Source organism: Podarcis erhardii, assembly GCF_964252035.2.
Source record: "Podarcis erhardii genome assembly, chromosome: 13".
In the NCBI taxonomy this organism is placed as follows: Eukaryota; Metazoa; Chordata; class Lepidosauria; order Squamata; family Lacertidae; genus Podarcis; species Podarcis erhardii.
Genome location: NC_138502.1, coordinates 43163373 through 43227704, shown reverse-complemented (window position 1 = coordinate 43227704; position 64332 = coordinate 43163373). Strand labels below are relative to the sequence as shown.

The following is a 64332-nucleotide window of genomic DNA, read 5'->3' as shown; positions in this document are numbered from 1 at the left end:
TTTTTAACCATAGTTTAATCTGCCATTCAAACCCTACCACTGTGGCTGTCCTTTTATCCCTTTGGGTTACAAAACATACACAAGCTGAGTGAGTTTGCGCACCTGAGCAACACCTCCATATCTGTCATGCATACCTTTGCACACCCTTACTTCAGCGATTAGAGCCTGCTGTACAAGAGAGGTTTGTATTTTTAAACTGATAAGCAGGATACGATGTGGTTGTTTTGAGACACGTGGTTCTGAGGAATGTTTCAAAATTTGTGTGTGAGTGAGTACAGTATATGTAAGGTTCATTTATTTGATTTCTTTCCTGTCCTTCATAAGGTCCCAGTGTAGCTTACAGTAAAAGAATATATGTTTATAAAAACAGCTTAAACCATGACAAAAACACACACAAAACTGTTCCACATGTTTTTTTCTGCAGCAACTGGATACTTGCTGTCTGTGGGGTGAAAATGACATTTCTCTTTGAGGCCTTGCTCTCTTTTCCAAAGGGGTGCAAGGTAAGATATTATCTCCTTGTTTCAGAGTGAGCACGAGAAGCAGGAACAGCTAGAGGCACGGAAGGAGAAGCAGCGGGAACTCATACTGCAACTCAAGGCCCAACTGGATGACTTGGAAACCTTTGCCTACCAGGAGGGAAGCTATGATGCACTTCCACAGTCCATGGTTGTGGAGAGACAACGGGTGAGGCCTAGCTTCCCTGTGGAGGGACTCTTTTAGCTGAACCAGCTGGTGTTTAGCCCTTTGGAGTGATCTTCAGAGAGGGAGGGGGAAACACCTCTCAACTTCCTTCCTGTGTGGTTTTGCAGGTGATTATTGAGGAGCTGATCAAGAAGCTGGACATGAACTTGAGTGAGGACATTGCCTCACTGTCCCCAGAGGAGTTGCGTCAGCAGGTGGATGCTGCTGTGGCACAAATTGTCAATCCGGCACGTGTGAAGGAGCAGCTGGTAGAGCAGCTGAAAACCCAGATCCGAGACCTCGAGATGTTTATCAATTTCATTCAAGGTCAGCAGGCACAGATCTTGCATAATTTGGGCAGTACATGGGGGCACTTGACCTTGGGTATTCAGAGGTCCAAGGTACATATGAAATGTGTGCAGATAACTTGAGAGTAGAGGCATGGGGTAGTTTGTGGCAGACCATGATGCTAAATTCACATTAGCATTTATTCACTTTGACAAGTTAAGACATCTTATGTCTTATAATTGGGATTTGAGTAAAAGGAAGGAGTAAGCAATAGGAGGATAATCACTAACAAGTTCTAGAGGGATAGTCTTGTTCTCTAAGTGCCACAAAAATGAGTCTAGCAGCACCTTTTAATACATTTATTATGTATTAAGCCTTCCTAGATCACATTCACTGAATACATTAAGCGTCATCCCAAGTTGACAGTTAGATCCTGTAAAAGTGTTGTTTGAAAAGATTGACATCTGAGTTTGTTGCAGGGTCCTATCCCTGTGTTTGTGTCTTTTTGTGCAGCTTGTCACTGGCAAGTAGATGTTTTAGGTTAGGGGGCCGTTTGTAAACAAAGACTGGCCTATTACATAAGAATTGGCTTTAGATCCTGATATACTGGAGTGGTTTTAGCTGTGAGGTGTTAAAGGACCTAACAGTGTAAACCACAGCATCAAGTCATTGGGCTTGAACTGCAACCATTCAAAGATTAAATTATATAACCTGTGATATTCAATCACAATAATTTGTTTTATTCTACTAGAGGTGTCAGCTAGCTTTTCAGTGCTAGGATCCTGGTGGCATTACCCACGGTGAATAGTTACTAATTATTTTTTGTATATTTAAGATTTAACACAATCCTCAGTCTGCATTTTTTTTTATTTTCTCTGGTTTCATTGCTTGCACTTTTTCTCTACATCCCATATGTACTTGCTAAGTGAAGATAATGCTTCATGCATCTCTAAAAACACTTGCACATCCCTGATGAAGTGGACTCTAATCTGTAAGAGCGTATGTCATAGTGAATTTGTGAATCATTAAATTGCCACATTTTTGTGTGTCCCCCCCCCCACTCTTTTCTTTAACAAGGGCACTCCTGGACTAGTTGTTCCTATAACCATTATTATAGTACCTCTTTTAGGGTGCCTGTTGTCTAAAGAATGGCTTCTCTGAATCTGGATTTGGTTTGGTGTGAGAGGGTAGCACAGAAACAAAGTATGTCTGTACCTTGGAAATATTTGTCTTCAAATGAAAATGAAGCTGAGGAGGAAGATTCTTTGCTGGGATAGAGCTGGGGTTTAGAGCATGTTGTACATGGATATGAATCAAGGTTGTTCTAGGTTTTACAATACTTAATAAAATATACTTTCCTGGCTTTACAGAAGAAGTCAGCAGCCCAGGTAATGCAGAGAAGGGGCATTGTGACTGTTCAGGTGGAAAAGCTGGAAGTGGCAACTGCAAACCGAACACGCGGCAGCCTCATGGAAGACACCGAGGTGGGTACCTGGAGAGCCTTCACTGCGCATGGTCAACAGATGGCTTTTTAATTTCATTTTGTTTCATTGTTTTATTTAAGTTATATGCCATCATTTATCAATAATTTATTCCAGAGCAGTTCACAATATTACAAAAAGTACGTCCCCATTAACACTATAAAATACAGATTAAAGCTTACAGAAGCACCGCAACATAAAATGTTTATTGCTTGGCACCTCTAAAACTATGGGGAGATATGTGTGTGTTGCAAAGACACTTTGAGTAGCGAATTGGGTCTCTGCCACCTTGTAATTCTTTTCTCCCTGCTAGCCCCATAGAGTAGTTTCCTTCACTAATATAGACCATCCCCTGGTGTCTGTACCAATGCCAGCTATTCTCTTACTCTTCTCACCAATTACCAACCTAAGATGAGGCCAAAGTGGGGCCTACTCCATCACCGCAACACTCACTTTTTGTTGCCACTTGTCTGTCCCTGTCCCAGATAATCTGAGTGAAACCGGTCTCCCATAAGATGACCCAAGGATACTTAGACCTGCAGTACAAACTCTTCCCCCTCCCACACAGCTTGGCAGGGTTTAATGGAGTGTGGGGCCCACACCTGCAGCCGTGCTACCCATAGGAGGAGATGGACAGGTGGAGTGAGCTTTGTGTGACTGCCAGTCAAAACCACAAGTGTTTGCTTTAACAGAGTAGAAACCACTCCAGTCCGTCTGCTCCTCTAAGGAATGTTTCTTTTCCTCTCTCTGGTTTTGTAGTGAATCCTGAAGATGCACAGAGGATGCGAGAGACGGGATTACATCTCATGCGCCGAATGCTCGCTGTGCTGCAGATCTTCGCAGTGAGCCAGTTTGGCTGTACAACTGGACAAATACCACACCATCTATGGCAGAAGGACCAGTCTGACAGGGACTATTCGCCCTTGGTGAAGAAGTTAGAGGTGGCTGTGGCCCATGTGAGGCAGCTGGCCCAGAAGTACCAGCTGACAGAGCCTGAACATGTCATCAGCTGCTCGGGCTTCCAGGATGCCTCCTTGGGCGGGCGGGATGAGCTGACGCTGGCTGTGCGTAAGGAGCTGACAATAGCTGTGCGGGACTTGCTGGCCCACGGTCTCTACACCCCATCGCCAGGCATGAGCTTGGTTCTAGCCCCTATTGCTTGCTTGCTGCCAGTACTGAGTTCCTCTCCTCAGGCCATGCACCCATGGGAGCTCTTTGTGAAGTATTACAACTCTAAGAACGGCCGTGCCTTTGTGGAATCGCCAGCACGCAAACTTTCCGAGTCTTTTGCCCTCCCAGTGATGGGTGGAGTGCCCGCCACCCCGAAGCAGAGCCTGCTGTCTGCCATCCACACTGTGCTGTCGGAGCATGACCCATTCAAGCGTAGTGCAGACTCGGAGCTGAAGGCGCTGGTGTGCCTGGCCCTCAACGAGCAGCGCCTGGTTTCCTGGCTCAACCTAATCTGCAAGTCAGGGGCCCTGATCCAAACCCACTACCAGCCCTGGAGTTACATGGCCCAGACAGGCTTTGAGGGGGCCCTCAATCTCCTTAGCCGCCTTAGTAACCTTCGATTCAGCCTCCCTGTGGACCTGGCAGTGCGGCAGCTGAAGAACATCAAGGATGCTTTTTGAGCGGCTGAGGAGTCTGGAGTCCATCCTCAGCCACTTTGAGGAAACACTTCTGGCACAGTCCAGCAGGCCACTTCTGTGTGTTCACAAGAGGGGAAAATGCTGCTAGTTGGTGATGGTCTTGTGTTGCTGAGTTGCTACTGGCTGCCTCCATTGCATGCACCAGACCACATGGAGCTCCTGTTAATTTGCAGGGCCTTTATTGTGGTAGGCTCCTTGGTGCTGTGCAGAAAATGTCAGTGTGCACAGTTCTTAGCTATTAAGGATAGGCTGTAGTGGAACCAGTCAGTAGGCTTGGCAGGAGGGCATCTCTCCTACCAGAGGGAATTTCTACAGGGCCAATAGGAAGCTATTTATATCCTGAGTCCCATGGAGTCAGGGCTAATCCACAACAGTATAGACAATATTTTGGCTACATCACAGAAGACTCCTTTCTTTCCCAAGGAGGTGTATGTGCCAGGCACACCATTCCAGACCTATAGTTTCATATTATCATATATATATAATGCACTGGCTGAATTACCAAATCTGAGCAGGGTCCTTCCCTGTGTTTGATGGCCTTAAGCTATTTGACCCTCATGCTGCAAGGGACCAGTCACTTGCAGGGAGCTTTTCCTCCCAGTCAGATTATTATGTGTTGGAAATGGATCCCTCATGTGCTTATTTGTCAGCAAATGGCCACAACATGCACCCAGTATTTACAACTGGCTCACTGGCAAGGTATTGTGATGGACAGGTGAACTCTTTACAACTTTCCCCTACTAAGTATTCAGGTGGCATGAGAGGTGATTTCAAGGGAAGTCGGGGAAGAGAAGTGAAGAAAGACAATGCTTTGATCACGGAGAGAGGGTTTGGTCTGGGATCAAGCTTCTTGGAGAGTGGGTGGATGTACCTATTTTTATCTCTAGTGGGAAAGGTGTTGAGCTTACCTGTTCAAATAGCAGTTGCCGCAACTCCCACTTGAAGGAGCAAGCCATCAGTTATGTGTTCTTTACTGGCACACAAAGTCACCTCTAATTTGTTTTTGGATGGCCAACCCTCAGCTGTTCTTTTGCGAATTAGAACTGCATGACCTTGAACCTTTGGGTTCCCATGTCTGATCTGTGGCAGTAGTAGGGCTAGGTAGAATCCTCATGTGTTGTTCTTCAGTGGAGCAGAACGGTGGTGGAAAATGCGTCTGGAGATAATGAGAACTGGAGTAACTCTTCAGCTTGTGGCTCACCCCTTTGGACTTGGGGCACTGTCCTGAGTGTTCAGAAAGGCTGGGTGCGCATGGTTTGTGAACAGTTCCTAGACACAGATTTGCAACATCTGTAACTCTTACCTGGTGTCTTGTAGACATCCTGCATTTGTGAGATCTGAAGATTATGGCAAACTGCACTGTCTTCAAAGCCAAATCTGACAACATCCTCAGTGTGCGCAAAGGAGGTTCAGTGGCAAACAGCACTCTTTTGTGTTAGGTGAAGTCTGTGTATTTTTTGCAAGTGAGTTGGCTTGTGATGTGTGTTTGCTAAATTGTCCTGCTGAAACTCCTCCGTTTAATGTAGGAGCTCTTCTATTTTTACTTGTTGATTTATGTATTGATGCACTTAAGAAAATTCTGTCTTTGGTTCCCGGGTATGCTGTGTGTTTTTGTTTTGACTACATTTCAGTGCAAAAGGAAGAATGTATTTATGCAGAATTGTATCTGTTGTTAATAAATTCAGTCTGTCATCTTTCTTATTTTTGTTTTCTGTGTTTTTTATTTTCCCTGCCTTTTTTGACAGTTGTGGGGTCTTCCTTCTTGTACCACATGTGTTTCCAATATGTGCAGAAGCAACTTGGCTCTCTGTGCAATTTCTCTTTAGGACAGAAAGAAATTAACTTATGGCACATCTTAGCTTCTCAAATATTTAGTAAGCAAAAATGTTACAATCCTGTGTGGAGGATAGTTATTTAGGGGCATACCTATAGTTATCATGGGAAAGCTTCATACTTGACCCAGTATATCTGAAGGAGCGTCTCCACCCCCATCATCCAGCCCAGACACTGAGGTCCTCCTCTGAGGGTCTTCTGCTGGTTCCTTCACCTCGAGAAGCGAAGTTACAGGGAACCAGGTAGAGGGACTTTTCGTAGTGGTGCCCTCCCTTCAGATGTCAAGGAAATAAACAACTATTTGACTTTCAGAAGACATCTGAAGGCAGGCCTGTTTAGGGAAGTTTTTAAGGATTGATGTTTTTATCTAAAAACATAATACATCAATCCTTAAAATGTTGTAAGCTGCCCCGAGTGGCTGGGGTAACCCAGCCAGATGGGCGGGGTATAAATAATAAAATTATTCTTATTATTATACAAATAATGTATGCAGCCCTGTATATATTGATGAGATGAGGATCACTTCCAGTTTTGCAGCGCGAAGAGTTCAGGAGAGACTGACTGTACGGGCAGAAATATGTGGTCTTCCTCTCAGTTTACTTTCTCTCCTAGGGTGGCGCTGTTTGTGGTCTAAATCACTGAGCCTCTTGGGCTTGCTGATTGGAAGGTCGGCAGTTTGAATCCACGTGACACTGTCCCAGCTTCTGCCAGCCTAGCAATTCGAAAGCATGCCAGTGCAAATAGATAAATAGGTACCACTGCAGCAGGAAGGTAAATGGCATTTCCGTGCACTCTGGCTTCCATCACGGTGTTCTGTTGCGCCAGAAGCGGTTTAGTCATGCTGACCATGACCCAGAAAGCTGTCTGTGGACAAACGCCAGCTCCCTCGCAGTGCATCCTACTGCTACTGCTGCCTCCCAGGGTGTGGTGCTCACTTCATGTTCACCTTTACCAGTCTCCGTTGGGCCACTAAGGCTGGGGATATCCTCTTCCCAGGCCCCTGTGGGACAGTGTGAGGAGGCACCTCTCTTTGGGGTGGGCGTGGGGCAGCTCAGAGACCAGGGGTGACGGCAGCAGCTGTCCGGAGGACTTCCCAAGGAGAGGAGGCTGAGGAAACACTCCACAAGGGAGGGTGTTTGAAAAAGGGTGAGGGGATCCCAGCTCTGCTGGCAAGGGGTGACATAACTGGGCTCCTGAGCCCAACAGGTGAACAGCAGAAAGAATGTAGTTGGTCAAGGGAGCCGTGGACTCAAATAGGGTGAAAAACCTCTGTGATAGACCATTTGGGACACTTGTAACTTGCAGTCTGTTTTCCCGTGACAAAAATCACACAGTGGACCCTAGATACACTTGCATCTTTTTCGAGGGCAAACCACTTCTCTATCACTGCGTTGTCGACAAATTGGAACTTCGGCTGTCAAACATTTCAGAAGTCGAACGTGAATGCTTCTGTTTGCAAACGTGCCTCAGAAGTCGAATGGCTTCCAAAGCACGTTTCTCCATTTTTTCAATGGATTTTGCCAACCAGCAATTGCGCGTTGGTTGTCAAATGTTTCAGAAGTTGAACAAACGGATTACATTCGACAACAGAGGTTCCACTGTGGTACAAAAAGGAAAGGCAGTCTTCTCAGCCTTTAACAAGCAGCAGTGGAAGTCTCTCTGCTGGCATCTTGTGGAGAAACTAGCTGTTGCAAGCCTTGTTTACAGACCCTTTCTGTTTTTATTTCCATCTGTTGGAGAGAAATTGCGTAAGACATCCACCCAATAAGGCTGAAACAATCCTTTTGTAAAATAATAAAGTAGTCTCTGCAGCTTGGCTGCCAGCCCCATCATATATTTATCTAAATCTAGATATGAACTACAAATTAAGAACGGACCTCCGGAACGAATTAAGTACTTAACCTGAGGTACCACTGTATAAGATAAACAAGCTATAGCTTAGGGCCCCACTCTCTTGGGGGCCCCCCAAAAAATTAAAGGAAAAAAAATGGGTGTACATTTCCAAAATATAAGATAAAAAACAAATAAAATAAAACCTACATACAGCAACCGTGTTTTGTGTTGTGTAGACTCCTATGATGTAAGTAATGGGCCCCGCCTGCTAGTCTGCTCCCTAAAATATCACTGGTTTGCTCATTTATGTATATAGTGGTAACTCGGGTTAAGAACTTAATTTGTTCCGGAGGTCTGTTCTTAACCTGAAGCACCACTTTAGCTAATGGGGCCTCCTGCTGCTGCCGTGCCGCTGGAGCACGATTTCTGTTCTCATCCTGAAGCAAAGTTCTTAACCTGAGGTACTATTTCTGGGTTAGCGGAGTCTGTAACCTGAAGCATATGTAACCTGAAGCGCATGTAACCCGAGGTACCACTGTATAGGGTGCCTATATTCTGCATGGACTGCTTGCATTCAACACAAAAAACTGCGACAAATTGTTGTTGACAAAGGACAGCTGGACATATAAAAGGCCCCATTAGCTTCAGAAGCTTAGGGCCTCATCAAACCTAAATCCGGCTCTGGTTACATCAAATGCAATTTGACTGAAGTTGCCCCCTCTCGGTCCCAGCTACATGCAGAAGCCTTATGATCCGTCCATTAACTGTGGGGTGCTTTGAAGTGTTAAAAAACACCCTGTGATCTTCGGATGAAAGGCGGAATATAAATGTAATCTAATTAATAATTATTATTATTAATGATAAATAATAATACAATATATTATTATTATTATTATTAATAATAATAATAATAGAATTGGAAGCAATGCGTTTGTTGGTGCTATCGGTACCCCACAATCATAAAGCATCTCCGAAACTCCGGATTTCTTCTTTGTTTTCTGCTGGCAGCTCTCATTCTCAATGTACGGGAGATAAGGAGGGGGGGGAGGAAATCCCAATTTAAGAACTCGGCGTGTGCTTGTCTTTGCCTCGCGTAGCTCTGTTTTTTCCAAAGCTCTACGTTCCAGCAATGCGCATGCGCAGCCCAAGCCGCCGGGGCAGCTTGAAAGGCTGGCGGAAGCGAGCTCTCTTCCCTCTTCCGGTGTGGGTGCCATCGCTGCCGCAGCTCCAGTAAGTTGAGGGGAAGCGGGGTCTTCGGCGCAATCCGTCGCCATCCTCTCGGGCCGGTTGGGAAGCCGCAGTGCCGAGGTGGTCGGGGGGCTGGGGTGACTCTGCCCGACCGGGATGGGCTCGGGGGTGGCTCGGGGGGTCGCGCAGGGCTCAGCCTTGTCGGTGCTCATCTTTCTCGGATGGGAAGAATATACTTTAATGCGGGTCTCTGGGGATGGAAGGCCTTTGCTCTCCCTCTCTCTCTCTCTCTGCCACCCCTTTTTTTAAAGCTATACTGTATCTTGTAGCGAGGGCAGTTTGCGGGATTTCCCCCCCATACAATCAAGCGGCATATAAGGTTTTATGAAAGAAATAAAACGCAGGTCTCTTTTCAAATAAATCTCCCATACTACTGCTGTTCCGTGTGCATTTCGTATCAATGTTATTTATTGAATTTGTCTACCGCCCTTCAGCCTAGATCTCAGGGCGGTTCAGAACATAAAAAGAATGAATGAATTTATTAATACGGTCACAGACCACACACAATATCACAGATCATAAAAAATATCAAAAATACACGAGACAATATGAATATAACAAGGATTTAAATATAAAAATTAAAATTAATTGTTAGCGTGCCCCCTGTAATTAACATTTAGGGGTTTGGTCATTATGGGAACATAAAAACACAAAATGCATAATAAAAAAGGAACACCCCCCCCCCAATAAAGCTGCTCCCAATTAACACATTTAAAGGGGTAACTATTAAATCTAAACACACACAGAAGGTCCTGCGTAGCTTTCTCCCCTTACTTACTTGCACCCTCCGATTTCGTTGAGTGGGATTGGGGTATTTTAAGACACCCACGTAATGTGGTGGTTAAGGGTGTGTTGGACTTACTGCCTTGGAGATCTGGGTTCAGATCCACCCCCACCCCGTAGCCATGAATTTCACTGGGTGGCTTTGGGCCCAGTCGTTGTGTTTCAGCTTGATCCACCTGGCAGGGTTGTGAGGATAAAATAAGGGGGGGGGGGGGGAGAGAGAATCACGTGTGCCAGCTTGAGCTCCTTGGGGGAAAGGAGGGCTAAAAGTATTATATAAATATAATTAACAAGACCATAGGGCCTATGCATACACATGTATATAGGACTATAGGGAATAGGAGAGGAAACCCTGTCACCACTGCTGAGAGCTCGGTAGGTTAGAAAAAGATTGGTTAGCCCTTTTAAGTCGTTGGCTACCGCCACCCCAGAGGAAGTCCTGCATATTTATTCATTCATTCATTTTTTTATTTTTATACTGTACCGTCTTTCTATCTAACAATATTCAAGGCAGTTTACAAGCTGAAGAAACAAAAAATGTACATCTTTTAACAATCCAATGCAATACAAAAATGTGGTAATAAAACAACTTTAAAATAGGCAACCTACATCAAAAAAATAACATTCAACAATCAGAATAGTACTAAATAATAATAATAATAACAACATAAAAGTTAAACAGAAATCCACTCAACTGTTAAATAACGTCTGAACTCTAATCAATAAAACAATGGCAAGCCACAGTACATAAAATAATACAATACAAATTGAGAAGCAGACTAGAGGGTGGAGCAAGGCAGGTGGAAGGAGGCCTTGCTGGACGAAGTCTGTCCCCTCACAGTTCTTCCTCCAGGCACAGCTTCTTTATGAGGAATATACTATTCTGTGCATACATAGGGAACCTGTGTATGAGTTTTGGGGGAATGTTAGATTTTCAAATAGTGATGTGCAGGGATACGCCATGAGTGTGTCTGTTTACATTGTTCTTCACCTCCTTTTTAGAGATGGGCAAGTTTATGAAACCAGGGAAAGTCGTCCTTGTCCTCGCTGGGCGTTACTCCGGACGCAAAGCTGTTATTGTTAAGGTGAGAAGGTTGGACTTTGAGGAAAACATATTTCTAGGAGCAGGAAGGTAGAAATTTTTGGCAGATGGGAGGAATAAGGTCTAATCTCTCTAGGATGATGTGGTAGTCAATTGCTCTGTATCATTGAGTCCAAAACAGTGGAGAATATTTGGCGTTACCTTTTTAGCCACACAGCTAGAGCTTGTGGAGTGGCTTACAAAATTAAACAAAAGAGACTGTTTTCAGTTAGTAAAGTTAGATCATAAGCCACAAAACCACAGAAGGCAGCGCTAAAATGCCATCATAACATTTGGTCGCTGGTCCCACTTACAGCAATGAAGTTGCTTTTGCCTGTTAATGTGCCCCTGAATCTTTGTTGAAGGTAGGTAGTTGCATGCTAACTCTACTGCGCCTGATCCTTCTAACAAACCTCTTTCATACAGAATATTGATGATGGCACCTCTGACCGCCCCTACAGCCACGCTCTGGTGGCTGGCATCGATCGCTACCCACGCAAAGTGACAGCAAGCATGGGCAAGAAGAAGATTGCCAAGCGTTCCAAGATCAAGTCCTTTGTGAAGGTCTACAATTACAACCACTTGATGCCTACCAGGTGAGTGAGGAGCTTGATAAAGATATGCAAGAGGAAAGGAAAGTGAGAGACTTTCCTCTGTCCTTCCGATACAGTCAGCATTGGCCTTTCTGGGTCCCTGCCTTTGGGCATTTAGGGGAGGCTAGGTGACAGGGCAGAACTGCCTTCAGACCTATAACCCGCCTTACCCCCCTTGTGTCTTTTGCCTAGGTACTCCGTTGATATTCCCCTTGACAAGACCGTTGTCAACAAGGATGTCTTTAGGGACCCTGCGCTGAAGCGTAAAGCCCGGCGGGAGGCCAAAGTGAAATTTGAGGAGAGGTGAGTCTTCAGGAAAACGCATCCACTTTGGGGGTGTCGTGAGTTGTGGCCAGATACTTTTTATTACATGTGTATCCAGGTGAGCATGGAGAGATGTGCTTTACCTGTAAAGAGCAGCAGACTCTGGGCCTTCATTCCTGGGTTTCCCACATCCTAAGCCTTGTCACCTAGTCCAGTGTTCCTCAGACAGTGGGCTGGGACCTGCCACCAGGCCCTGAGCTGCTCTAGGTTCACTTGTCTGCTCTCCCCCCTAGGCATGTCATGCCTTTTTGCTGAACCAATGCTGGCATCAGCCACACCTTGCATGCTGAGCAAAGGTGTCTAGAAGACAAAGGGAGGGTAGGTAGGTAGGTCTCCCTCCTCTGATAGGAGCGAGCCAGAGGAGGTATTTAACAACATTAGAAAGTGAGACAGTGGAGGCTGGTACATTAGGGCAACAGAAGCACTGCCCCACCAACCTCAGCTAGCCCCTGCCTTGCCTCCTTTGTTCAGGGGGTGGCACCCCCTCCCCCGTCTGCTTCCTCCTCCATAGTCCTGGTGTTGCCCATTGCAGAATTCAGCAGGAAGGAGGGTGGGGACAAAAGTTGGCTCTGGCAGCGTGACGCTTCCCTTTCCGATCCCAATGGGTATCAGCCACTGCTTCCTTTTGAGCCTCCTCTCTGAATACTCATGTTGATGGAAAGCTGCCTAAAATGGAGCTAAGTTGCCTTAGCTTAAGGGAAACTGAACTGTGGAACTCCTTGACACAAGGAAAACACTGGCATTTAGCAATTTCCAGAGGTGGAAAGAGATGTCAGTCATTGCCAGTTGATCCTGCAAAAATGCACCCGTTTTGTGACTGGAGGGGCTCAGTAATTTTTAGTCTTCTCAAGTGGGCCCTTGTGGAAGAAAGTTTGAAACCCCCTCACCTAGTCCATTGCACACATCAACTGGCAGGGGCCTTGTGGTTTAGGTTACGACATCCTTGTACACTGGGCAGTTTGTATCTCGTTTGATGCTGGGCTGCTGTTCACATAATGATACTAACAGGAGATCTTTCTTCATTCTCTTTCAGATACAAGACAGGCAAGAACAAGTGGTTTTTCCAGAAGCTCAGATTCTGAGTGGCATGCATTTGCACCAATAAATATTTTTGAAAAGCCCATTTTCCCTCATTCTTTATTGTAAATAAACACCCTCTCTCTTGTGGATTAATTGGGGGAATGGAGGGAAGAGAAGTAAAACACTATGGGCCTGTGAAAATCTTGTGGCATCATAAGAAGAGCCGCAGGATCAGACTGCTGGCCCATCTTGTCCAGCATTCCCAACCAGATGCATGTGTGAAGCCTCCTTCTTGGGAGGTTCTTAAGCAGAGGTTGGATGGCCATGGATGCTTTAGCTGAGATTCCTGCATCGCAGGGGTTGGGCTAGATGATCCCTGGGGACCCTTACAACTCTATAGTTCTGTGATAAGCCCAGAAGCAGGACATTAGTACAATAGCAGTTATGTGGACGTCACTGCTCAGGAGAAGGCTTTTTAAGGCAACTGCATGAAATAGTAAGGTATTATTACTCCCCACATAGGAACTTTTAACTTAGAGTGATGGTTTAATTGCAGGAACAGTTTTCAGGGTCCCACAATGTGGACAAAGTATACCAGAAATATAGGTGTTGATCTCCATACATAACCCACAAAACAGGTTTTGTCTACTTTCCCTTGCTTTTCCTTTGCAACCACCTTGAACCAGGGTCTCTGCCTATCTAGGTGTAATGCGGTGGATGCATTATAGCTGGCATGACGGAAAAAGAGAAGGGGGCTTCCTTGTGTATTGGGGGTCTTCGTGTGCTTTATCCTATTACCCTCTCTGCAACTTTCCCATCTGCTTCCTTTAGATTTGAGGGTCTGTGTTAGGTGAGGGGTACTCCCTCTGGTGCGGGACACGTGTTCATCCTGGGGCAGTTTGTCCACCTTTGGTGCCCGCCATGCACTCCTCTCTTAATTGTGGCTCCTAGAAGCTGTCAGCTTGCGACAGCAGCCACATCCCAGGAACTGCTTCAACTGGCGGTCTAAACCAGGATAGGGTAGTTGATGGGTCTCAAACCCTGGGTGGGCTAGGGATTTCCCCTGCATGTGCAGACAGGCTCTGGAGGATTACATTAAGGCGGTTTCTGCACATTCTGCAGAGGGAAGTGAGGGCAGGTGGGGTTTGGCAGACTTTGGAAACCACGAGAAAGAAAACTGATCCTAAACCTCTGCTGCCTTGCGGGATATCCTCAGGGGAAGAAAAGGCTTAAGCAGTGGAGTCCCTAAGACTGTTGGCCTCCTTCCGGTAACTGCAGCCTAGGTAAAGGGACCCCTGACAAATAAGGTCCAGTCGTGGCCGACTCGGGTTGTGGCGCTCATCTCGCTTTATTGGCCGAGGGAGCCGACGTACAGCTTCCGGGTCACGTGGCCAGCATGACTAAGCCGCTTCTGGCAAACCAGAGCAGCGCACGGAAACACCGTTTACCTTCCCACCCGAGTGGTACCTCTTTATCTACTTGCACTTTGACGTGCTTTCGAACTGCTAGGTGGGCAGGAGCAGGGAGCGAGGAACAGGAGCTCACCCCGTCACGGAGATTCGAACCGCCGACCTTCTGATCGGCAAGTCCTAGGCTCTGTGGTTTAATCCACTGCGCCACCTGCGTCCCCGCCTAGTTGGTGCCAAATGTACTCCTCTGATTTCCTTTGGACCACATCAGTGGTCTTGTCGTCTGGGCACTCCAGGACCTCCAGGCACACTGCCCAGGCTAGTGCCCCAGGGAGGTTACTTCACTGCTGCTAGTGCAGCCAAAACAACGTGATTGGCAGCCGTTACCAGTTATGGGTCTTTGCAGTCACAGTAGGTACTGTGATTCTTCAGCGATTCCCAGAAGAGCACTCCATTGTCTCTCAAGACAGATGAATGCCAATAATAATAATAATAATAATAATAATAATAATAATAATAATAATAATTTATTTATACCCTGCCTAGCTGGCTGGGTTTCCCGAGCCACTCTGGGCGGCTTCCAACAGAACACTAAAATACAATAACCTATTAAACATTAAAAGCTTCCCTAAACAGGGCTGCCTTCAGATGTCTTCTAAAAGTCTGGTAGTTATTTTTCTCTTTGACATCTGGTGGGAGGGCGTTCCATAGGGTGGGTGCCACTACCAAGAAGGCCCTCTGCCTGGTTCCCTGTAACTTGGATTCTCGCAATGAGGGAACTGCCAGAAGGCCCCCGGTGCTGGACCTCCGTGTCTGGGCAGAACGATGGGGGTGGAGACACTCCTTCAGGTATACTGGACCGAGGCAGTTTAGGGCTTTAAAGGTCAGCACCAACACTTTGAATTGTGCTGAGAGCGTACTGGGAGCCAGTGTAGGTCTTTCAAGACTGGTGTTATATGGTCTCGGCGGTCACCAGTCTAGCTGCCGCATTCTGGATTAACTGCAGTTTCCGGCTCACCTTCAAAGGTAGTCCCACATAGAGCGCATTGCAGTAGTCCAAGCGGGAGATAACCAGAGCATGCACCACTCTGGCGAGACAGTCGGCGGGCAGGTAGGGTCTCAGCCTGCGTACCAGATGGAGCTGATAAACAGCTGCCCTGGACACAGAATTGACCTGCGCCTCCATGAACAGCTGTGAGTCCAGAATGGCTCCCAGGCTGCGCACCTGGTCCTTCAGGGGCACAGTTACCCCATTCAGGACCAGGGAATCCTCCACACCCACCCGCCTCCTGTCCCCCCAAAACAGTACTTCTGTCTTGTCAGGATTCAACCTCAATCTGTTAGCCGCCATCCATCCTCCAACCGCCTCCAGACATGGTTCGCATGGAAGTGCAGAACAAATGGAAGCACTTGAGCAAATCCATTGCTAACATTGTTCTCCAGTGCTTTTCTCTTGTCGAGCTGCCCCTCTGAAATGTTGACAGTGCACCTCTGAGCATGAGCAGAGTACGGCTCTACTCTGGAGTGAAGAAAGCCTGTCAATAGCCCATGAAAATAATAAGATGCGCACACACACACACACCACTAGTAAATACATAATTGCTTAGCTGTGGGTGCTGATTTATTTTGTGGTGGGGGCACTTTGCACATGTTCATTGCAATTTAAACACTTCTATGCTGAACTCTGATATTAGACATGCAATCTATATAGCAAGGATAACGGGAAAAGTTTAAAGACAAGGCAATCCGTTATTCCAAAACAATCTCTCCATTGAGATATCCGAAACTGGAAGGTTGCTCCTCGGAAATCCCAGATTAAACACACAAACTCTGGGGACCAAATGGATCCCTTCTTACAATTCTATGCTGAGATTCCTGCATGGCAAAGGGGGGGTGGACTAGATGACCCGGGATCCCTTCCAACGCCACAAAGGCGCACCCATCTTGCCTGGGAAGCAGACTTCACGCTTCGGGGCGGGGCTTGGCTTGGGGGAGGAGGCTTTTAACAGCTGGAAATCGAAAGTGGAAGCGGCGCAAGGAGGCCGGCAGCTGCTGAGAAAGGTAAGGGCGCTAGTTTGGGGGGGGGGGGGAGCTTGTAGGCCTGATCCGCTCCTGTCCCCAAACCGCAGCACCCAAACGATCCGCTTTGCGCTTGGATAGAGGTGTCCGTGCGCGCCCTCTGCGCGCCGCCTGCCTTTCGACGCCGGACCATAGGGCGAGGTCAGGATGATTCCTCCGTAGGGGCGGGTGGGTAACCATTGCATGGGGTTCGGGACCGGGCACTGTGAGTGCAGCAAGCAGGGCGGATTTCATGGGAGTAGCCAAGAGGGGGGAGACGGAGTGGCAGCTGCCCTCCCGAATCAATAATCAATACATGGCAAACTGAGCTTCTGCCCCACAACAAAAATCCTGGCTTCTCCCATGGCGGGTCTCGACTTTTCCGGCGTCAGGTTTCTAGTCCGTATGACCGAGGAAGAGAGGCATGGCAGCGTGCAGGGAAACGGAGGCGAGGAAACAAGGAATCTCTGGATAAAGACGGGAGTTTTAGGGATCTAAGCTCTTTGTGCTGCTCTAGGGCAGTGTTTCCCAACCTTTGGTCTCCAACTGTTTTTCAGACTACAATTCCCATCATCCCTGACCATTGATCTTGCTAGCTAGGGATCATGGGAGTTGTAGTCCAAAACAGCTGGAGATCCAAGGTTGGGAAACACTGCCCTAGAGCAGCACAAAGAGCTTAGATCCCTAAAACTCCCGTCTTTATCCAGGTTGGGAAACACTAGGGTATGTGAAGCAGAATAAATTATGCAAAGCAGACGCATATTTGCATAATAAAACCGAATTACATTCTCTCCCCCCCCCCCCCCGCCCTGGGTGGTATTTGGGTTAGCTCTGTTTTGTATTAAAGTGCACTGCAAACTCAGCCCTTCTGTTTTCTTCCAGGTGTGTCAACAGGATGGATTCAGAGGAGGTAAGCAGGCAACAGATAGGCAACTAAGAATCTGCCTCTGTGTGGCACCCAGAGGATGGATGAGGACTAAGCAGTACATATTTAAAGCAATATCATACCACTTTAAATAATCTTGGCTCCCCCCCCCAAAGAATCTTAGGAATTGTAGTTTGCTAAGGGTGCTGCTGGGAGTTGTTTGGCACCCCTTATTCCTCTCACAGAACTACAGTTCCCAGAATGATTTAAAAATCAATCCCTCTTCCAAGGGAATTCTGGATATCAAACCTTTGTAATAGAGGGGTCTGCTAACGGCTCTCAGCACCCTGAACAAACTACAGTTCCCAGGATTCTTTGGGGGAAGCCATGAAGGTTTAAAGTGGTATTTTTTTATTTATTTCGTAAAATATATAGGCCATTTGATTGTAAAAATAAATAAATCTCAAAGTGCTTTTGAAAAAGATAAAAACAAGGGAATCAAGGAAAAAATACAATTAAAAAATTAAAATAGTAAAACAGATCAAAACTTACACCAGCATTCCTTAGTTTGCTACTTTAAATGTAGCGCAATGAGCCCAGGATCTGCTGGGAAACCTCTGAGCTATTTGCAGTAAGACATCAAGTATTTTTTAAGAACAGCAGCAACAAAATGACCTCCTTAAATTATCCTGCTGAAATTATGAACGCTAAATGTAATCAGGACTGTGTTTTCATGTGGATAGACTTCACCAGCCCTTCCTCAAGCCTCCTAAACCAGTGGCATTTCCACCTTGGGTGGTGGCACATGGACATGAGTTAATTTTATGCTGCGTGAAGAAGAGAATACCCACCATTGATTTCCTTGGATTCCTTGCAAGGCTGTGTGTTATGTTAATTAGTGCCACTGGTTCCCTTGCTCGGGTGCAAAAGTCGCATCCATATTTAACTTGCCCGTCCGGGGCTAGCAGCAGCTATCCAGTCCTTCCGAACCCCTTGGACTGGCAGCTGAGATCCTCCCAATTAACCATAAAAATGTAAAGGTAAAGGACCCCTGACAGTTAAGTCGCAGACAACTCTGGGGTTGCGGCACTCATCTCGCTTTACTGGCCGAGGGAGTCTGCACACAGTTTTTCCGGGTCATGTGGCCAGCATGACTAAGCCACTTCTGGCGCTGTTTACCTTCCTGCCGGAGCGGTACCTATTTACTTGCACTTTGTGTGCTTTCGAACTGCTAGGTGGGCAGGAGCTGGGACCAAGCAACGGGAGCTCACCCTGTTGCAGGGATTCAAACCGCCGACCTTCTGATCGGCAAACTCTAGGCTCAGTGGTTTAGACCACAGCACCACCTGCGTCCCAAGTTAACCTTAAAGGTAAAGGTAAAGGGACTCCTGACCATTAGGTCCAGTCATGACAGACTCTGGAGTTGCGATGCTCAGCTTGCTTTATTGGCCGAGGGAGCCGGCGTACAGCTTCCGGGTCATGTGGCCAGCATGGCTAAGCCGCTTCTGGCAAACCAGAGCAGCGCATGAAAACGCTGTTTACCTTCCCGTTGGAGCGGTACCTATTTATCTACTTGCACTTTGACGTGCTTTTGAACTGCTAGGTTGGCAGGAGCAGAGACCGAGCAATGGGAGCTCACCCCGTCACAGGGATTCGAACCGCCGACCTTCTGATCAGCAAGCTCTAGGCTCAGTGGTTTAGACCACAGGGCCACCCGTGTCCCCAGTTAACCTTACTTTATTACTAATAGGGGGTGACACTGTTTGCTGTCCACTGATCTTGTCTTTGGATGAATCCCACGAGGGAATCCTGCGACTCCCTTGGCTTGTTTTGCTCGCCTCTATATATTCCTGTAATCCCCTGCTCCACGGTTAAGCCACTGTTGGTGTGTGCTCTTTAGAGAATAGATCCTTTTCCATATCAACACTGTATGCCTCTCTGCTAAACATGTTTGTTGCATCTTCCTTCAGAGTGATCTGAGAAACCTTGATTCAAGAGTGCCGCTTTCAAGTACAGTGGTACCTCGGGTTACATACACTTCAGGTTACAGACTCGGCTAACCCAGAAATATTACCTCAGGTTAAGAACTTTGCTTCAGGATGAGAACAGAAATCGTGCTCCGGTGGCGTGGCAGCAGCAGGAGGCCCCATTAGCTAAAGCGGTGCTTCAGGTTAAGAACAGTTTCAGGTTAAGAATGGACCTCCGGTACGAATTAAGTTCTTAACCCGAGGTACCACTGTACAGTGATACCTCTGGTTGTGAACGTGATCTGTGCAGGAGGCACGTTCGCAGCCTGAAGCGCTGCGCATGCGCATGCCGCGATTTGGTGCTTCTCCGCATGTGCGTGACGTTATTTTGTGCTTCTGCGCATGCACAAGTGCCCAAACCTGGAAGTAACCCGTTCTGGTACTTCCGGGTTTGGCGCTGTCCGCAACCCGAAAATGCACAGCCCGCAGCGTTCGCAACCCGAGGTATGACTGTATGCAAGTCGCCGCCTCACACGGCAGTTTGGGCAGCTCTGTGCATTTACTTCAAGAAGTTGATATATTTACCAAGTGATCAATAGTTAGTCCCCTTCTCAAACTGGTCAAGATGTATAAAAAGAACTCAAATGTTTGCTGGAAATGCAGAAAGGGGGTAGATACCTTCCTGCACATGTGGGACTGCGTGAGGATACAAGAATTCTGGGACATAATATATAACAAACCCAAAAAGATATTTAAATTTGCCTTCAAAGAACCCCCAGAAGCCTTTCTGTTAGGCATGATGTCTACCAAAATACAAAAAAATCTTTAGAAACTTTTTTATGTAAGCAACCATGGCGGCCAGAATTTTAATAGCTAAAAATTGGAAAGGTGACTCAACCCCCACAAAAACTGACTGGCAGGCGAAGATGATAGAATATTTAGAACTTGCGAAAATGACTGGGAGATTAAGAGGAAACTCAAACCAGAAAGTGAGTAAAGATTGGACATTATTCAAAGAATATCTAAAAAAGGATTGTGATAATGAAAATCTCCTGACAGGTCTGGATTGAATCTTGAATAATGAGGAAATTATAAAGGCAAAAATCTCCTTTTGATATGCAACAGTTAAAAAAATAAGGAAGTGTGAATAGACCAATAATGTGTAAAAAGTACAGTGAGGTGAATCAGAAGTCAAAAGTGTGTGTGATGCCAAATGATATGTTGTTTGTTCGTGTTTAGTTGTTATGAGGGTATGGTGTTGGTTGGTTTGTGTTGTTTTTTTATGTAGTGTGTAAATTGTTCTGCAATAAAGCTTTAATAAAAATAAAAATAATAAAAAGTTAGTCCCCTTCTCTCCGTCCCCACCATGTTCCATAAGTTTTTGAACTCGCCTCTGCGCTCCTGTTGCGTGGAGGCTGGAGGCCCTGGGCTGTGAACGAACATCCTTTTGTTCTGCTCTTCAGGACTCCTTCATCTACCTGCCCAGTCCAAGAATTTCAACAAGTGAGTCTTTGGAGACACTGGCAGCAGAACAAACCTTGAAATGGCAGGTACTCTTCTTTGGAAACAGCAGTTGTCTCTCATGTCGAAAGTGAGATGTGTTGGTGTACGGAGGCTTTCCTCAAAGCTCTTTCCTTTATATTTATTTTATTTTTAATTGCTTTTCATTTTAAACAGGATGGATAAAAACCAATCATTTAAAAAATGAAATCAGAGTTTTAAAAATAAAATGCTTTTGGAATGACAAATCTTTCTAAAGATAGTTTTCTATTTAAGTTACATTCTACTCCAAAGGCTATTCATCAGGAAATAAGGGTTTGTTTTAAGTTTTTCATGTGTGCTAAAACTCAATCTAAGTTTTTCTTTTTTTAAAAAAAAATTGTTTAACCACAGCAGAAAAGTTGTCAGAATATAAACAGTTAACTTATTAAACCTTTCAATAATTTCATAATTATCTGTCTATGTCTTTCTAATAGTATAACCAAATCAGTAATTTTTGATATAACTGTAAACAACTACTCTGAAAATTTATTCCAAAAATGAAAACTTCCTCTGGTTGTAAATATGCAAGAATGAGTCCTTCTGTAAAAAAATTGATTTAAATCAAGTCTTACTGACTCGTGATTTAAATCAATTTGATTTGATTTAAATCAAATCCACCCTGGTTTTAAATTTATTCTCTGCATGTTTACTCAGAAGCAAAATCCATTCTGTTTAGTGGGGAGCACCCCGAGGTTAGCATGCCTAGGACTGTGGCCCCCAAAGTATAAGTGCATTACTTCTGTGCTAGCAAAAATGTAAATATATACCTGGTATTAGAGAGGGAGCTCCCCGTTATGCTTCTTTAATATTTGTGTTTGCCACCTGAAAAGCTGAAAGAAAGAATAGATAACACAAACTTCGTAGTAAACAAAAGGAAACATATTATGTGGACAGAAACTTTCTCATATAGTATTAAAGAGCATCACTCTGATTGGATATTCTCAATTTCCCATTTTGCCTACTGGAAAGTTTAAGAAAAATTCATCGGGATAAAAAAATACACACATTTTCTTCAGATTTCCCCTTTCCTGGTTTTATCCTTTCTGACTGTCACACGTCTACTTGTCACCTTTAGGATATGTGCATAGCATTGGAGGCTGACCGGTTTTCCTTGGAGGCTGGCAGAAAAGAGAGCGAACGAGAGGCGTCAAAACTCGAGAGAGAAACTGAGCTTCTGCGTAAAAGACTCCAGGAGCTTGAAGAAGAGTCTCAGCCCCACAAAGCAGGTTTCCAGGTACAGACCTTTTAAGACCAGGGCTACAGGTTCCTCAGCCCTTCTTTAAATATAAGCAAATTATTCATCAGTGTAACCCCAGTCCTGCACTGAGAGATGTTCAGTTACGCAGTCGTTCTGATGAAACATAAGCACCCATTTTCTTATTTTGCATCCTTTTATTTTGCAAGTCACTGTGAAAGGTCAGGAGGGGAAATACGACCACAGCAAATCATCCTCCGTGTTTTCCTCCATCTTTCTGATATTTCCCCAGGTGTTGCTGATGTATGTTCATGTTATGTACTGAAGTTCTCACCCTGGGCCAGCAGGGGGATACTGTAGATAGTTATGCAAATAAGGGATTGAAAGTGGCGTTCAGTGATTGGATAGTTTTAGAAAATTGTTACAGTTACATTGTACTGGAGCTCTATATAAGCAGGCTGACTGAACCCTTCAGTTCAGTTCTGTCCTGGCCTGTGAATAAACAAGAGCTGTTTGAAGAATCGCTGTGTTGTCTGATATGTTCACCCACAACTTAACACTTCAGGCTTTTCTTGCAGCTGTGTAGGCCAAACACATGCTTCAAGGAAAGGTAGAGAGCTGAGATTCTCAGAAAATTGGACTCTGGCACCCTACCCCCAGATTAACACATGTACGTAATAATAAATTATGCAAACTGTGTAACTTATGTGATAAGCCTGTTTTTACTTGTTTCTCAGGGACGCAGGTGGTGCTGTGGTCTAAACCACTGAACCTCTTGGGCTTGCCGATCAGAAGGTCGGCAGTTTGAATCCATGTGACTCTGTCCCAGCTTCTGCCAGCCTAGCAGTTCGAAAGCACGCCAATGCAAGTAGATAAATAGGTACCACTGTGGCGGGAAGGTAAACAGCGTTTCCATGTGCTCTGGTTTCCATCATGGTGTCCTGTTGTGCCAGAAGCTGTTTAGTCCTGCTGGCCACATGACCTGGAAAGCTGTCTGTGGACAAACACCGACTCCCTCGACCTGAAAGCCAGATGAGCGCCGCAACCCCATAGTCACCTTTGATTGGACTTAACCGTCCAGGGGTCCTTTACCTTTTTACCTATTTATTTTTTTGCAGTTATTGCATGCCTCCCCCAAACTATGTTCTCTGGGCAGCTTATGGTAAAATATTGAAATGCAATAGGTAAAGGTAAAGGCACCCCTGACCATTAGGTCCAGTCGTGACCGACTCTGGGGTTGCGGCACTCATCTCACTTTCATTGGCTGAGGGAGCCGGTGTACAGCTTCCGGGTCGTGGCCAGCATGACTAAGCTGCTTCTGGCGAACCAGAGCGGTGCACAGAAACGCCATTTACCTTCCCGCTGGAGCGGTACCTATTTCTCTACTTGCACTTTGACGTGCTTTCGAACTGCTAGGTTGGCAGGAGCAGGGACCGAGCAACGGGAGCTCACCCCATCGCGGGGATTCCAACTGCTGACCTTCTGATCAGCAAGCCCTAGGCTCTGTGGTTTAACCCACAGCGCCACCCGCATCCCAATAACAGACCGTAAAAATGTGCCTATGTAGCAAACTCTTGGTTTGACTGTACTTTAAATGTCCCATAGATGGGAGATGGAGTCCAAACACATCTTGGGCACATCTTGGGTTTACAGGTTGTCTGCACTGGCAGACATCCTTTGTGTTCCCTGTTTAATAGATCACCATCTTTTCCCTGCAGAGAGAGATTCAGTTGGCGCTGATGGAAAAACGCCAATTGCTACAAGAGAAACTGGCTCTAGAAAATGAACTGGAGCAGCTGGAAAGGTTTCAGGTGGCCCAAGAAGAGCTCCACAAGGTACTGGGTGTGGGGAAGCATGTGGCCTGAGAAATAGGCTAGTTTAATCACGTAGGCAAGCTTGTGTCTTTCCCGGAAGGAGCCATTGAATCCCAGTCATAATTCCTCTTGAGATCCTATCTGGTATGCAAGCTGAGACCCCACCTGCCCGCAGACTGCCTGGCCAGAGTGGTGCATGCTCTGGTTATCTCCCACTTGGACTACTGCAATGCGCTCTATGTGGGGCTACCACATAGAAACTACAACTAATCTAGCAACTAGAATGGCGACTGGGAGCTGCTGCCAAGACCATATAACACTGGTCTTAAAAGAGCTATATTGGCTCCCAATGCGTTTCCAAGCACAATTCAAAGGGTTGGTGCTGACCTTTAAAGCCTTAAGTGGCCTCAGCCCAGTATACTTGAAGGAGCTTCTCCACCCCAATTGTTCTGCCCGGACACTGAGGTCTGATGGCCTTCTGCTAGTTCCCTCATTATAAGAAGTGGAAGTTACAGGGAACCAGGCAGAGGGCCTTCTCGGTAGTGGCACCCACCCTGTGGAATGCCCTCCCATCAGATGTCAAGGAAATAAACAACTATCTGACTTTTAGAAGACATCTGACAGCAGCCCTGTTTAGGGAAGTTCTTAATGTTTGATGTTTTATCGTGTTTTTAATATTCTGTTGGTAGCCACCCAGAGTGGCTGGGGAAACCCAGCCAGATGGGTGGCATATGTATGTATGTATGTATGTATGTATGTATGTATGTATGTAGAAAGAAAGAAATTAAATTATAATAATTCCTATTATTATTCCTCTTTTCTGCCCTGCAAACCAACTAAGACTAGTGGTGTTTGTTCAGTTGCAAGGCAAAATCTCTGCCTATGCACAGAACTGCTCTGTCCTTTCCTTAACATTTCCCTTAAACTATCTGCTAGCTGAGTTCTACAGTTACTTATTAATTTAAAAGTTTTAATCAGAAGAGGCAACGTGAAATACAAAACAAGAAGAGTATGCGTGGGAGATACATCCAGTTGGAATTCTGACTCACAGTAGAGTTTGTTGTAGAGTGCAAAACCTGGCGGAAAAAAACCCCCATTCTCATATCAACCTTCTTTCTCCTGCCAACTCTCCAGGTGCCAACCAACCTACCTGAACGGACGATGGTGTTTAAAGGCCACGTGGAAGAAGTGAAGGAGGAAACATTGCCTAACCGTTTGACAGCCCGGTCACAGATTCGATACCCTGTGCCTGGGGGATCGGCTCTCATCACTTTTGAAAGCCATGAGGGTAGGAGCAGCTGTCGGATTAAAATTATGACCCCGAAAAAATGCCACAGGGGTGGCCCTTAGTTGGGGGACCTAAGAGCAGGCAGAGACAGGCAATTGGGAGCATTTTGGCTCAGAGATATTTCTGGGTCACTTCTGGGTTTGGCGCCATGACGCACATTAATCGGTCGCTGCAATTAATGGCCATGACTAGCTTACACCCGTTCATTGTAATGGATCTACTCTGAGTAATAGTTAGCTGAATACAACCCAAAGGCTCTTTGCGGGTGATTTCAAACAGCCCCTTGCCAGCAGTAGGAATCCTGTATAAATTCCCAACCACTTTTATCTCTAGTGATGGGACTTGCTCCTCCGCTATAGGGAAGGGATCGTAACAGATCACCCCACCTCCTGGCCAGGTCCGGAAGTGGCTTTACAGACTCCGCTAACCCGAAAGTAGTACCTCGGGTTAAGAACTTTACCTCAGGATGAGAACAGAAATCACGCGGCGGCAGCAGTGAGAGGCCCCATTAGCTAAAGTGGTACCTCAGGTTGAGAACGGTTTCAGGTTAAGAACGGACCTCTGGAACTAATTATGTCCTTAACCCGAGGTACCACTGTATAGCTATTTATCACCTTTACATCTGAAGGAAAGCAGAGCAAGACATTTGTCACCAGCTTGGCTGCAGGAGTTGCCAGAAGGAGGCATACAAGACGCCATCCAACCACCTTAGGGATTCCACTCTGGATTTTTGTAGAGTTTACTCCTTAGCCCAGTGGTTTTCAACCTGTGGGTCCCCAGATGTTGTTGGACTACAACTCCCATCAGCCCTGAGCTCTGGCCTTGCTAGCTAGTGATGGGAGTTGTAGTTCAACAACATCTGGGGACCCACGGGTTGAGAAAGGCTGGTAGCCTTTTCTTCTCCTGAAGATATCCTGCAATGCAGCAGAGATTTTGGATCCGAGTTTTCCTTCTTCCAAATGAGCTGCCTTCCCAGGCTGATGAGACTCACCTGCCCCTCACTTCCCTGTATAGAACATGCAAATAATGCTTTCTTCACCTCTGGACCCACCATTGGTTTTGTCCGGTCAATCTGCCAGAGCCTGTCTTTGAATACAGGGGAAGTCCCTAAGTCACCGAGGGTTTGAGATCCATTGACTACCCTTGACTCGTTTAACCAGCTAGTCAAAGCCATTCCTGGGGTGCAGAGTAGGGACCAAAGGTGGACAAGCTACCCCAGAAGGAGCATGATGCGCCCTGTCTCTCCCCTAACACTCCACACACCCCTCAATGCAATCACACATGGACAAAAAAAATAGTGTTTCCATCTTAAAGGAGGATGGGAATTAATTCTGGGTTGCTGAACTGACAGATGGGGACGTGGGTGGCGCTGTGGGTTAAACCAAAGAGCCTAAGACTTGCTGATCAGAAGGTCAGCGGTTCGAATCCCCATGGCAGGGTGAGCTCCCGTTGCTCGGTCCCTGCTCCTGCCAACCTAGCAGTTTGAAAGCACGTCAAAGTGCAAGTAGATAAATAGGTACCACTCCGGCGGCAAGGTAAACGGCGTTTCCGTGCGCTGCTCTGGTTCGCCAGAAGCGGCTTAGTCATGCTGGCCACATGACCCGGAAACTGGACGCCGGCTCCCTCAGCTAATAAAGCAAGATGAGCACCGCAACCCCAGAGTTGTCCGTGACTTGACTTAACGGTCAGGGGTCCCTTTACCTTTACGAACTGACAGATAGGAAAACATATGGATGGAAGGAGATAGTTGGAGTTGAATTGACCTCTTTTCCCACTCCTCCCTGTCAGTTGCCTCTAGGATCATTGAAATGGAGCAGCACCGGGTTCAACTGGATGAATTCAGCTATGTGAATGTGAATGCTGAGCCAATGGTGTTACTCGTGCCCTCATCCTTGGAGGTGGGTTCTGCATCTGTAAAACGACCCACAATACGGATCTGGCACATCCAAACTTTGGGGTGATTGGGGGTAATTGTAATTGGGAACGTTTGAAACAGAAAATGGGCTGGAACGGGAAAGTTCGGATTCTTTATCGAATCTTAATGCTGTAACTAGAAATCTGGTTTCTAGTAACGCTTCAGGTTACAGACGCTTCAGGTTACAGACTCCGCTAACCCAGAAATAGTACCTCGGGTTAAGAACTTTACCTCAGGATGAGAACAGAAATCGTGTGGCGGCGGCAGGAGGCCCCATTAGCTAAAGTGGTGCCTCAGGTTAAGAACAGTTTCAGGTTAAGAACAGACCTCCAGAACAAATTAAGTTCTTAACCCGAGGTACCACTGTATTATTTTTAAAAAATTAAGCTAACATTCCCAGGAAGTTGAATGCTGCACTTAGCATCACACTCAGCACATTTTCTGCACCTCTGCAGTACATGCCGTTAGGCTACAATCCATGCAACTGTGATAGCACTCTGTCAGGGCTGGAGTCAAGCGTAGGTCAGCAACAAAAACAACATATCGCCCGAGGCCAGTGCAGTTGTTATTGGCTTTCACTGGCATAAGTTTAAACAATAAAACCATACAATGTCCTCCAAATACATTAATAATCCAAACACATATGATATATAAAAGACTAGATAGCCACCACTGAGTCAATCAGGCAACTTTAGATTTAGCTTTAAATATTCCAGAAAACAGACCACAGCTCAGGCCTAATGGTCTCAGCCACTCTTTCTAGGAGGCCTTGCCCCGATGAAGCAGTTAGGAGGACTGAAGATCCCTGTCTTCCTGGTATCCACTAAGACTCCTCCTCTCCAGGGTCTTTCCAATAATAATAATAAGAAGAAGAAGAAGAATAGCAAATTTATTATTTATATCCCGCCCATCTGCGTGGGTTTCTCCAGCCACTCTGGTTGGCTCCCAACAGAATATTAAAAACACGATTAAACATCAAACATTAAAAACTTCCCTAAACAGGGCTGCCTTCAGATGTCTTCTAAAAATCAGAGAGATGTTTATTTCCTTGACATCTGATGGGAGGGTGTTCCACAGGGTGGGTGCCACTACTGAGAAGGCCCTCTGCCTGGTTCCCTGCAACCTCACTTCTGGCAGGGAGGGAACCGCCAGAAGGCCCTCAGCTCTGAACCTCAGTGTCCGGGCCGAACGATGGGGGTGGAGACGCTCCTTCAGGTATACAGGACTGAAGCCATTTAGGGCTTTAAAGGTCAGCACCAACCCTTTGAATTGTGCTTGGAAACGTACTGCGAGCCAGTGTAGGTCTTTCAGGCCTGGTGTTATATGCTGTGTCAGACTGCATCTGTACACAAGCACCCTCTGCTCTGGCTGTTTCGTTTCTCTGTGAGTTCTAGGAGACCAGGGGAGAGAGGAACTGGCCACAGCAGGAGGGGGAGAGGCCCTGGGTTCTTTAAAAAAAAAAAAAAAATTATTAAAGAAAAATTACAGAAAGAAAAAAAAAGAATTAAACATATCAGAACAATACAATACAATACAATACAAAAAAACCAAAAATGCTACATATACATAACAAAAACAAAACAAAAACAATTAAAAAACACACACAATACTTTCAATGTTATTAACATTTACTTGTTTCAGCGACCTCACACCTCCCTTTTTTGTATTCTAGTTCAATTAACTATTTCAACAAATCTTTTCCATCCTTCCCAATTTTTATCCTGATACAATGTAACTTCACCTTCCCTCCTTTCATCCATTAATAATCTATTTTTACTTAATCCTTTATAATACTTCTGCTAAAGTCACATAGCTTCATTCCAGCCTCCTCCTAATATTCCTTAATTTTAGAATATTTCTGTAAATAAACTTTAAATTTCTTCCAATCTTCTTCCACCGACTCTTCTCCCTGGTCTCGGATTCTGCCAGTCATTTCCGCCAGTTCCATGTAGTCCATCACCTTCATCTGCCATTCTTCCCGGAGGCCCTGGATTCTTCAGCCACCTGCCTCTAGGCCAGCCTCCTCTCCAGCCTCCGCTTCTGCCTCCAAGTTAGAACTGCTCTCTGGCACAGCTTCTTCTAGCTCACTAAACCCTGTCATCTCTCCTGCTGCTGACGCCTCCTCCCTCCGGTCCACTTCCTCTTCTGCTGCTGACCACTCATCCTTGCCCTGCTCTGAGCCTTCTTCCCCTGGGGGTTCCCTAGGCCTAGGGGGTTCCCCGGCTGTTGCCACTTCTGCCTCCAGCCAGACCGTAACCACACTACTGTTTGAGGTGGCTTGCGTGGGGGGAGGTGGCCTGTACCCAACCCCACATTTTCTCCTTTCCCCGATGGACTTCTTTCCTCAGCTGTGCCATGATGCGGCCGTTCTGGTTTCCTAAGACCTCTTCCCCATCCCGCACAGATCTCCCTGGAAAAGAGTCCGCGCCGGGTCCTGCTGTCTGGCATCATGGCCTCCTCTCTGCCTGAGGACCGGCTGCTTGAGAAGCTGGAGTTGTTTTTCAGCAAGCGGCAGAACATGGGAGGCGAGGTGTTCAGCGTGGAGCGGCTGAGCGACACTGGCCACGTGGTGCTGACGTTTATGGATGATGGAGGTATGAGGAGATAGATGAAGAGGCAGTGGGAAGGGGCAGGTGGCTTGCTTACCTCAAAAATCAGTGAATTATTTTTGTCGCAAGGGAGGTGATCGTCCTGATTTCCCTTTCTTGGACCATCTCCAGCTCATCTACGAATTAAGATTTATTTTAAACCAAAACTGCCATATTTTTGTTTGAGCTGCTGCTCATTTTACAGCCAGGGTGTAAACAAGCACGTCGTTTAATTTCCCTGTGAATGGGCTTGTTTTCTCCCACCCCACAATACATGATAATCTTCATTCGGAAGAAACTTTGTGCTAGGTGCTGTACAAAATACAAGAGTCCCTTCTGCCAAATGGCAACTACAGTAGAACCTTGGTTCTCGAACGGCTTAGTTGACGAACAAACCGGAACCCGAATGCTGCAAACCCAGATGTCAGTGTTCAGGTTTGCGAACCTTTTTCAGAAGCCAAAAGTCCGATGCTGCTGTCAGCTATTGTTTCTGGGGCACCTGCACCAATCGGAAGCCGCGCCTTGGTTTTCGAATGTTTCGGAAGTCGAATGGACTTCCAGAACAGATTACGTTCAAGAACCAAGGTACCACTGTATTACGCTTTGGGTAGTTAGAGCTGCACCGTTTTTTAAAAGTAGTGAGATGGAAAGTCGCAATGTTCGCCTTTTCTTTGCCTCTCCCCCTTCTACAGTGGCCAAGGGGCTTATCCAAAAAGGTCTGTACCAAGTGCCCATCGGACAGGAGATTCACACAGTCAAGCTGTCACACTATGTTGGCGGAGAAATCGCAGAGCTGCAGGTGAGTTATTTTAAAATGAAGCTGCATTTTAACCTGTATTTTAAATTGGGGTGTTTTTTCTTTCTCTCCCCCCCTTTCCCCCCTATTATGTTTTTACTGTGATTTTGTTGGTGTTAGCTGCCCTGAGCCTGGCTCTGGTTGGGGAGGGTGGGGTATAAATAAATTATTATTATTATTATTATTATTATTATTATTATTATTATTATTATTATTTGGCTATGTGCATTGCTTCAGAATGTGACAAGCTGGGTCAGGGCCTGCTCTCCCATGAGGTGGACGGAGATGGCCGCTTCGGGCGGCAGGATCCCAAGGGGCAGTGCCACCACCACCATGGGAAAAGCAGCTGTGGCTTTTCTCCTCACTTCGCCCTGCTGCCAGAACCAAGAATCTACAACCTCAGTTAAACGAGGCTTCAGGCGGAGGGTGTGGCACCTTCCTGTTTCTCCTCAGACGGCGAAATGGGATGGGCAGTCCCTAAGGGTCCCTCATGCTCAATGGGGTCCTGGCCAACTGCCCCAGGGCTCTACCACAACAGCAGTGCTGACCTCAGGAAACCAAACCATGCAGCGGCATTGCTGTCCAAAATCAGATGCATGTTGGGTTCCTGGATCTTCATGTTTTTCGTTGCTGCTGCTGGTGGTAGTGTTTGCATTTAGCAAAAGCAACCAGGACTCTTCAGCTCTGGCATCATCATTCATTGTGCGCTAGGGATTTCCCCTGCGTGCAAAGACAGGCTCCGGCAGATTGAGCGGACGATACAAATAGTCCGGAATTTTGTCAGGGATTTAACCAGCGCAGTCTGCTACATCAGCAAAATTCTGAATTTCACTTCTAACCCAAAATAGTGGGTCCAATGATTAAAAAGATGGTTTCAGCACATGACGTGTTAGAATTCCTGATCCATGATTGCAGTCATGGGATTTTTGTCTATCACACAACGGTGTATGTTTTGACTCCACAGAGTGGGAAGTGACGGAAACAGGATGTTTGTGTTCCATGAAGTGGGACTATTGTCCTTTGTTCTTTTTCTCTTTGCTGTCTTGATACTAGAGAGAGAGGGAGCCATGTTGCAGTGCTGCATGTGTGTTTATATGTAAATAAATGCTGAGTTGCTGAGGTCTGTCACGCGCATGATGCGCAAACTCTGCGGATCCCTAAGAGTGCTGGTGTTGGTTGGCATCGGTCGCTGTGATGTTTGGGCAGCAGAAAGCTTTTGAGGCTCCCGAACGAAAGACCAGGAGGGAGGGAACATGCCAGTTGGGCATGTGTCTCTGCCAGGGTCCTACTCGAGTGTAGGCTGAACTCCTGACATGACGTACCTAGGAAGGTAGCCCATCTTGGAGAAAGCTCTGGTCCTCAACCTCTACTGCCTTGCAGGATATCTTTGGGAGAAGTAAAAGACCAAGGAATGGAGTCCCTAAGACATTTGGCTGGCGTCTTGTACGCCTCCGTCCAACAACTCCCGTGGCCAAGCTGGTGCCAGACGTATTGCTCTGCTTTCCTTTGAACCCCATCAATGAGGCTGAGAGAGGGGAGGTCTAGTCATCTGGGCAGCCCAGGACCTCCGTCCACACTGCCCAGGCTTGCACCCCAGGGAGGTCACTTCAGTGATGCTAACGCGGCGGTTCGACCACCCCCAGAGGCGGTCCTTCTTTGTCTCCCGAGGCAGATGGACGCCGACAACAAAATCCTCTTTTTTCTTTCTCCCCGTTCCAGTTCCGTCCTTCGGTCTGCGCTCGGACTGTCCTGCTGTCGGGGATTCCAGACGTCCTGGATGAGGAATTGATGCGTGAAGCCCTGGAGATTCATTTCCAGAAGCCCAGCAAGGGCGGGGGAGAAGTGGATGTCGTCGCTTACGTCCCGATTGGACAGTGTGCGGTAGCCGTCTTTGAAGCGGAGGAGGAGGAGGAAGACTGAGAGTGACCCTGCCTTCCAGAGACAGAGAAAGCTTTCTTAAGTTGATTTCAGCGCAAGTGGCTGCTCAACTCCCATCAAGGAAAGATCTCACCAAGAAGGATGCAAAGCTCCGAACATTTGGGGGAGGGGAAAGTTTTGATAGTCCGAATTATGAATCGCTGCAAGGATGTGGAGACTCTCGGATAAATCTCACTCAGGAATAAGAATGGAATGGATATCCTTGCCAGCGTAATACTGTATTGAGAAGAACCAGAGGCTGGAGTTCGTGCTGTTTGGATTAAAAAAAGAGGCAGTCCCTGGCACACACTGACACCCCTTTTCTCTGATGTGTGGACTTTTATCTGCATTATTTGGTGCTTTGGTTTGTAGTTTTTCCTGCTGCCTTGTCCCTGTTCAGTAATTCTGTCTCAAACGCTTGCAATTCGCCCAAAGTGAAGGAGAGACTCTCAGAAAAGCAGAATAAAAGCGAACAGCAGACTCTCCCTCCTGCTGTTTGCAAATAATTAAATCATTTTGTGCAGTTGTTACTAAGAGAGCGTATTTTGAGGAGCATCACTCCAGGCTTGAAAAGTATTCTGAAAGGTGGCTTAGCAAACACACATTATTAATGGAAGGGGGCCCTAAGGTTTGCAGGGGAGAAAAATGCTTGTGTGTGTGTCTGCGAACGTCATCTGCAGCTACTCACAAACCAGTCCACAGAATTTAGTTCATTTATGTCCTGCTTTTCCTCAAGGATCTCCAGGCGGTCTACATGGTTTCTTTCCCCTCACCCCAATTTTATCTTCATGACACCCCTGTGGGGTAAGTCAGGCTGAGACGCAAGTAAATTTTGTGGCTGAGTGGGGTTTTGAAGCAGTCTTTTCCCATGCCTAATTAATAATAATTCTATACCACCTTTCACCCAAGGATAACAGGATGCTTTACAATATAAAAACACAAAAATACATATCATAGTAACAAACAATCCCCACACAGTTTAAAAGGCCATAGATTGTTTGATTAGCCAAAGGCCTGGGAGAAGTGTTTTTGCCTGGCAGCTAAAGATGTATGACCATGGCTCCCAGCCATCTTCTTGGGGAGAGCATTCTGCAAGCGAGGAGCCAGCACAGAAAAGGCCCTGCTCTCGTGTTGCTGCTCTCCGGGCCCCTCTTCTAGGAAGCTCACAAAGAATTAGTTCAGAGGGGCTGAAGAGCATGCTGGGTTTTTAAGCTGCCCTTGGACCCGCACCTGCAGGAGTGCTGCCAAGTGTCTTCCTTTCAGCATGTTGAATCATGAAAAGAGAAGGTCCCAGGGTTGTTTTGAAGATAAAATGGAGCGGGAGAAAACCACATGCTCCACCTTGAGATCCTTGGAGGAAAGGCAGTATGTAAATACATTTGTGATTCCACAACGGCTACCCGCAAACTGCAGGATCTCTGAGCATGAACAAAGTGCATTTCAACTGCTATGTGAACACTGCTAGCTAGCCTCATGCTTCTGAAAGGGCTTCCAGGGCATAAGTCGGTTTTGACCACTAGGAGCTTCTCAGGCGTGTGACACAGGTGGTGCTGTGGTCTAAACCACTGAGCCCTTGGGCTTGCCGATCAGAAGGTTGGCAGTTCAAATCCCCGCGACGGGGTGAACTCCCGTTGTTCTGTCCCTGCTCCTGCCAACCTAGCAGTTCAAAAGAACGTCAAAGTGCAAGTAGATAAATAGGTACTGCTCCGGCAGGAAGGAAAACAGCATTTCCGTGCGCTGCTCTGGTTTCACCAGAAGCGGCTTAGTCATGCTGGCCACATGACCCGGAAGCTGTACGCCGGCTCCCTCGGCCAATAAAGTGAGATGAGCGCCGCAACCCCAGAATCTTTTGTGACTGGACTTAACTGTCAGGGGTCCTTTACCCATAGCTTTGGCTGTGAACCAGGCTGTATCTGAAGAAGTGTGCATGCACACGAAAGCTCATACCTACAACTAACTTAGTTGGTCTTTAAGGTGCTACTGGAAGGAATTTTTTTATTTTGTTCAGGCTGCATCGGTTAGACTGAGGGGGTAAAACAGGTGTCAGCAAACCTTTTCCAGCAGGCAGCCGGTCCACTGTCCCTTAGACCTTGTGGGGGGGCCAGACTATATTTTTTTTCCGGGGGGGGGGGAATGAACGAATTCCTATGCCCCACAAATAACCCAGAGATGCGTTTTAAATAAAAGCACCCATTCTACTCATGTAAAAACACACTGATTCCTGGACTGTCCGTGGGCTGGATTTAGAAGGCAATTGGGCTAGATCCGGCCCCCTGGCCTTGGTTTGCTTACTCATGGTGTAAAATCTTTGCAAGCTTGGACCAAACAGGTGCCCCGGGAATTCCCCAAGGAGGAATTCCTCACACCCCTACACACACATAATAACTTAACTAGGAGTTAAGTGACCTCTGTGCATGGAGGTTACATTGATTGACTGATCCCCCTTGGGTTCTTGTGCTTCGATGCCATCATGGAGTTGGGTGGGATCCCCAGCGGTCATCTAGTCCAACCCCATGAGATGCAGGAATCTCAACTAATGCATCCATGAAAGGTGCCCCTCCAACCTCTATCCAACAGCTCTTAACTGTTGGAACTGGTTGAGGCAGGAACTCGTGATGGAACTGGTGAGGTTGTTGCAACTTGGATAAAATATGGGGGGGGGGGAGTAAGTCCAGCCCCGCATAGTCAATCACATGACACAGCACATGCATACTATTTGAATAGCTTTGGGGTCGGGCCCCTCAAATATTTTCTTGAGCGGGATCGAAGGATTTGGCTCCTCTGGGCTGATGCGTTTCCGTGCGCTCCAGCAACCCAGAGTAACCTTTGGTGTGCATGCAAATCGTGCGCATGTGGGGGGGGGGAACGACATTGCACCCCCCCCAACTTCCCCGCCCGCCCCTCCTCTCCTTCCGGCCTTTCCTTTCGCAAAGTGGGCGGTCTCTGGGACGCGACTTTCGCTTTCGTTTCCCTTTCGTTGCTGTTGTGGATGTTGCCCCGGCCACCCTCCTTCGAAGGTAGGTGCCTTTGCGCGCCCGTCGCCCCATCTTCCCCCCTGCTTCTGCGGCTGCCCCTCCCTCTTCTCCGTCTGAACACCCCCCCCCCACACACACACCCAGGATTTCTTGCAGAGCACCCCCAGGATAGAGGCGATCGGACTGTTTTCGCCCCTTTCTCCGTCCCTCTGGCTTCCTGCGAATCCGGCGCGCCATCGGGTCGACAAAAGCGCTTTCTCCCGCTTCCGTGGCTGCCTTTTAGTCTCGCCTCCCCCCCTCGCCCCCTCGCCACTAGACGCTCAGCCAGCCCCCTTTCCTCGGGGCAGATGGGAATGCAAGGGAGCGGAAGGTTTGCAAGCTTTCCGCACTTTTAAAACCCCCACATGTTGGTGTGGGGTCTGCTCGGAGCCATCGCTGACCCATTGCTGGAGCAGCCGTGCGCCCTTAGCAAACCCCAAGGCCGAAGAGCAAGTTTCTGCAACCCGCGCGCTTCCGATCCTCGATCCCTTTTGCCGACTGCTTCCCAAGTTCAGATAGTAGTCGTCCAGCGTTACTGCACGCCGAAATTTGTGGATGAAATCCCGCAGGCTTCACATGCAAGGCTTGCCAACCCTTCTGCTATAGATCAGCCTCGCCCAACCTGGTGCTGTCCACAGTTTTTGCGCTACAATTCCCATCTGCCCCAAATATCTGGTTGGGGAATCTCCCATCAACTTGGAGGCGGTGCAGTGTTTTGCTACAGAATCCGGAAAAACCGTACAGTAGTCTGAATCGTTGCTTCTGGCTTGAGTTCACTAAAGCGTCTCACCATCTGCGTTACAGGATTATTTGCAAAGCTTGCAGCCAGCTGTGTATGTGATCGAGCGCTTCCAAAGTGCTACTACAAGCAGTGAATTAATTAGCAACAATTCTGCTTTAATGAATTATCATCTGGCTTCGTAGACATTCATTTATGTGAGTTTAAAAACACCAACAACACTTGTGTGCTCTGCATGTGACTTTAAAAGCTATCTGGAAAGTTTACACTGAACAGCCAAGTATACAACTTTTTCAGTAAAACCATGTTTTACAAAGAAACGGCAACATTTTCACAAATGATTAAAAGCTCTGATAAAGCCCAGTGGAACTTCCCCTTTCCTCATATCCCCATGTCGTCCTCCTCCCAGATCTGTTCTGGGGATTTCCGCAAGTCCCCAGAACAGATTGTGGGGTATAGGGAGAGGTGAGAGAGATTACACCCTATTGTGCAGGTATAAGACTTTGTACCAACAGAACAACTTACTTGGATAGAACTCACAGTTTTGTGGTTTCCGTTAAGCTTGCTGGAATCAAATGGCCTTCCTCAGCTTCTTGAAGTTCATAAATGTAAGGCTGGTTGCATCTCTTTGGATGGGTGCCACGACTGGAAAGGCCCTGCTTTTTGTGCCAGGCAAACTTAACGAACTGGTACTTTAAAGTCATAGTTGTTTATTTCTTCGACATCTGATGGGAGGGTGTTCCACAGGGCGGGTGCCACTACCGAGAAGGCCCTCTGCCTGGTTCCCTGTAACTTGGATTCTCGCAATGAGGGAACCACCAGAAGGCCCTCAGCGCTGGACCTCAGTGTCCGGGCAGAACAGTGGGGGTGGAGACGCTCCTTCAGGTATACTGGTCAAGGCCGTTTAGGGCTTTAAAGGTCAGCACCAACACTTTGAATTGTGATTGGAAACGTACTGGGAGCCAATGTAGGTCTTTCAAGACTGGTGTTATGTAGTCTCGGCGGCCACTCCCAGTCATCAGTCTAGATGCCGTATTCTGGATTAGTTGTAGTTTCCGGGTCACCTTCAAAGGTAGTCCCACATAGAGCGCATTGCTGTAGTCCAAGCGAGAGCATTCACCACTCTGGTGAGACAGTCCGCAGGCAGGTAGGGTCTCAGCCTGCGTACCAGATGGAGCTGGTAGACAGCTGCCCTGGACACAGAATTGACCTGCGCCTCCATGGGCAGCTATGAGTTCAAAATGACTCCCAGGCTGCGCACCTGGTCCTTCAGGGACACAGTTGCCCCATTCAGGACCAGGGGGTCCTCCACACCAGCCTGTCTCCTGTCCCTCCAAAACAGTCCTGCTGTCTTGTCAGGATTCAACCTCAATCTTTTAGCCACCATCCATCTGCCTCCAGGCACTCACACAGGACATTCACCACCTTCACTGGTTCTGATGTGAAAGAGAGGTAGAGCTGAGTATCATCTGCATACTGATGAACACCCTGCCCAAACCTCCTGATGATCTCTCCCAGCGGCTGCATGTAGATGTTGAAAAGCATAAAATTATTGTGAGTTTAATAAGTTAACTGTTTCTATTTAGACAACTTTTCTGCTGTACTCTATTGGAAGGAGAAAAATAATCATTAGTAACAATCTAAACAATTTATTCAACTAAAACAATAACATTATAGCATATGTATCCATGTTTGTTAACTGATGTGGTTAAACTATTTATTTTTTAAAAAAGAAAAACTTAGACTGAGTTTTAGCACACATGAAAAACTTAAAACAAACCCTCATTTCCTGATGAATAGCCTTTGGATTATAATGTAACTAAAATAGAAAACTATCATTAGTTTTTCCTCCAAAAGCATTTTATTTTAAAAATATGATTTAAATAAAAAAAATCCGATTTAAGTTTAAAAAAAAAACCCAATTTAAATATTAAAAAAAACTGTTTGAAATTCTGGCTCAGTCATCCTCCGCCATGGAGGTGCTGTGCAATTGTCGGGGTCAAGGTAACCATTGACAGGGGATTTGAAGAACAAAATGAAAGGTGACCTGGTCCTTCTTATTGTTCTGGAAAAACTGTGGCTTTTTTTGCGCTTATAATCCCTTAATGCTGTACAAACATGACCCTGCTTTCTTTGACCTTCCTTCTGGGGGTGGGGGACTCAGGTTCGCTGCCCCTGTCACTGTATTCCATTTCGGCTTAATGAGGTTTTTGTTTCTTAAATAATAATAATAAAAAAGAATATTTGAACGCCCTGAGGCACCATGAATATTTATAGCAGGCGCAAACACCCCCGTTGCATGTTAATGGGCTCTCTGGTGAATAATGCAAGAGCCCAGAGTCTGGCTTGGCACCTGCGCTGGGTCAAGAAGGCCTTTGAGGGAGCTGACAAAATGGCTCCTCGCCCGCAAGATGCGAGGCAAGGCCTTCTCTCGCTGCATTATTCATGCCACCGTCGGCTTTGCAGACAGACCTGGCTGGGTCAGCTAACAGAGTCCCATTTGTTTGCCGTCGTGGCGAGCCGACAAAATGTGGCGGACGTCTGGCAGGGGGAGGGGAATATGCATTTGCCCTTTACAAACTAGTGAGGCAAAATTTTAAATTTCCTTCCTTAAAAAAAAAGACACACACCCACACCCAACATGTATTAAACAAGGCTGAGAAGTATTCTCTTGCACCACAACCAACATCTGAAGATAATTCGCCTCACAGCTGCACATCTTTTTGCAGGCTGGCAGCTGTGGGGCAAGGCAAAAGCGATATTATCTCTGCATTTATGTTTGAGGCCGAAGGGGGAGCAGTTATTGGGTTGTTGTTTTTATTTTGATTACAGTGGTACCTTGGTTCTCAAACTTAATCCGTTCCAGAAGTCCGTTCGAAAACCAAGGTGCACTTTCCCATAGAAAGTAATGCAAAATGGATTAATCCGTTCCAGACTTTTAAAAACAACCCCTAAAACATCAATTTAACATGAATTTTACTATATGTACTGCTGTCACTCACTCACTCAGTCAGTCAGTAGCTGAACTGGGTTCCATACAGTCACACAATTTTTTAAAAAGCCATAAAAACAAAAATGCAAAATAAATAGCAAAAACAGACCTCAGCGTAACACTCAAATCGGAAGCGTAACACTCAAAACGGAGCACGTTCGGCTTCCAAAAAAAGTTTGCAAACCGGAACACTTCCAGGTTTGCAGTGTTTTGGTTTCAAGTTGTTTGAGTACCAAGGCATTTGAGAACCAAGGTGCCACTGTATATATATTGTGGTTTTTATGTTGATATTTTCTCTGAACCGCCCTGAGACCTCTGGGTATAGGGCAGTATATAAATTCAATAAATAATAATAATAATAGAAAATATTGAACTTTTGGGTGTGCCAAGAAAAGATGGCAAATGCTTCCATTTTCCCCAAATCATGCTTCGTTTCCTACAGGAAAAGGTTGAGGGAGAAAGTATTTCCCACCTCCCTGCCTCATCCTCTGTTCAAAACATTTGTGGAGGTTGAGTTTTGCAGTTCAGCTGCCTAGAAATGTCTCTGGAGATTTTATATCTCTTGAGTTATTTCCACCCCAATGACGGTCTTCCTCTAGATATCTGTCTTGAAGCTGCCACCGCCCAGCAGAGATAATGGAGGGGCCATAGCTCTGTGCTGGTGCATCAGCCTTGAACACAGAAGATTTCATTCCCAGCATCTCCAGGGATAGCTAGCAATGTCCGCTGTCTGAAACCCTGGAGAGCTGGTTGCTGGTCAGACAAGGCTGAGCTAGGTGGATCAATGGTTTTGAGTTGTGTAAGGCAGTGTCTTGTGTTCCTAGGACCCATGTAGAAAAGGCTTGGTTGTTCACAAATGCTGATGATATTTTATTTTATTTTATTTTATTTTATTTTATTTTATTTTATTTTATTTTATTTTATTTTATTTTATTTTATTTTATTTTATTTTATTTTATTTTATTTTATTTTATTTTATTTTATTTTATTTTATTTTATTTTATTTTATTTTATTTTATTTTATTTTATTTTATTTTATTTTATTTTATTTTATTTTATTTTATTTTATTTTATTTTATTTTATTTTATTTTATTTTATTTTATTTTATTTTATTTTATTTTATTTTATTTTATTTTATTTTATTTTATTTTATTTTATTTTATTTTATTTTATTTTATTTTATTTTATTTTATTTTATTTTATTTTATTTTATTTTATTTTATTTTATTTTATTTTACCAAGTAATAGCCATAAATAAATAAGAATAAAAATGTGCACCCCGCCATCATAACTATCCAACTTCCCAAAATTTCAACACCTCTTGCGATGGTTTGACCCCTTCCCGTTTTAACAGTACAGATTCTACAAACACCCTCCATAGCTCCTCAAAATCATTTCTCCTGCCTATTCCCCATCTTGCCATAATGGCATATTTTAATTTATCATTAATAGCTATATCCCACACCTCTTTGGATCATTCTTCCATTTTATATTCTGCTTGCCCCTTCCATTTCCTGGCTATCATAATTCGTGCAGCTGTCAATAAATTTGTGAGCAAGCCCTTCCTAGCCTGCGAACCTTCCACCCCATTGTAAATTGATAATAATGCAACCTCTGGACTTTTGGTCAGCTTTAACCCAGCGATTTCTGTTATCTCCTTAAACACCCTTCCCCCCCCCAAGGGTACATATTTACACCCCCACCACATGTGAATATAATTCCCTGTTTCCTGGCATCCGCTCCAACATAACACCGAATAAGGCTGCCGGGTTTTTTTTTTTTTTTTTAAAAAAAAACCTAACAATTTCAACATAACAAAATATCAAAACATCTCATATTTATTATTTTCCCCCTTTCCGCCCACCTCCCCATCAAATCCTCCCTCTCTCCCCCCGAGACGTTCCGCAGCTCCTTTCTCTGATTTCTCAACACATATTGTCCACTGCATACTGTAAAATTGTATAAATCCTTATATTATCCATCTACTATGTTAACAATCAATAAATTTGTATATGTTTATTCAAAACCTGCCAAGGAGTCCAATTCATTTTGTTGTTTTTTAAAAAAATAATATTTATTAACAGTTTAAAGATTACATAAAAAAAGAAATACAAAAAATACAAAAAAAACACATTAGAATACAATACATCACAAATACAGAAACACTACACAAAACATTAAATTAACAAAATAAACAAAACAATTAAAGAACACCTCCGGTAATTTCAAAATCATATCTTTCATTCCCTTGTTTCAGTGACCTTCTCCAACCTCCCATTTTGTATTCCACTTCAAATAACTGTTTCAGCAATTCCTTTCCATCTTCCTCTGTTTCCTGTCCTGTAATTTATCTTAACATATTCTAACCTTATTTTTTCCCTTTAATACATTAACAATCTATCTGTACCTAGTTCCTTATCACCTTTCTGCTAAAGCCATATAACATCATTCCATTATTTTCTAGCATTCATTAATTTTACAATGTTTCTGTAAATAATCTTTAAATTTTTTCCAATCTTCTTCCACCGACTCTTCTCCCTGGTCTCGGATTCTGCCAGTCATTTCCGCCAATTCCATATAGTCCATCAACTTCATCTGCCACCAATTCATTTTGTTGTCTTTTCAAATAGTTTGTAAAAAGTTCCCATTCTTCTTTGAAGTCACAGTTGTCCTTACCTCACAATTTGTATGTCAGTTTAGCCAGTTCTGCATAGTTAATCAATTTGTCTTGCCACTGTTCTTTTGTCCAGGTTTCCTCATTCTTCCATCCTTGTGCTATCAAGACACTTGCCGCTGTTGTAGCATACATAAATAAGTTATTTATTTTCCTTGGCAGGTCTTGTCCTACAATCCCTAATAAAAATGCTTCTGGGTTTTTTTTACAAATGTCATCTTAAACATTTTCTTCAATTCATTATATATCATTTCCCAAAATTTCCAGAATAATGCTGATGGTTTCTGAGCCTCCTGCAAATATGGTTAGACTATTGGTTGACGCTTAGGTTTCCTCTACAGGTTTGGCAGCATGTCTACCTGCCGTACCGTTTGCGTCAGAGGCTACCCTGCCGATTTACCGCCGGAGCGTGTGTCCGACAAGCTGATGATCCATTTTCTGCGAGCACGCAATGGAGGTGGAGAAATTGCCAGCATTGAATTTCCACCTGAATCCCCAGGCTGTGCTATGGTTACCTTTGAGGATGCAACAGGTCACTAGACGAGGAGCAAAATTGTTTGGTATACTGGTGGGGCGGGGAGTGGGTAGCTTACAGGTGAAACTCGGATAATAAGAATATTGTGGAAAAGTTCATTTATTTCAGTAATTCAACTTAAAAGGTGAAACTAATATACTGTGCTTCCTTAAGTCCAGGGTCAACGCAGCCGTCTACCAGGAGATTTTGGAGCACTTCATGCTTCATTCCACAGACGAGCTTTATGGGGATGCTGACTTCATTTTCCAGCAGGACTTTGGCACCTGCCCACACTGCCAAAAGTACCAAAACCTGGTTCAATGCCCATGGGATTACTGTGCTTGATTGGTCAGCAAACTCGCCTGACCTGAACCCCATGGAGAATCTATGGGTCATTGCCAAAAGAAAGATGAGAGACATGAGACCGAGCAATGCAGAAGAGCTGAAGGCTGCTATTGAAGCATCCTGGTCTTCCATAACACCTCAGCAGTGCCACAGGCTGATAGCACCCATGCCACACCGCATTGAGGCAGTAATTGATGCAAAAGGGGCCCAAACCAAGCACTGAGTACATGTGCATGCTTCTACTTCTCAGAGGTCCAATATTGCTCTATTTGCAGTCCTTGTTTTGCTGATTTCATTTAATATTCTAATTTTCTGAGATTGTTAATTTGGGGTTTTCATCAGCTGTACGCCATAAACATCGCAATTACAACAAATAATGGCTTGACTTTTCTCGCTTTGCATGTCATGAGTCTATCTCATATATTAGTTTCACCTTTTAAGTTGAATTACTGAAATAAATGAACTTTTCCACAATATTCTAATTTTCCGAGTTTCACCTATATGTTCATATATAAAACTGAACGTACGAGTGCAGTGGTACCATTAGGAAACTTGTGACCACCTTCACACCATACACTGAAAGAACCATGACACCACTTCAAATGGTGAGAGCTTCCCCCACAGAATCCTGGGAACTGAAGTTTGCTAAGGGTGCTGGGAGCTGTTATGAAGACCCCCATTCCCCTCCCAGAGTTACAATTCCCATAGCGATCTAACAATAATGCCTCTTTACAGAGATTTATTGAGAATTGTAGTTCTGTGAGGGGGAAAGGCTTATCCTTAGAACTAATCACAGAAATATAGACACAACACGTAGGCTAATACAGTGGTGCCCCGCAAGACGAACGCCTCGCAAGACGGAAAACCCGCTAGACGAAAGGGTTTTCCGTTTTGGAGGTGCTTCGCAAAGCGAATTTCCCTATGGGTTTGCTTCGCAAGACGAAATGTCTTGCGAGTTCCTGCGGGGTTTTTCCCCTTTTCCCCCCTTTTCCTAAGCCGCTAAGCCGCTTATCAGCTGATCCGCTAAAAGCCGCTAAACCGCTAATAGCGCTAATCCGCTAAGCTGTCAATGGGCTTGCTTCGCAAGACGAAAAAACCGCTATATGAAGAGCCTCACGGAACAGATTAATTTCGTCTTGCGAGGCACCACTGTAACTGTTAAATCATATGGAACAGAATAATGATATTCAAAAGGTAGAAATAAATATATTGGAATTCATATATACAATGTAAAAGGCTAGTGGTGCAGAACGTCAAGCCATGTGTTCAAGATAGGCGTCAAAGGTCATTCTCACCAAAGGGTTCAACGAAAGACGTCTAAAAAGTAAGGTTTTCTCAAATGTTTTTCAAAAGTTCCAACGGAAGGCGTCCCAAACGGAAGACGTCAAGGGCAGTGTTTCCAGAATGATACTACTGTTTCATGATAGTCTTCCATCACCTGAAAATACAATACAAAGCATACTACCAATGAATGATAACAGAAATGAGCTACCCGCATACACATTATATATTAAAACAGAATATACAAAACAAAGTGTATAAAGAAAGGTACGAACCCAACATTTTCCACAAAAATATGTAAGTAAGATTCATAAGAACTGCCAGCACCCTTAACAAACTACATCTCCCAGAATTCTTTGGGAGGAAGCCGTGGTTGCTTGAAGTCATCGTGCTTTGAATATATGGTGTGTGTGGCCTGTATGTGTCATTTTCCCTAGCACATAGAGATGGTTAAATTTTACATAATGTCTGCAAACCAGTTGAACAGCTCCCAATTTTTGCAATGTAAATTTCCAGGCGCAAATCCCACATTGCAGAATTTGTAAGATGTTTCCCCCTTAAACGTTGCAAGTTCTTGCTGGAATATTAGTGGATGTTTGAGAAACCCACACCCCAAATCTTACATGGCTTCCCTTTTCTCAACAACATAAAAAAGGGGCTTGAAAGATGACAGTGACCCAGAGAGTATCTGCTGTTGGACTGCAGGGAAAATGGATAACTTGGTTTTCAAATCAATTTGAGGGGCCTGAAATGCAAATCTTTCTGGGCAAGCCAAAGCATTGTGCTAACTTTCTCCTTCTTACCAATAGTGCCCCCCCCAAGCTAAAATCATAGAAGGGGCCGCAAGGGTCATCTAGTCTAACCCACCTGCAATTCAGAATCTTTTGCCCAGTGTGGAGCTTGAACCCACGACTCTTGAGTGTCTCATGCTTTACCGACTGAGCCATTCTGCTCTGGAAATCTGCGCAAGCTGAAAAGATTCAGTTGTATAGACAGAATCTTTAATTTCAGAATTTTGAGTTGAGGATTTCGGGAAGCAACACTGAGAATTTGAGTAAGAAAGGACTGAGAGAGGTGGAAGTGTGTGGAGAGCAAATGCGATGAGATTTTGCCCTGTCTCCCAAGTTTGTTCGTGAGGGAGTGAGTTGTTCCTAGCTTCTATTGATTGCTGGTTTTTTTCCTCATTCAGTGACTCAGCAGGTACTGAAGGCCAAAAAGCATGTCTTGACTGTCAACGGGAACAAGTACCCTTTGGAAGTGACGGCGAGCGCCACTGAATTGAACCCCAATGAGGTAATAAAGAGGCTGAGAGGTCTGTTGTCAGCGTGGGGGAGCTGGACTTTGCAGATGCATAAAGGTAAAGGGACCCCTGACCATTAGGTCCAGTCGTGACCGACTCTGGGGTTGCGGCGCTCATCTCGCTTTATTGGCCAAAGGAGTCGGCGTACAGCTTCTGGGTCATGTGGCCAGCATGACTAAGCCGCTTCTGACGAACCAGAGCAGCGCACGGAAACACCGTTTACCTTCCCGCCGGAGCGCTACCTATTTATCTACTTGCACTTTGACGTGCTTTCGAACTGCTAGGTTGGCAGGAGCAGGGACCGAGCAACGGGAGCTCACCCCGTCACGGGGATTCGAATCGCTGACCTTCTGATCGGCAAGTCCTAGGCTCTGTGGTTTAAAATTGAGGGTGGGAAGCATTGGGCCTTCAGGACAATTGCAGCCCTCCAGATTTAAAATGCAGCCTCATTTTAAAACAGCTGATAAATCAAGTCCACTCCCCTTCTGTGGGAGCTCACAAGGACTCAGCTCTGGAACCTAATTTCTGAATGGCAGGGCCCAGCCTCTGAAACAGGTGGCAGCATCATTAAAAATCATTGTGATCCAGTGATTTATTCAGAACATGGACATTAAAAAAAGGAGGGTTTTTTGGGTGGAACAAAATGAAGGTTTTTTTGAATGCAAGTGGAAGGATTGTGTTTGTGCTGATTTCCCCTAGTCATTACATTATCTTTAAATAATACAACAGATATTTCTAAAACTGGGGTGGCAGGGGGCTGGCTTTTTCTTAAGCTCACCGCAGTGTAGCATCTCCCTTGATGGGAAAATGGATATCCTTGCAATAGAAGCCCAGTCTCTAGGGCAGTGATGGGCAAACTTGGCCCTCCAGCTGTTTTGGGACTACAATTCCCATCATCCCTGACCACTGGTTCTGTTAGCTAGGGATGATGGGAGTTGTAGTCCAAAAAACAGCTGGAGCCCAAGTTTGGCCATCACTGCTTTAGGGACAATGACTGGAATGTGCGCAACGCATGAGTAATAACTGTGCATTCATTGACCTGAAAGTTGATTATGTGGACTGGGCCAGTATCCTTTCCTTTGTCAACCTTGGTGGTAACTGTGGTGGAAAAGGAACAGTTTCTGTTGCAGCAGCAAATGCCTCTTTCTCTTGACTCTGCTTGCTGAATTATTGACCGGTCTTCACATCCAATGTTTGTCCTGTCTGTCCAAAATCTTCACAAGCATCTGCGCTGTGTAAGGATTATCACTGTCTGTATTATTATTTAAAAAGAAAGCTGCCCAACCCATTATTAACAGTTTGGTAGGGTCAGTGGAGACTGCTTTTGGCTGAGTAGCACAATACTTTCAAACAGAGAAAAGGGCCATAACCAGGGGGGTTTTTTTAGCCAGAACTTTCCAGCACCTCTCAGGTAAGCGCCATTGTTATTCTAAGAGAACAAGGCAGGTGTTCGTAGTGTGTTATGGCACCTCTTTTTCTAGAAAAATAGCACTGGTTATAACTCTGCAAGAAGAACATTGTTGTTGTTGTTGTTGTTAATAATAATAATAATAATAATAATAATAATAATAATAATTTTTATTTATACCCTGCCCTCCCCGGCCAGAGCCAGGCTCAGGGTGCCTAACACCAATAAAATCATAGTAAAAACATAATAGGGGGAAAAGAGAGGGGGGGACCCAATTTAAAATACAGTTAAAATGCAATTTAAAATACAGTGAAAGAGGGGTTTGGTGACTTTTTGTGTGTGTTTTTAAAAAAAACCTTACACAGTGCTGAAGTTCTTGCAGTGTTTTCAGTGGCGTAGCGTGGGGGGTGCAGGGGGGGCCCGGCCGCACCGGGCGCAACATCTGGGGGTTAGGGTTAGGGGGCGCAAATCCACGGGTTAGGGGGCGCAAATTACTTGCCTTGCCCCGGGTGCTGACAACCCACGCTACGCCACTGAGTGTTTTGCATGAACATAGAACAGCCTTCATAAGCTCATACAGTGGTGCCCCGCAAGACGAACGCCTCGCAAGACGGAAAACCCGCTAGATGAAAGGGTTTTCCGTTTTGGAGGCGCTTCGCAAAATGAATTTCCCTATGGGCTTGCTTCGCAAGACGAAATGTCTTGCGAGTTCCTGCGGGTTTTTCCCCCTCCCCCCCCTTTTCCTAAGCCGCTAAGCCGCTTATCAGCTGATCCGCTGATAAGCCGCTTATCAGCTGATCCGCTAAAAGCCGCTAAACCGCTAATAGCGCTAATCCGCTAAACTGTCAATGGGCTTGCTTCGCAAGGCGAAAAAACCGCTATACGAAGAGCCTCACGGAACGGATTAATTTCGTCTTGTGAGGCACCACTGTAAAGCCGACATCTTTTGGAGGTGAGTGGGAAGAACTTGTAACGTTTTCTAATTTGACACTGAAACTGAGCCATGAGTTTCTCTCCAGCTGGTTGCATGCATGCAGAGTTATGGTTAGTGTGTGCTAGAAAGCAGGAAAACAATCCTCCCCCCCCCCCTTTTTTTACTGGCAGTGTAAGTTTCATGTCTGCATTACAGGCTTGGTATACACAAAATGTGCTTTCTAAAAGTTCCAGCAGTCAGACTGGCCACAGTTAGAGAGCCAGCGAAGAGCTGGGCGTTCATTATGGAGATCTGCTCAGCCTTGCTGGGTTGAGCTGCTGTTGTTTCCCCCCCTCTCAATAGTCAGTTCATCTCAAAACCTGGTTCCAATCTATGAAACTGCAACAGGTTAACCTCCTGTAATCAGCCCCTGAGGAAGAGCACAGAGGCAAAGGAACATTTGAATTCATCTTTAGAAATTTAGTAGTTGGGAAAGTTGCTGTGAGCAGCTCTGTCCACAGAGTGGCAACAAAAGACAAGTTTTGAAAGAATATTATCTTCGTTACGGGGTGGTTGTGTTGGGGGGGGGGGAAACCCATCATTTGTAATACGCATAAGCACAGAAAGAGGGCATTTCTAAGCTTACAAGTTGATTTTACACATCTGGGATTATGGAGCCCGTAAATTCTGTTTAGAGGGAAGGTTCCCTGCTCACATTTTCTGCCAGCTGAATTGTTCGGTATTGATTGATTGGAGTCACTGGACTTTGGAGCGACTATTTACTCAGTAGAGCTGGAAGTGCACTTTGAACATGCTCACGCACACACACTACGCAATGGGGTTTTTTGATTGTGCGCCCAAAACAATAATAATGCATGAATCTTGACATGGGGATCATCCCAGAAGAGGGAAAGGGTAAGGTAAAGGTAAAAGGACCCCTGACTATTAAGTCCAGTCATGACTGACTCTGGGGTTGCGGTGCTCATCTCGCTTTATTGGCCGAGGGAGCCGGCGTATAGCTTCCGGGTCATGTGGCCAGCATGACTAAGCCGCTTCTGGCGAACCAGAGCAGCGCACGGCAACCATTTACCTTCCCGCCGGAGCGGTACCTATTTATCTACTTGCACTTTGACGTGCTTTCAAACTGCTAGGTTGGCAGGAGCAGGGACTGAGCAATGGGAGCTCACCCCGTCGCGGGGATTCGAACCGCCTACCTTCTGATTGACAAGTCCTAGGCTCTGTGGTTTAAAATTGAGGGTGGGAAGCATTGGGCCTTCAGGACAATTGCAGCCCTCCAGATTTAAAATGCAGCCTCATTTTAAAACAGCTGATAAATCAAGACCATAAGGGGAGGGAAACATAAGGGTCAGACCGAGTCCAAACCAAAGGCCAGGCAGAACAGCTCTGTCTTGCAGGCCCTGCAGAAAGATCTCAAGTCCCGCAGGGCCCTGGTCTCTTGTGACAGAGCATTCCACCAAGTCGGGGCCAGTACTGAAAAGGCCCTGGCCCTAGTTGAGACCAATCTAACCTCCTTGAGGCTTGGGACCACCAAAGTGTTGTTATTCGTGGACCTTTAAGTCCTCTGTGGGACATACCAGGAGAGGCGGTCCCGTAGGTATCCGGGTCCTAGGCCGCATAGGGCCTATGCCTCCATAGGACCTCCATACTTAGTATGGAGTAGAGGGCTGAAAGTATGAGTTGTGGGTTGTTGGGTAACGTGGTTTGATGTTGTCTGGGCTGGTGTTGGGGTGGGGAATCTCTGTGGAGGTGCAATCTATGGAGATAAAGAGACTCCCCACCCCTGGTTTCAATCAAAAGGGAAATGGAGGAGGCAGATTATCTCACCCAACCTCTCTGCAAACCTGCATATGTACGTATGTATGTACATACATACATTCACACACACAGGTTGGAAAATCAAAGTCATGAGCACCATGGAATCATGACTTGTGGAGTTGGAAGTGGCATCTAGTTTAGCCCCCCTGCAATGCAGAAATCTCAACTAAAACATCCATGACAGATGGCCACCCAACTTCTGCTTAAAAACCTCCAATGAAGGAGAGTCCACAACCTCCTGAGGGAGACCGTTCCACTGTCAAACAGCTCTCACTGTCAGAAAGTTCTTCCTATTGGCTTCCAGTATGTTTCCGAGCACAATTCAAAGTGTTGGTGCTGACCTTGAAAGCCCTAAACGGCCTCGGCCCAGTATACCTGAACAGAGGAAAGCTGCAAAGAGCTTTTCTCTGTGAGCGAACTGAGTTAGTTGACAAAGGCGCCTTTTCCCCATTGATGGGCATTCCTGCTCCATTTTATGGTCCTCACTCGTTTTCTGGTTAACCATGTAAATCCTTTTGTGTTATGCCACACCTCACAGCAGCGACCCCTATTTCTCAGAATTCCAGTCCCCAAAGGTTGGCAGCCCCTGCTTTAGGCTTACCTAAGTGGCCATTTTGTTTATTTCTGGTCTTTTCTGGGCTGGTGTGGATAACCAGCAGCTGAGTTCCTAAAAGAATCAGGTGTTTTGATTCCCCATGGCTTGGCTTCCTATCCACCTCTTGTTTTGGAAAGCCTGATGAGAGAGCAATTTCTAGACTATGCTGAAGAAAACTGGGTTTACATAGTTTGTCATTTCTTTTTGTAAACCTGGCGTGAAGTCGGACCTTTGACAAAGGTTTTCTTTAAATAAGCCTTCCAAACAACAGTAAATCCTCTTCCACCAAACCTGGCTGTGCTACCAGAATTGGAATCAGGGCAGGAAAAATGAGACTTGAGGCAACAAGACGGCAGGTGGGGGGCGAATATTCAATGTAGCACAGGCTGACTCCTTTTGTTGTAAAAGGTGCACCAACACCCATTTTTAATGTGTGAATGGAACAGACAGGTGACTTCCCTCATCATCCCATTTATTTTGGCCGCCAAACGTTTTATTACAGGTGTTTTAACAGGTGGCACTTAAAAGTTAACTGTCCAGGAACATAATGTCAGTTTGTATTTCTTGATCTGAGGTGTAGAGATCTTTCATATTCTGATTAATTCAAGAGGGTTCTGGAAGCTTCTCTGTGTGAAAGGAACAAGCAGAAGGTTCATGATGTTTGGGTTATACCTTCAGAGAAGCTAAGTACAGCTGGCTTAAACTGGGTCTGTTACCTCTTTCTGTCAAGGTCATTCTGACTATAAAAGTAGGGACAGAAGGAGCCTGGGTTTCACTTTTCCTTTTCCTTCTGGTGTGGTGTTCTTTACATAGTATGTTATAGTGTTAAGGTTTAGACGTCCTATAAGAGCCAGTGTGGTGTAGTGGTTAAGAGCAGTGGACTCGTAATCTGGTGAACCGGGTTCGCTTCCCTGCTCCTCCACATGCAGCTGCTGGGTGACCTTGGGCCAGTCACGCTTCTCTGAAGTCTCTCAGCCCCACTCACCTCACAAGAGTGTTTGTTGTGGGGGAGGAAGGGAAAGGAGAATGTTAGCCGCTTTGAGACTCCTTAGAGTAGTGATAAAGCGGCATATCAAATCCAAACTCTTCTTCTTAAGTTAAGTCTTTTGCAACTGGTTTTCTTATGGACAGTGCCAATCCTTAGTGTATTGGATTGGTGACCATTATGCTCATTTGCCTTCAGTAGCAGTAACGGTCTGCGGGATAAAATATAATTGCCTCTCGTCTATTTTTTCAGGAATCCTGCAACGCGTTTTAAGTTTTCACTATGCTAACTATACTTTGGAGTTCTCCTCTGGGTCAGTATTGAGTAGAATTCCAAGACACATAATTCCATCCTTGACATGCCACCTAAGCAGCTCTTGCTTTCCTCCTCAGATCTTTGTACGCGTCTGCATGAAGGTGGATTATGGCCGCTTCCCCGATGGAAAAGACACCCTGGACAGTCTGTGCCAGCAGTATGAGGGCATCCACATCAACTTCAGCACTCAGGAGATGACCTGCACTGTCAAAGGCTCCTTTGTGGAGTTGCAGGCCTTCAGCTCTGAGCTGCTGAGGTGCCTCAATAGCAAGCAAAGGGCTGGCCTTCTCTTTGCGAACGGAGGCAGATCTGCTGAGAAGGCTGCGGGAGATGGCGTCTCGCACCAGGAGGAGACTCGGGCAGAGAAGAAGAGGAAGAAGAAGAGGGACGAGGAGGAGAAGGCTGCAGCAGGTCCATTACAAGTCCAGGAGTCTTCAGAGAGCCTCCTAGAGCCCCTGGAGGACTTCTCCTTAGTGATAGACTCAGACATCTACCTCTACATGCAGAAGTTCTGCAGTGAGGAATTGGGCAACATTTTCCACAAGCAGCAGGTGCGTGTTGTGGACGTCCACAGCGACGGCATCACCACCCTCTACCTGCGAGCAGCATCCGATGGGGCTGGGGGAGTTAGCGCCCTAGTTTCGGCTCACCTCGCGCTCTCCCAGCTTTCTCAGCACCTGGAGGGCACCTTGCGGAAAGAGAAGGTCCACAAGCGAGATTTGGGGATTGGCGGCGGCGGGAGTTTTCCAGCAGAGCTGCAGAGCCTCTACCCTCTGCTGCTGATTCAGGAGGAGGAGGAGGGTTTCTGCCTCATTGGGAATTTGGCGGACGTTTCCCAAGCCAAGCGGCACATCCAGGAACTGATTGCCGCAAGGGGGTCAGCGCAGGATCACCAGAGACCCGGCGTTCCCCAGGCAGCGTATCTCCAGGGTCCTAGCTCTCTGCCAGCTCAGCTAGAGTCGCCGGCGGAGTCCGTGCCAAAGAAGCTGAACTCGCCAAAGCCCAACAGCAAAGCCGAGCATAAGCTGGCTGCCAACTTTTCAGGTCGGGGTAGCCTACCGGCATGGCTGCCAGCTGCCAGCTTGTTTCCAGCCACAGAACGCCCGGCTCCAGAGAGCGAGCGTTCGCTGCCGTTTTTGTCCACTGCTACTGAACCAAAGAGCCAGATCAAGCAAACTCTGGAATTCCGGAAAGCACCGCAAGGGTTGAAAGCAGATCACTCGTCGTCCTCACCTGCAGGCACTGTGTCAAGTTCCGAGGGCTGGGCAAGCCTCGGTCTCACAGAGCCTCCATCCCTCCATGCGGTCACGAGCACCTTCAGATCCTTGAACCTGTTTGACACCACGGGGGCTGCCGACTTCAGAGTTTCCGAACCAAGGCCCCACCTCAGAAGGTCCAGCAGCCTCTCGCTGCAGAAGTCTCTGAGCGGCAATGAGTCCATGCCTGAGCCCAGGCTAGCAGCTCAGGTCAATGCAGCCCATCTGAAGCAGGATTCTCAGGAATATCCCCACCGTACTTTGCAGAAGGAGATCAGAAAGGATGGGTTGACACAGGTGGAGTACAGCCAGGAAATGGAGTCTCCGATTACCAAACAAAGGCACTCTTTGCGCCCTGTCCAAAGCGATAACGGGAGTCCTTCAGGCATGCAAAAAGCAGAGGCCCTTGGAGAGTCTTGTGCTTGCATTTACGACAGCTTCACCTACACTGAGTTGGCCATGGATGGACCAGAGGATGAGGCCCTGGGTGAATTGTGTAGATACCTGAAAAATTTCGACGACCGCATTGTCGTCAGCCGGGACAGGTACAAGCTGGGCCTTATGTACCCCCGCGAGGAGAAGTTGCAGGTCCTGGAAGTGTTCCGCTTGTTCTCTGCCCGCCGGATGGCTGCCCTGTCCGAGCAGACTCCCTTCCATGATGGGAAAATTCAGGGCGAGACATCAGCTGCAGGGAGCGCTCAGCAGCCGAATGAAAGCAGGAGAGCCAGCCTGCTAGAGAGCTCCCTTGGCCCAGACAGCGATGCCGGAGACACATCGCCCTCACAGGTGCAGAGACAGGGCAGCGGTTTCCAGCCTGCGCCGGTGCAGAATTTCCCAAGTGACCACAGAACATGGCAGAGTAAGGCCCTCGACCAAACCCTGGGTGCCAGCAAGCAGGGCCGCTCCAGGAGACTGTTGGCCGAGAGCAGGCAGGGCTTGCCAGACAAGTTCCATTTTGCGAGAGACTGCAATAAGGAGGGGAGCAGCCAGGAAACAGAGAGGGCCCCGCTGGGCTCCTTGCCTGACCTGCCACGGCACGCTTCTCCCCCAGCTGGAGAGGGGCTTGCCTCAGATTTGGGCCTGAGAACCGCCAGCCTAGGAAGCGAGTCGGCGGCTGAAGAGTGTGTGCTGTGCCAAAACAGCCGCCCCACCCTGTCCCATGCCCCCTGCCCCCACAAGCCTTGCAGGGCGCGAATCCCAGGAGGCAGCGCTTCGCTAACTCACCCCGGCGCCTCTGCTGGCATTCCTGGAACCTTTGGAGCTTCCACCATATCGCAGAGCCTCCCTGGGTATATCCGAGATCCGACACTCAAAATAACATACAACATTCCTGACGGCGTGCAACAAGTAAGTACCCAGCTGTCTGCTCCCTCCGTTCCGTCCCATCCCATCTTCGGTAATTGTCAAGCTGTATTTGAACTCTGCAATGTATGCTCCGTAGTGCATTTTGCAAAGGTTATGAGTCCTGCCAGCAGGAGGGAAAGTCAGGGGGTCTCATCCTAAGCTGCCACCAGCTTACCTACTTAACATCCTGCAGACTCTGTATTTAACCTTCCAGTTGTGTTGCGTTAACAGATTACAGTGGTGCCTCGCAAGACGAAAAGAATCCGTTCCGCGATTCTCTTCGTCTAGCGGTTTTTTCGTCTTGCGAAGCAAGCCCATTGACAGCTTAGCAGATTAGCGCTATTAGCGGTCTAGCGGCTTTTAGCGATCAGCTGAGAAGCGGCTTATCAGCGGATCAGCTGATAAGCGGCTTAGCTGCTTAGGAAACGGGCGAAAAAAGCGGGGGGAAACCGCGGGAACTCGCAAGATTTTTTCGTCTTGCGAAGCAACCCCATAGAGAAATTTGTTTAGCGAAGCGCCTCCAAAACGGAAAACCCTTTTGTCTAGCGGGTTTTCTGTCTTGCGAGGCGTTCGTCTTGCAGGGCACCACTGTATATGTGGGAGAATGTGAATTGAATTGGGGAGCGGGTGGCACTGAGGTCTAAGCCACTGAGCCGCTTGGGCTTGCCAATTGGAAGGTTGGCGGTTCGAATCCACACGACAGGATGAGCTCCCGTTGCTCTGTCCCAGCTCCTGTCAACCTAGCAGTTCGAAAGCACACCAGGTAAATAGCTACCACTGCGGCGGGAAGGTAAATGGTGTTTCTGTGCACTCTGGTTTCCGTTACGGTGTCCCGTTGTGCCAGAAGTGGTTTAGTCATGCTGGCCACACGGCCCAGAAAGCTGTCTGTGGACAAACACCAGCTCCCTCGGCCTGAAAGCAAGATTAGTGCTGCAACCGCATAGTTACCTTTGACTGGACTTAACCGTCCAGGGGTCCTTTAGCTTTTAGACTCAGTATTTAACCTTTCGTTTGTGTTGCGTTAACAGATTATATATGAGATAATGTGAATTAAATAGCCGTTAGGAATAATGTCAGTTGAATAGTGCATGTGCATAACAACCAACAATTGTGCACATTCTCCAGTCAATGTGCAAAAACCTCCAGCTGGCCTTGAGGAATGTGTTTTATCAGGACAAGGTTTTGTATATTCTTTAGATAATATGCATAATCCCTATGACTCATCAGAGAATCTGCGCATGTTGGCAAAGTAACTTATACCGCCTGTCAATATACATGGTCTCCAAGAAACAACAGCCTTAGTTTCTGTTGATCATTAATATAGTCTTTTCAAGGTTTCACAACTGGGTGTGGGCCAATCAGAAATCTTTCCGCTTGAAATAGATTGTATGCATAGTCTCGGAACTGATGTTAGAATGTTAGAGAATGAGGTATTGTAAATATGTACAATGACTGGTTGTTTTGTGCATCAGCTGCTCAGTTCATCTTGCACCTAATATATATATACAGTGGTGCCCCGCAAGATGAATGCCTCGCAAGACGAAAAACTCGCTAGACGAAAGAGTTTTCCGTTTTTGAGGTGCATCGCAAGACGAATTTCCCTATGGGCTTGCTTCGCAAGACGAAAACGTCTTGCTGCTAAGCCGCTAATAGCTGCTAAGCCGCTAATAGCCGTGCTTCGCAAGACGAAAAAATTCGCTAGACGAAAAAACTCGCAGAACGAATTAATTTCGTCTTGCGAGGCACCACTGTATGTGTGTGTGTGTGTGTGTGTGTGTGTGTGTATGTGTGTGTCAGTTTTTGGGCGGTTCCTCTGCATGGGGCACTGAGCTGAGGGGGTGCAAAATTGAGAAGTTCCATAGTTGAGAGGATCCATTTGGGGCCACCAAATTTTCGCCTCACACAGGGTGCCATATTAGGAAAGATTACCCAAGTCCGTCCTTGATTACAGCAAGCTCCAGAATGCCTTTTAAAAAATAAAAGTGTTAAGGTTTATATCCCAGCTTCCCTCAAAGAAGTTCAAGGCTTTCCCATTTGTGAGGTCGGTTAGGCTCAAGACCACCCAGTGGAAATTCACGACCAAGTGGAGATTTGAACCTGTTTCTTCCCAGCCCTGTAGTCTGCATATAATCTGTGTCTCATATAATCTGCGCGTGGCTACCTCCTTTTTGAGTTAGAATTCCCTGCCAGTAATTCTAATTGCTGGCTGAATCTCCCACACTCCGATCCTCTGGTTTGAATGAGCAGCATGCTCCCAGGTCCTTTGCCAAAAACTTCAAGTGGTGGCAAAACAACAACAGCAATTCTTCTTCTGTACAGAAGACTTTATAGATGCTGCCCTAGATGCAATTTAGATGTTGCAGCCAGGCATAGCAGGATTCCACAGCATCAATAAATTGAACGGTAGCTTGTTTTCACATAAATTTGTTTTGCTAGCTATGAGGAAGGAGTGTTGTAATGTCCAGCACCTGCATTCTGCTTTTGATGATATTGCAGAGGGTGGATGGAGGCAGACATTAAAGGTAAAGGGACCCCTGACCATTAGGTCCAGTCGTGGCCGACTCTGGGGTTGCGGCGCTCTTCTCGCTTTATTGTCCGAGGGAGCCGGCGTACAGCTTCTGGGTCATGTGGCCAGCAGGACTAAGCTGCTTCTGGCGAACCAGAGCAGCGCACGGAAACACTGTTTACCTTCCCACTGGAGCGGTACCTATTTATCTACTTGCACTTTAACGTGCTTTTGAACTGCTAGGTTGGCAGGAGCAGGGACCAAGTAACGGGAGCTCACCCCGTCGTGGGGATTCGAACCGCCGAACTTCTGATCGGCAAGACCTAGGCTCTGTGGTTTAACCCACAGCGCCACCTGCGTCCCATTACGCCTTGCCTATTGGGCCTGTGTTCATTTCACACCTTTTAGGATTTTTGTTAGGGGGGCAGGCTTTGGGGGGGGGCAGAAGCTCAGTTTTGTATTGTTTTGTATTGGTTTTGGCTTATTTGGGAGGCAACTGCCCCCTCTAGACTATGCCCATGGGAGGGGCACAGGAAGGAAACTAGGTTGGAAGGGGGCCATGGTTGGAAAAGGGTTGTGAAACACTGGTCTATCATACCCTCCGCTCCGTCCTCTTTCTAGTCTTACCATGCTCCATCCTGCACCAGTTCAAAATTATCTCTTCTTTGAAAACCGAATACAGTGGTACCTCAGGTTACATACGCTTCAGGTTACAGACTCCGCTAACCCAGAAATAGTACCTCGGGTTAAAAACTTTGCTTCAGGATGAGAACAGAAGTCGGATTCCGGCGGTGCAGAGGCAGCAGGAGGCCCCATTAGCTAAAGTGGTGCTTCAGGTTAAGAACAGTTTCAGGTGAAGGGACCTCCAGAACGAATTAGGTACTTAACCCCAGGTACCACTGTATTTGCAGAGATAAGGCAAAGCAATGGCATTCCAGCCCCTTAATATGAATGCCCTGGGATTAAGCTCAGCTTTTGGGGAGTTCCTTTCCACTACACACAGAGAGGAGACAGAGACAAGAGACTTGCAGGTGACGTCGTCATCTTTCTGTTCAAGTATTATTATTATTTTTAAAAACCTTCTTCTTCCCAAAGGCTGGAGACCCTTTCCCAGGACATCTGTACCGAGGGGGGCACTTTGAGGCCTTTCTCCCAGACAACGCAGAGGGCCAGCGGTTGATGGTGCTCCTGCACAAAGCATTTGAGCGCGGACTGACGTTCCGTATCAGATCCTGCGGTTTGGAGGAGAGGGTGACTTGGGGACCCATCCCCCACAAGACCTCCATGGAGGGGGGCAAGGCCAGGTACCGTATTTTTCGCTCCATAAGACGAACCTAGTTTTTAGAGGAGGAAAACAAACAAAAAATATTCTGAACAAAACAGTGGATGTATGATTTTTGCAGTTCATGCTGTGGCCACAGACATGTGATTTGACGGTGAGTTTGGGGTAGCCAAATGCAAAAATCTTGAGAATCCATGTGAATCAGTGCTTTGTAACCACGTTTTTGCACCATTGCGGCCCCATGAAACAGTGGGTGCGTGGTTTTTTGGGTGCAGGCTGTAGCCATAGACATGCTATGTGATCTGATGGTGAATTTGGGGTGACCCAATGCAAAAATCCTGAGGATCCATGGGCTTTTACTTCCCCCCTTCCCAGACAGCCTCCTTTATTGCTAGCCTCCCTTATCTCCTTCCCCAATCGCTTACTGATCAGCTGCTTCCTTTCAACAGTCCCTTCCCTCTTGTTTGCCTTAGTGTCTTTTCCTTAGCTGGAGCAGTTTTTTGCTCCTCCTTTTCTTCTAATTTCTCTCCTCAATGCTTTAGTCTTCCTGTCTCCTCTCCTTGCAAGTTCACTGTCTTTACCTCCCCCCTCCCAGGCAGCCTCCTTTATCGCTAGCGTCCTTTATCTCTCCCCGATCGCTTGCCAATCAGTGGCTTTGTTTCAACACCCACTTCCCTCTTTCAAAAAAAAAAAGGATGATCTGCTTTTTGCCCCTGGGCAATTCAGCTCCAGGGACCACACATTCGCTCCATAAGACACACAGACAATTCCCCTTTTCAGGAAGAAAAAAGTGCGTCTTATGGAGCAAAAAATACGGTAGATGTTCCATGGGTGGCCAGGGTAGTGATGTTCATCAAGGCCTCAGGGGTGGCCTTGTGAGGTTGACAGGAAAGGGATGACAAAGGAACTCTGGAATTTGAAGAATGGGATTGCCAGGACAGGAAAGGAGGCGGAGGCGGAGGCGTCCGAGGAGGAAGGGTGTTGAGGGGAGAGGATGATCATAGAAAGCCTTAAACCAAGGATGGCCAGTGGAAGAACCTCTCTCCCTTTCTGGTGTTTCCAGCAGCCGCTGTTCAGAAGAAGCACTGCTGCCTCTAATGATGGAGGCACAGCAGAGCCGAGTGTCAATGTGAAAGGAATGCAAAGATCAGCCTTTGTGGTGGGAAAAGGCTTCTAGACGTTACGGCAGGTGCAAAGATATGCTTGGCAGCATATAGGCAGTTCCTGCTAAAATCCCCAAAGCCAGGGAGGTTGCAGAACAATCATTCCCCCCGTTGAGGGATGGGGAGCTTCGGGTTCTGTCTTTTCCTTCCCCTAGCATGAATTATGCAGATTTCCTTAATTTACATAATGCATTACAGGCCAGGGGAAAGGGATTGGGCCTCTTGTGCACAATTTCATTTTATTCCTTAGCACAGAGCAAGCACACAAATTCTTAGTGTTTTTAAGTGCCGTCTGTTTCCAAATTTTCCATCTCGTGGGAATATCATAAATCTTTAGACTACGGCACCGTGATCCCATGCTGTACCTTTTGCAGAGCACAGCCACTTTTCTCCAGCTGGTAAGCCCTTCATTTCATGGTAGAGAGACACTGGGCAATGTTTGCTTGTCATCTCCCTGATTTCTAGGAATTTCAGCTGAGAAAATTGTGAAGAGACTGCACTTTGCATGGGGCCCCTGTGGTTAAACCATTCCACCCCGTTTAGTATCTTCCATGAGATCCTTCACAGGATAACCCAGTTGGAGCGGTGGAATATATATGCCACGGTTCCAGGAAAAGGGTTGCACTGAATGGCTTCATCCCACAGCCCACAACCGGTTTGCTTCTTTGCTTGCAGAAACGGCTACCCAGACAGCCAGTACCTCCAGCTGCTGAGTCTGAAGCTGAAAGAGCTGAACATCGAATGAAGGCCAACCCTTCTCCAAGCACCTTGGGAGCTCAGCAGCCTCCCCATCTTCCAAAGTCCATGCTTGGCATCTTGAGGCATTTGCCAAAAGACACACTCAATCCTTAATCAGGATCTTTCCACCATTAACGTCTCCCAGCACTTCTGCCTTTGGTCTTCCGGGCTTCTTGCTACATTCAGAGCACCTGAAGGCCTTTCCACGCAAAGGGATCTTGACACGAGGACTTGCCGTTTCGTTGTTCTTCTGTTGTAAGAGAATGTCAGGAGTGCATGCAGGAGCCGGGCCCTGTGACCAGTAGGGCTTCGCAGGACTGGGGCCTTCTTAAGTTTGCTCTGGAGAGGCAAGGCACGGCTGCACAGGTGAGGCCACTTGGTAACTCACTGCACCTGGTGGCTAGAGCCGGGAAGGGATATAAGGTCAACATTTCCCTTTGGCTCTTTGCCACAGCAACATGTTTCCTGCCTTGCTGCGTTTGGCTTCGTGACTCCTTCCTTCTTGATCCTCGGACCCCTGACTTCCTGACTCCTTGCTCTCTGACACTTGGACTCTTGGCTTCTGGACTCCTGTTCTTGCTCCCACCCCGCCATCTTGCCCCCGGTCCCGACGTCCCCAGCTGGGCCTTTGATCGCCCGTGAACCGGACTGTGACAGAGAAGCTCTTTGACATGAGGGCTGTTTACATGCCTTCTGAAGGGGTACGAGTCACATGAGAGGACTGCTGCAATTGCTTTGGTGGTGTACTCGACCAAGCAGTCATAAGATGCCATCACATTAATAATAGGTCATGCCACAGAGTCTGAGGGAGCTCCCTGTCCCAGCTCCTGCCCCCAAACATGCAAGCAGAGTCTCTTCCTTAGAAGTAAGAAATAGATTTGTATACGGGCCCAGCAGCCGTGGTTCAGGAGCAGGGCAAGTAGTTCAGAACTGGATTTAAGTGGCATAGATGTCCCAACAAGTTTCCAGGCCCTGCCCTCTAAGCTTCTAAAGACTAGAGGCTGATGTAAGTGCTCACTTGGACGGACTCCCTCGCCATGCGGAAATGTCAGAATTGCAAACACATGTTCTGTTAGGGTGGGTGGATCTGGTCCTATCTGCAAAGGCAGCAGCTGGTTGTATGTGACAGGCCTGCCCCCCCACCTTCCCGGGCTACCCAGTCATTCCCAATCTTTGCAGAGGCTCTCTGATTTGCAGGAAGGTGAGGCTGGGAATGGGAAGAGCCAGAAATCCCTCCTTCCCCTTGGGGATGAAAAGAGAGATCCCGCTCCCCACTGGCTTTTTCCTTCTCCTGCATCAGAGCCCACCAGGCAGGCATTTACGTAAGAGCAATTGTCACACAAAAGGGAAGGGGGCAAGGAAGTGAGATGAAGGCCTCCCTTGCTCAGGTCCCCTTGCAAGCATTGAAAGCAGTAAGTTATTTTTGCATCTGATTCAGTGCCAGGCCTAAAGCTACACTATTACTGGGAGAAGAGGACAAAGGAACGTGGGGAGGCTCTCCCAGGCCTTCAGATCTCGGCGTTGTGATCTCGCTCCTAGCCTTGCAGGGAGAATTGTCCTCAGGGAGGGAGGGGTTAAAAAGCAAGCACATACAGTAGACCTGCCACTTAATGGTGCGCATTCAGTTTGACACACCTGGCAAGTTGCGGTTCTACTGTAAATAAAAGCTCTTGTCCTGTGTCTCCACTTGTGCCTTGTAGCTTGAGTGTTTTGAGAAACTTGCAAATAAAGCTGTATTAATTCTCCAGTCTTGCTTCCTTCTCCATGATGGCCAGGTTGCATTGCAAGGTTTGCTGATCTTTAAATGCGGCTGTAACTGTAATGGACCTTGTGTTGTACCGATAGACCAAATATACACCTTAGAACAGCACTTCTCAAATGTTTTTCCACAACTGGTCTGCCTGTTATAGCAATCATAACACACTGTGCTGGGTGCTGTATGAATTTGATTGCATTTCCGGTTTTATGTGTTATCGCATTACAATTGCATTCCATAGAATTCAAGTTGTAATACAATATGCGAAGAATAAAAGCAATAAGATTACAAATAAAAACCAATATGAATATGTAACACAGACATGTTGTGGGCCATATGAACAAAGATTTCTGCCTTAGAAAGTTGCAAGACGAAAGTTGAACTCCAGAATCTATTCCAGGCTTCCTCAACCTCGGCCCTACAGATGTTTTGAGACTACAGTTCCCATCATCCCTGACCACTGGTCCTGCTAGCTAGGGATCATGGGAGTGGTAGTCCAAAAACATCTGGAGGGCCCAATTTGAGGAAGCCTGATATTCTGAATGCAAGGACACAGCACCTAGAAATTGTGAAGTTATAATAAAGAGAAGTTTTATTTTTCTCCTTATAACTCTTCCTTCGGATTGTCTTTTTTTCTGAACCCAAAATGTGCCAAGTCTTTCTTCACATGTAGAGTACCATTATATTATTATTTTTTCCCCAGTTGGCAGATGTGGTAAGTTACAGCCATGTGAATTTCAGTGCACATACTCCTGTACCTCTTCCTGCCAGCTGTGGATCTGGAAACTTTCTGAAACTTCCCAGAAAACACAAATAACAAAGGATTCTCATCCTTTGCTGCAAAGCTCAGAGCCAGCAAACACCGAACTGGTTTTGAATGAATGAAAGAGCCGAGGATCACAGGACAACGCTTATCTTTCTTTTTCGTTATGCTTTTAATGAACACCCAAAAAACACATAAGGCATATGGTAACATTAGGCAGACTAGCATTTCATGTCTGAAATCTGTGTAAACAGCATTGGCACATTTGCGTGGTCGACGCACACACACACATACACACACACACACACGTGCGCAAGCAGAAAAGAGCGAGCTTCTTTCGAAACACCATACGAGACTTTTAAAGAAGCGCCTTGAACCAGAAGAAAACACACAAGCTGCTCATCACGAACCATCAAAAGAGGAACGAATGGGACATTGTGCCACAGCCTGCAGTGATAGGGACTGCGGCCATGTGCCCTGGCTGCTAACTGCCCTTCGCTCAGCAGAGGCGCCCCAGGCCTTAAGGGTATCTGGCAACATTAGTGGCGGCTCCACAGGTGATTTGAGCTGCATCAGGCATACCTGCCGATGACCGTAATGCCTGGAGGCTCCTCACTTGTCAATCAAGACGACACCACACAAAAACACAAACATGCAAATAAAATGTATTGACACAGGCAGGGCCTTCCTTGCATCTTCCTCCCCTCCCTCGACCACCTCGACTCTCGTTTTCCCTTCCACCATCTCTCACGCAATGTTCCTCGTTACCGTTTTTCACAAGCCAAGCTCAACCCAATCCACAACTTGTAGTTTTGGGGGAAGAGCGGCACAGATGCAACTCTTCAAATTCTGAAGGGCGTTTACGCCAAGTCTGGTGTGTCCTGCCAATCTTGCCTGAGGATCAATGTTCTTTATCGCAGAGTTGAAAAACCGAGTGCTTTTCACCCACCCCCAACTCCCTCCACCACCAAGAGAGTTACAGATGACACTATGAATAGGAACGTCGTAAAAATGTGGATTAGGCAACTGTGATTTTGGATATTTTGCAAGGAGGCCCGCCGTCGTGAGGATTTTCTGGATAAAATCCATGCTCAGTTGAGTTTTACCTCGGACATCAACACAGGTGCTAGTTTTGGCACATGATGGTTTTATTTTATTTTTAAATCACTCTGAGGCAACTTTGCCTCTCGCATCTATGTTGTGTGAATGGTTCCTTACATGGTGGGAACTGGCGCTGTCCATGCCACACCAAAATGCGTAGAACTGTAGCTCACATGGGGGCCAGTAGCTTAGGAAGGCAGTGAAACTGACATAGCCTCATTGCCTTCAGTAATAGCTTGGGTGTGGTGTTGTGCTTAAAGTCCACTGAGCTGGAGGGGAGAGGGGGTGAGAAGGCACACTTGCAGTTGAATTGTTCAGACTTTGGCCCTCCATTATAGCCCACCATATCCTTCACCTGCCTCGCTTTAGCTCAAAACGCCATTTCATCTTATCTTGAAACAGTGCAACAAAAACCCATACAGAAAACAAGAGCGTTCTTATTGTGACGAGTTTTGCCCTTTGGAGTCAAGAAAACTCAGGTGACAGCTTATCTTTCCCCCCACCCCCACTTTGGTCCTTGAAGTTACGTACATGCAGTTTTAAACAAATTATTTTTTTTTAAAGAGGGCCAAGGGCCTTTATTTAATACCTGTGGCCCGTTAAAAAAACAAACAAAAAAACAGTTGTCTTAAACACACACTCAACACTCATACTCTCACACAATTAAGTCACAAAATAAGGGGGCGTTACTATAAAATTCAAGATTACAGTGTTAATCAGCAAGGCAACAAAGAGCAAAGTTATAGTGCTTTAAGATTGGATGTCTCCTGTATTTATTTATTTTTTAAAAAAAACTTTAGGTACTGAGCACTAAGACAAGTCTGTTAAATGTCTAGCACAAAGGAGAGATATTTTACTGTTCAGGAGGAGTGTTTCAGAACTGTCAGGTGTGGGGAGAGCTGCAAAAAAAAAAAAAAAAAAAACAAACCACAAACAGGAAGGGAATAGGATCATCACTTGCTGTTGCTACGGGTTAATGTTTTCTGGTTTTTCTAAGTGTTTTTGCGCATGGGACAAATGCCTTTTCACCTCTCTCTTCCCAAGAGCAGTGGGATAACCTTTTTTTTTTAAAAAAAAAAGCTACTGAGCCATATTCATGCTCCTTGTAGCTTCCTAGAGCACATTAATATTCAGAAGTGGTGCTCTGGAAGATTTAAGGCTGCAACCCTCCATATATTTTACCTGGGAGAAAGTCTAATTGAGCATACTAGGTCTTCCTTTTGAGGAGGTGTGTGTAAGATTGCACAGCAGAAGGACTTTCTCAGCACATCTCTGAAAATGTCCAATGGCTGCCAGCATTTGGGATCTCAGGAGAGCTCAGCTCAAGGTTCTCGGAGAGC

General features: G+C 46.4%; 4 protein-coding genes across 5 annotated transcripts in view; all 4 read left to right on the top strand.

Annotated features, from left to right (window-relative positions):
- Nucleotides 1–5803, top strand: part of RUNDC1 (RUN domain containing 1) — a 9504-nt gene extending 3701 nt beyond the window's left edge. Inside the window, exons 2-5 of the mRNA XM_081837930.1 lie at nucleotides 529–687; nucleotides 813–1011; nucleotides 2343–2456; nucleotides 3213–5803. Of these exons, the coding sequence (XP_081694056.1) occupies nucleotides 529–687; nucleotides 813–1011; nucleotides 2343–2456; nucleotides 3213–4084 (1344 nt within the window). The 3' untranslated portion in view covers nucleotides 4085–5803. The remainder of the gene's footprint in view (nucleotides 1–528; nucleotides 688–812; nucleotides 1012–2342; nucleotides 2457–3212) is intronic.
- A 3094-nt stretch (nucleotides 5804–8897) lies between these two features.
- Nucleotides 8898–12920, top strand: RPL27 (ribosomal protein L27). The gene is made up of 5 exons (XM_081836455.1): nucleotides 8898–8998; nucleotides 10802–10884; nucleotides 11307–11476; nucleotides 11666–11776; nucleotides 12831–12920. Exons 2-5 carry the CDS (start codon nucleotides 10804–10806, stop codon nucleotides 12877–12879), a joined length of 411 nt encoding a protein of 136 aa, XP_081692581.1. The 5' UTR covers nucleotides 8898–8998; nucleotides 10802–10803; the 3' UTR covers nucleotides 12880–12920.
- Nucleotides 12921–16268: 3348 nt separating this feature from the next.
- On the top strand, nucleotides 16269–32682 carry IFI35 (interferon induced protein 35). 2 transcript variants are annotated; one of them, XM_081838116.1, is made up of 10 exons: nucleotides 16316–16446; nucleotides 17167–17194; nucleotides 20580–20666; nucleotides 21734–21892; nucleotides 23572–23688; nucleotides 24802–24955; nucleotides 26744–26853; nucleotides 29275–29464; nucleotides 30151–30257; nucleotides 31974–32682. In XM_081838116.1, exons 2-10 carry the CDS (start codon nucleotides 17180–17182, stop codon nucleotides 32172–32174), a joined length of 1140 nt encoding a protein of 379 aa, XP_081694242.1. In that variant the 5' UTR covers nucleotides 16316–16446; nucleotides 17167–17179; the 3' UTR covers nucleotides 32175–32682. The 2 variants fall into 2 exon arrangements, with proteins under 2 accessions (XP_081694243.1, XP_081694242.1); XM_081838117.1 differs by lacking the exons at nucleotides 16316–16446; nucleotides 20580–20666 and adding an exon at nucleotides 16269–16287.
- A 2414-nt stretch (nucleotides 32683–35096) lies between these two features.
- LOC309327968 (uncharacterized protein) lies at nucleotides 35097–63775 on the top strand. The gene is made up of 6 exons (XM_081837671.1): nucleotides 35097–35188; nucleotides 41933–42123; nucleotides 44921–45024; nucleotides 51161–53686; nucleotides 57285–57493; nucleotides 59310–63775. The coding sequence occupies exons 2-6, from the start codon at nucleotides 41943–41945 to the stop codon at nucleotides 59377–59379; spliced, it is 3090 nt and encodes a 1029-aa protein (XP_081693797.1). The 5' UTR covers nucleotides 35097–35188; nucleotides 41933–41942; the 3' UTR covers nucleotides 59380–63775.
- Nucleotides 63776–64332: the final 557 nt, after the last annotated feature.

Bases quoted from the DNA above. Each gene is read 5' to 3' on its own strand.
- RPL27 (XM_081836455.1), top strand. From the start codon at position 10,804: ATGGGCAAGTTTATGAAACCAGGGAAAGTCGTCCTTGTCCTCGCTGGG. The intron at 10,885-11,306 runs GTGAGAAGGTTG...TCTTTCATACAG, and splicing joins GCAAAGCTGTTATTGTTAAG to AATATTGATGATGGCACCTC. The intron at 11,477-11,665 runs GTGAGTGAGGAG...TCTTTTGCCTAG, and splicing joins AACCACTTGATGCCTACCAG to GTACTCCGTTGATATTCCCC.
- LOC309327968 (XM_081837671.1), top strand. From the start codon at position 41,943: ATGTCTACCTGCCGTACCGTTTGCGTCAGAGGCTACCCTGCCGATTTA. The intron at 42,124-44,920 runs GTCACTAGACGA...TTCCTCATTCAG, and splicing joins TACCTTTGAGGATGCAACAG to TGACTCAGCAGGTACTGAAG. The intron at 45,025-51,160 runs GTAATAAAGAGG...TTTCCTCCTCAG, and splicing joins CTGAATTGAACCCCAATGAG to ATCTTTGTACGCGTCTGCAT.
- IFI35 (XM_081838116.1), top strand. The intron at 21,893-23,571 runs GTACAGACCTTT...TTTTCCCTGCAG, and splicing joins CCCACAAAGCAGGTTTCCAG to AGAGAGATTCAGTTGGCGCT. The intron at 23,689-24,801 runs GTACTGGGTGTG...CCAACTCTCCAG, and splicing joins CCCAAGAAGAGCTCCACAAG to GTGCCAACCAACCTACCTGA.